Here is a 72,089-nt window from a genome sequence, read left to right as displayed (position 1 = left end):
TTCATCAGACTCTATTAAAACCACACAAACTCTGAAATTTAAAATACTGCATATCCAATAAGGAAGCTGCTCATCAATGACATCATTAATTAAGCTCTATTAACTAAGTACAGCTGCATAATATATGTTCAAGTATAAATTGTACATCACATTAAAAAACTAAACAAAACAGGGTATTAATATAAAGTGTATAATACAATAAATTAAGGATTTATTTATACATACTTCAGATATCAAACTTTAGTGACTCCTTTTATAGTCAATAAATAATTGAATATATATATATATATATATATATATATATATATATATATATATATATATATGTATATTTCTTAAAGATATAATATTTATACATTTGGTACTTATTACGTTTGGATGACTTAATAACATTCCATCAATGCCTCATAGGCCTTGCTTTTAAAAATGGTTTAAGTGATACTGCACTATTAAGACCTAGAAATCTATCTGCCTTTAATAGTAATATCCATTTTTGTTCGACTTCTTCCACTCTATTGTTGATGTCTCCCCCACGGATATTGGGTTCAACTAATTTAAGTGCCATAAAATTAAAAACATGTTCGGTGCCATTAGACTGGACATGTTGAGCTAGAGCACTAGTTTCTTTTAATTTTGCTATGTCTCTAATGTTCCTGTATACGTTCTTTGAGCATCCTGGTGGTTTTCCCCACATAAAAAGCATAATAATTTTTGCAGAAGCAGAAATACACTAGAAACTGGGTCTTGCAATCTGCGTAGAAATCAATGTTGATATTAAAGCCAGAAACTGGGTGATGGAAAGAAGATTTACTATATAAAAAGTTACATGCTGTGCATCTCCTACATGGAAATGTACTAGTTCTTTGTGATAGCTGCCCCTTCCCACAGCTGTTAAAAGATGTCTTATAACAAAGTTGCCTTTCAACGATTTCTTGTTCTTAAAAGAGAAACTAGGTTTGTTATCTATAAGTCCCTCTAATTCATCGATAGATCTCAAAATATTCCAGTTTTTCTCAAAGATCTCACAAAACCTCTTTGAGTTGCTGGAATAGGTCAACAGAAATCTAACTTTGTTATTATGTTTCTCAGCAGCTCGTGTTTCATAGTTACTATTCCTTGAAAAATAGGTATTACCGCTAGAGCTACGTCCATTGTACATTTCCTCAATACTTTTCTGTTTGATGTTATATCCTCTCTGTTTAAATTCATCCTTTAATAAGGTCACAGCTTCCTCTAAGCCTTCTTGTGTATTATGTAGCCTGCTCATACGCATGAATTGTCCCTTAAGGACATTGTTACAGACATGTGGGGTGCATGCTACTCTTATGTAAAATACTGTTTTTGCGACTAGGTTTCCTGTAAAGAATTTTTTCTTCTAGGATAAACATCCAGGTTTTTCTGCTGTCTTCTTCCAGGTGTCTCTGTACTTTAGTGCTTCAACTTGAACTCTGCAGAGAGCACAAAATACTCCCACTAGGAAGGGCCAACAAGTCTAAAGTGTCTAACTTCTGAAATCATTTTTATATACCACTGTTCTGCTTTATCACCCAACAAACCTGTAAGAACCTGCTATAAAAAAATATAGTAAGGGTCCTACCCTTCTTAGAAGAATGGCATATTGAAAGTAACAGTTCTGTTTTCAAACTGTGCCACAATAGATTTAAATGCAAATCCTATTTACATTATTTTATGCCAGTTTGACTTCCTTTTGACATGTCTGTCAGTAATAATTGTCACATAATGCTGTAATATATACCAGACTACCCATCTGTCAATGACTTTGCTCCTTCATCCACCACATCTTCTCTGACCTCAATTCTGTAACCTTCCTTTTGCAGGTTATCATACCCCTCCAGTCTTGATGATTCCATCATTTCTGTATACCTTAAACCCACGTGTTATCATACCTCACCCTTTCGTCATGGCCCTAATTCTCTGTAATCCTTGTTATGTCGAATTTACACACATTTAAGTATTTCTGTTTTTCAAAGTACACAATATAGACTGCTGAAATTATACTGTAGTACTCTCCATTCCTGCTTTCTTTTAACTAGACTTCATTGCCTATCATGTTATGCTTCAATTTCTTTTTTTCTTTGTTCCTGTCAGCCTTGCTCCCCTACTCCATTTCCTACTTTAGTCTGTCTCCACCCACATCTACTTCAGTTTGAAGGTACGTTCATTTGAACATACTTATCAAGTCAGTTCAACCAAAAACTTATATATAACTGCACGTATGATGACTTGAAATAGCACTCTACCCTTATTGGCCAGACTGATTGCTCCCTTGTATGCCCTCCCCTGCATCTGTCCTGGTACTGTCTTGATGGCCATTAGCTTCATCATGTCAGTCCTCCCCCCAGTCTAATGCTATTTGTCACTGAGGATCTGATAAGGAGTGCCTCCCCTTTCTCTCATGATAGCTCTTCTTTCCCCTGCTCTCTCTCTTTCTGTGCTACCTGAGCTGACCTTCCCTCCAATCCTTCATCCAGGTAACCCTTCCATCTACTGTACTTCTTAGGCTTCTTGTACTGCTTACCCTTTCTAGTCTGTCCTCCAGTCTCATTGTGCCCCTCTCTTTCTTCTCCCTGTAATCTCTTTCCACTAGCTTTCCCTGTTGTAACTTACACTCCCTCCTTTATTATTCCCTGCTATTCCCACTGTTCTCTTCCTAGCCAATCTCTTTATCATGTGGTTTATCATCACAATCACTCTCTGCTCGGACTTGTCCTGGTTCTGACCCCATATTTATGCTGCTGTCTGTTCTTTTCCTCTGACCTTCAGGTGCTGTCCTCCCTTACTTTGCTTCTGTTCTTCCACTGGCCTTTCCTAATTTTCCCTGCACCTTTCTACCTTTCCAGCTCCCTCTGCCTTTTTTCTGTTATCTTCCACTCCTCTTCTTACCAGACTTCATCTAATATCTTTTCCCCTACCAGCCCCTCTTTCATCTGTCCCTACTTTTCTAAGCACCATCACTGTGACCTCTTATTCTTTACCTGCCTGGCTGCTGCCTTTTCATCTACTGGATCCTGATGAAATCACTAAGGTTTCCTTCCTCTCCTACCTGCAAGGCCACTCTGTAGCTGGCTAAACTGTACTCTGAGCTCTCCTATGATTCTCCAAAGGCCCCTAACCTCTCTCTCTCTCTCTCTAAATCTTTGTTCTCTTAAAAGCTGCTCAGCCTCGAACATCCCATAACTCCCTAAGCCATACTGTTAACTTACATCTCAAGCTTCTTACCACCTTTTCTTTATTTCTGCTTTATTTTCTGAAAAAAAAATACTTGTTTTCTGCATTTCTAAGCTACTATAGTCCAGTTTTCAGGTTAGTGCTGAATTCAGGGCTGTGTTACAAATCTCTTTGTTTGCCCATACCTTACTTGGATAGAAGGAAGTTTCTCTGTTCACCTGTGAGAGAGGGGAGCTTTGAGCAGCCTATCTGTCCCTGGAGGAGTGGTTTCAGCCCAGAAATTAGTAGCTTATTGGCCATTTTGGGCTAATTTCTATATCTTTCATTTCCCTGCTATAAAAACCGCATTTGCCCGGTTTTGTGTGCTGGGCAGTGCCAGTTAGCTAGGGTATAACTATTCCCGGCTCTACAAAGTCTCCTCTTCAATTTTTCCCTTGGAACTAGACAAACTTTCAACTTAAGCACTCAAGCCATTCATTTCTCAGCCTTGCACTTGCTCAAAACTCATAGCAAGCACTTATAAACCATAGCACTAGACCCCCCCCCCTATACTGTACAGAAGGACAAGGCTCTCTATTTGACCTTACCAGCCAATCAGTAAAACAGTTTACTGTACCTATCCATGCATGTCCAAAGGGCAGTTTCAGGTGTATTTTCCAGTCCAGCTGGTGAATCTTGGCATTTTGAGGCAATGTTACAACTGCCTCATGTACACAGACAACCCTCTCCTCCTACCACCAAACACTAATACATTTAAGAGATGCAATTATACAGCCAAACTGGAGGCTAAGCTCTCTCAACCCAAGACTGGATCAGACAGTCAAGAGGAGAAGGGAAATACTTGCATCACACCGCCAGTCTCACACAGACCCATTAAACCAGCACCGGCAAATAAACACACATAAATACACAAAAACATACTTGGAGGCTCTAAATAAAAATCTGCAAAAGCAACAGAGACCTCCAAAGCAGACATCCAAGCAACCTCCACCCCCCCAACACAAACCATGAAACACATACTTTACAAAACCAGTGTGCCATGCAATCACAGCCCTTAAGGCAAAATAACATACCCAACACACTAGTAATAGGTGACTCTATAGTCAGACACACTGACGTCCCGCTCACTAGGCTGAATAAGGAGAAAGTTACTGTTAGCTGCCTGTCAGGTGCCAGGATCCACCACATAATACAAGCACTCAGGTCACTCCAGAACAAATACAAATATGACTCTGTCATTGTCCATGTTGGTGTGAATGACTTGAGCTGTACCTCCCTGGACTACATGAAAAGAGACATGGAAGAGCTCTCTGATCACATAGCCTAGGCCGGTATGACCCTGACCCTGAGTGGCATCCTGCCCTCACCAAGAATTATACAATGGTATAAAGAAAAAATTATCAATTTCAACAATTGGCTAAGTTTCTGGTGTCATTCAAAGGGGATCCAGTGTCTGTCTGCCTGGGATGACATGCTCAACAAGCCACGCTGCTTCGCTAGAGACGGCTTGCACCTGTCACCCTTAGGCTTTTGAATACTGGCCAAGGCTCTTGCCACCCCCATAGTGCCTTTTTTAGGCAAGGCTCAAAAGACAAACCCACCACCGTAAATAGCACAAGTAACAAAAAACTGAGGGTAATGCTACTCAATGCCAGGAGTCTAAACCTCAAAATGCATGCACTCGAGGCACTCCTCAGTATGGAGAAAATTGATATATGTGCAGTAACAGAAACCTGATCTAAGGCTATAGAGAGTACCCCAGCACTACCAGGCTACAACTCATACCATACATTTTGACCACAGAACCCGGGCCGAAATACAAAATGCGGGGGTGTATCCATATTCATCAAGGATACCCACACCTCCAGGTTAGTGGCACAGCACGATGCTTCAGAGATCATCCACGTGCAACTAACAATGGGCAAAACTGCTATTCAAATTATAGCATACTACAGATCACCCACCATGTCCTAGGACCCCCACTCTGCATTTCTGGAAACACTGGGAAGCATAAAGGTCCTACCAAACATCCTAATATTGGTTGATTTCAATTACCCAAACATTAACTGGGAGAACTACTCAAGTACTAACTCCCTTGCCCAACATTTCCTAGAATTTATAAACTCAAAAGCCCTGGATCAACTGGTCATTGCTCCCACCAAGGTGACAACATATTGGACCTGGTCATCACCAACATGGGCGACCGGTGTTCCACACTGGAGGTCAACCCCTCTCTGGTTAGATCTGACCATAAACAAATCACTCTGGATATCCACATTATGCCCCCACCCCCGGATAAGGAAACCAGTGTGAAAAACTTTTCAAAAGCAAACTTCACATTACTTAAGACAGAGGTGGAAAGTTTCAAAGCCCCCATGCTAAAGGATAACACTGTCCAAGCTGCAAAATCCTTTACTAATGCATTCTATATGCACCTACAAGAATGCATGGATCATGCTCTCCCAAACAAAACTAAGACTCACTCCTCCAAGAAAAGGAAACCAGTCTGGTCGACCCCTGTCATAAACAAGCTATACAATAGAAGGAGGAAACTAGTACAGAAAAGAGTAAAATCCCAAGAAGGGAAGACATCCCTGATCAGTATCAGCAAGAAACTACAATCCCTCATAAAATCATCCAAGGCGAGCTTCGAAAGAAAAATTGCCAAGGACTCCAAAGATAACCACAAGGCATTCTTTAGCTATGTCAAGAATCTAAGTGGCAATGCTCAGATCTGCTCGGAGTTAGTGCAGAATGGCACAAAATAAACTGAACCGACCGATATCGCCAACATCCTGGCAGACAGGTTCAATGCAAACTCCCCCCCTCTCACCCCCAAAAAGGCCCATAACCATACCAGAAGAATGTAGAGCCCCTGAAATCACAGACATTCAGGTTAAAACAGCCCTCTCCAAAGCCAAAAACACAGCATCAATAGGACCGGACAGTGTCCCAGGCTGCATCCTACACAAGCTCAAAGATGACCTAATCCCTCACCTAAACATACTGTTCAAACTCAGCCTCTCCACAGGCTACATACCCATAGAGTGGCACATAGCAACAGTTATTCTGCTCCACAAAGGTGGAGCCACAACAGACCCCAGGAACTATCGTCCTATAAGCCTGACTAGCTTGGTCTGCAAGGCTATGGAGCGCATCATCACAGAACTCATTAACAGAGACATTGGGAACCTCCAAACACTGGACCCTACCCAGTTTGGCTTTGTTAAGGGTAAATCATGCCTCCTAAACCTGGTGGACTTCTTTGAGATAGTTACCAAGGCTATAGCTGAGGGAAAGGTGGTACACACAGCCTACCTAGACCTCGCAAAGGCCTGCGACACCATTCCCCATTCTGGTATTATAGACAAGCTCACCATCCTGAACATAAACCCCTACGTCACAAGATGGGTTGCCAGCTGGCTCATGGACAGAACCCACATGGTGAGAGTTGCCGACTCTAAACTGGTTACAAGTGGTGTTCCCCAGGGCTCAGTCCTAGGACCTCTCCTGTTCGGCATATACTTCTCAGAGGTACAGACAAGCACAGGAGGACTATGGCTGACCAAGTTCGCAGACAACTGCAAACTAGGGGCTATAATTGACTCTTCGGCTGACACAGACATCCTCCCAAAGGGTCTCATTGAGACAGATACCTTGTGTCAAAATCATGGCCTCAAGCTAAATGCCAAAAAGTGCATAGTTATCCCCTTTGGAAAAAACAAAGTACCCAAAAACTACCACATAAGTGGTAGGCCCCTAAATACGGAAGACATAATAAGGGATCTGGGGACCCAAGTAGATAGTAATCTCTCCTTTGATAATCACATTGCCAAAGTGGTTAGAAAGTCCTTCTATGTGGCCCACCTAATCACAAAAGGGTTCGCATCCAGATCAAAAGAGGTCATTGTGCCCCTCTACTCATCACTCATCAGACCCATCATAGAGTACAACAACCCATTTGGGATGTACCTTACAAGACACCTGCATCAGCTGGAAGGACCACAGAAGTACCTCACCAAGAGGATCACTGGCCTCAAACAGATGCCCTATGCAGCTCAACTGAAGAAACTCCAGCTGTACTCGGTTGCATACCGCCTACTCAGAGGTGACCTCTGCCTGACATACAAGGCCATGTCCAACCCAGAATTGGTGGACATGCTCCACCTAAAGAAAACCATATCCCCTCAAGCCACATGCTATAGGGATCTAAACCTCACCACAAGAATAAATAGGACATGCTGGAAGGATAGATTCCTGTCCCAGAGACCTCCCATGCTTTGGAACAAGATTCCAATCTACATTAAGCAGAGCTCCTTGCTAACACTCTTCAAGAGAATAGAATACATATCAGAAATTAAACAACAATAAAAGATGGCAATTTATAAAGTACATAAATTAAATATGCAAAAATTTATATTTTTTTTAAACCTGAAAACAGGAGTGGGAGTAGTAGATGTGAAGGGTAGACTTAGGTAAGAGTAACCTTTTGTTACTGTAGGATGTTAGGTGTAGGGAAAAGATGAAATTTCCAGTTGTTATAGAAGACAGGTATTAGTACTATAGAGTAAATACTGACAAATGACCAAGTTTTCAAGTGAAAAACTGGTGACCCTTAGCAGAATCCTTGCAACAGTGCATTCATATTGCTTAACCTGTGGTATAGCATGAGCAAAGCCAATTTTGAAGATAGTGGATTTTCAGTTTTTTAAAATTGGATGGTAGAGGAAGTAGTGGTTATGTAACTTGGTTGTGAATTTCAGATTCTGGCTGTGGTGTAGGCAAAGAGAGATTTACCAGCATTATTTTTATATTTGATGACAGTTATGAGGTTCTGGTTACTAGATCATAAGGCTCTTGTAGTAGTGTGTGGTTGAATAAGATGCTGGAGTGCTGGGGTTTTATCTGGAAGGTAATAGAGATTGTAGACTATTGAGAGCTGATTGAGTAACAGTAGTTGAGGTAGCTCAAGCCAGTTGAGCTGCTTAAGGGAAGTACAGTGATGGGTCCTGTATGAGGCTTCAGTAGCAAACTTGGCTATCTTGTTGTAACAAGATTCCATTTTCTTTAGTTCTATGTGATGGAGATTAGTTAAGATAGGGGAATCATAGAGGAGGGTGGATAAGAGATGGGTCCTTGCAATTATGGCTTTGGTATGTGTAGTGATGAATTGTTTGTTCCTATAGAGGAGTCCAAGTTTTTTTGTTTACTTTCTTAATGGTTTATGCTATGTGGATGTTGAATTTCAGATGATTGTCAATTTCTACACCTAGTAGTTAGGTGCGTGTGGTTGGACTGATTTGGATCTTATCTTTGGAGTTTATGGTAAAATCATTATTTAGAGGGGGAGATCTACTAGGACTGAAAATAATTCGTTTTTTTTTTGGGAGTATGAATAAGTTTGATGTTTGTAAAACATGTTTCGGCTAGAGTAAAGTTAGTTTGTGTTAGGGTTTGTAGTTCCTTTAGGGAGGGGGCGGCAGTTATAATGGTGGTATGATCACTGAGGCAGTGGGTAGGGCTGAAGAGATATGGTTGGTAAATAAAGAGAAGAGCAATGGGCCGAGAATGGACCCTTGTGGGACTCCTATGGATACTGGTAGTAGGGGGACAGCTGGTCTTGCCATAGAACTGCTTGCTGATGGCCTGATATGTAGTTATTGAACCATGATATAGAGGAGGTGCATATATTTAGAGTAGATAGAGTTTCAAGAAACATACTATGGTTTACCATGTCAAAGGCTTTTGATAAGTCTAAGAATATTGAAGATACAAATAGACCCTTGTTTCTATGATGGTTGACTAAGTTGGTAAATGATATTAGTGCTGTAGTGGTGCTGTGGGAAGGTCTAAAGCTATGTTGAGATTTGGAAAGCAGGTTGTTTTTTTTGCAGATACTGCATTAGTTGAGAATGAACAACTCTTTCTAATATTTTCGATAAAGGTGATACAATTGGGATTGGGTGATAGTTGGTGAGTTCTAGGGAGTTGCCTCCTTTGTGCAGTGGAATAATATGTGATATTTTCCATGAGGTGGGTACCTTGCATTCTGATAGTGACCTATTTATGAGAATAGACACAGGATAGGCTATGGCTTCAGCTGATATCTGTAGGAATTCTGCTGGCAGGTTATCAGCTGCTAGTGTGGTTGGTTTAAGTTTCTTAAGGAGTTTGGAAATTACCTTCATGGGCACTGGGTGTAGGGAAAAGCTGGAGGTATTGTTTCGTATATTGGTGTAGGTTGGGGTAGTTATTGGTCTGGGGCTATTATTAGTATTTTGGGTATTAGCAAGCATTTGGATTGTTTCTGTAAAGTATTTGTTAAATTGTGTGGGAATATTATCATGGTTATTTGGTAACACTGGGATTGGAGTAGTGGATTTGCCTAGGTGCAGTATACCATTTATTGTGGCCCAGAATATTTGAGGATTGTGAGCATGCTTTTCTTGCATGTTTTTGTAGTAATTAATTTTGTCAGCTTTAATTAGTTTTTTGGTTTTGTTGTGGAGTTCCAGATAGTTTTGTCTCAGAGTAGTTGTTTTGTTTTTGTGATATTGTGTCCAGGGCTTGTCCCTGTCTTTCAATATAGTTTTAGTATATTTTGTAAGCCATGGGGCATAGTTAGTTTTTACTCTTATAGTTCGGGAGGGAGCATGATAGTTTAGGATTTTTAGGAAGGTAGAGTTAAAGTACTGCACGACTTTGTCTAGAGGTAGTTATTTTAGGGAAGTCCAATTATAGAATTTTAGTGCAATGGTAAAGTCTGAGACTGTAAAGTTCCTTTTATTACGTACTGTTCTGAGGGTGGGTTGGCTGATGCAGTGGGATCTGTTCATAATTAGGTAGGTTGGTAGATGGTCACTTAGACTATCAGGAATACAGCCAGCTGTCTGAGCGAGAGTGGGGTCAGATGATAGTATCCAGTCTAAGATGAACTGACGTTTGGATGTTTTGCCAATTCTAGTAGGGGTAGATATGATTTGGGTAAATCCATGGAGGTTAATGTGGGTGGTGGGCTTGTTGCTGGAGCAGTTAAGCCAATCAATATTAAAGTCACCTAACAGTATAGTTTCATGTGGAAGGGAGTTTGAGATCCAGTTTAGTAGGCTTTCCATTATAGTAATGTTGTTGCCTGGTGGAATATAGCCGCTTGCAATGATTATATGTTTGTTGGAGTTTAGTTTTAATTTGGCAAGGATTAGTTCTATGTCTTTGACTTCCTGGGTATTGTAGTCAATTTGTTCTATGTTGACATGATTTTGAAATAATATTGCTACACCTCCTCCCTTTTTCTCTGTTCTATCTCTACGAATAATATTGTAGCCTGGGGGTGTGATCTCATTATTGTGGTGTTCTGGTTTTAGCAATGTTTCAGTTAACACAATGACCTCTGGTTTATATAAAGCAAGTAGGGCATGAAGGTCTTGTATTTTGTTAAGTGTACTTCTTACATTTATGTTGAAATAGAGGAGAGATGAGGTAGGTCTGTGGTATAGAGGATTTGGGTGATTTGGGACTGTGTTGGTTGGAGTGTGGGGTCCTGGATTGGGGTGTATGTTGCCACAGCAAGTGAGTGTTTGGTGTAGCTGTTGGTAGAGTTTAGTTAACTTCTGTATGATTTTTGTTTGTCTTAGAGAAGAGTGCAGGTTAGTTTTATATGTCAGCTTTTTGTATAAGTAAGGAAAGGATTTGCAGGAGTTAAGATTGCTTGGCGATATATGGAAGGGTTTTACTTTTACAGGATTGGGTATGGATTGTGTTTGCCATGGGGGTGGGGTGTTGATATGGAGTTGAGTGTGGCAAGAGGTGAGGATGGTAAGCAAGAGTAGGGTGGAGACTGTTATTGGGAAGAGTGATGCTTTCAATAACTGGGTTGATTGTGTGTAGTACATTTTAAGTAGCTTCAGAAAGAGTGGGGGGTGTGAAAAGGTAAAATCTATATGTGATAGGGGTAGGTGTTGTACTAAGGGTGTAGTATTATGGGTGTGGTGAAGTGTGTTACTATGAGAATATTAGGTATGTTGTGATAGGATAATTGGGAGTGTGAGAATTGATGGAGGGTGTGGTTTATAACTATAAGGTTAAGTGATATGAGGGTGGTGGGAATGGGGGTAGGGGAGCGAACGGAGCAGGGCTACACTGTCCTGGAGGTGCTGTGGTTCTACAAATAAAACAATCAGTGAGAAGTTTTGCTAGTAGAAAACAGGATAGACAAACCATATAGTTTATTGGTACTGCTTCCTTTTATTCTGTTTTGTTTTTATGCCTAAATCTATGGGGAAAGATTATGCAGGCAGTACACAGAAAGCAAGGCTAAGAAGGTAACTGGAGGGATAGTGGAGAGGGGAGTTTTTGGGTGAGAGTAGACAAAGTAAGGAACAGACACAGAAAGTATGTTGAGCTATGGGGGTTATAGCAGTGGGAGACAGGATGGGAAAGAGTTAGTAGAGAGTGGGCAGTCGTAAGGTAGGTAGGCAGGAAAACAAATTAATTAAGTGGGAGAAGGGGGAGTAGAGGTAAGGTATGCAGAGATGTGTTGAGGCTGACCAGGCGCAGTATAAAAATTGGCACAAAAGTAGGTTCTGAGGTCAGGGTAAGTTACACATATGTTAACACATACTTTGTACTTTAATAGCACTGTTGCAGGAGAGGATTCCACCAATGGAGCAACACTCTAGGGGGAGTGGGTGGTCTTCTTGAGTTAGCTGGTATTAGCGAAACCTTTTTGAAGGTACCTGGGACTTTTTACTTTAATAGCACTGTTGCAGGAGAGGATTCCACCAATGGAGCAACACTCTAGGGGGAGTGGGTAGTCTTTGTGAGATGGCTGGTGTTAGCAAAACCTTTTTGAAGGTGCCTGGGACTTTGTACTTTAATAGCACTGTTGCAGGAGAGGATTCCACCAATGGAGCAACACTCTAGGGGGAGTGGGTAGTCTTTATGAGATGGCTGGTGTTAGCAAAACCTTTTTGAAGGTGCCTGGGACTTTGCACTTTAATAGCACTGTTGCAGGAGAGGATTCCACCGATGGAGCAACACTCTAGGGGGAGTGGGTGGTTTTCTTGAGTTGGCTGGTATTAGCAAAACCTTTTTGAAGGTACCCGGGACTTTGTACTTTAATAGCACTGTTGCAGGAGAGGATTCTACCAATGGAGCAACACTCTAGGGGGAGTGGGTAGTCTTCGTGAGATGGCTGGTGTTAGCAAAACCTTTTTGAAGGTGCCTGGGACTTTGTACTTTAATAGCACTGTTGCAGGAGAGGATTCCACCAATGGAGAAACACTCTAGGGGGAGTGGGTTGTCTTCTTGAGTTGGCCGGTGTTAACAAAACCTGTCATTTGGGTCTGTTAGTCACATATTTCTATTCATCTCAAACGGTTGGCGTCATGCTGTCGGAGAAACAGTACAGACCACAAGTCATACTTTTCTCATTGTTATGATTTATCACTATAACATTCTGCAGTATGATTTGCCTGTCTTCCAGTGAGCATTTGAAGTTTGTTTAGCTTCCCCTTGGGGTATCTGTTCACTGTTCTTTCTTGCCTAAAGTAAAACCTACCTTTATATTAATTGAATTGATAGTTTGGCCCTTATCACCTGCATTGCTACACTTTAACATTGTTATTATTTGTTCTTTCTTTCTCTTCCTCCTTCACATAATTCTATAACCATTTATTTATTTTATAATTTCCGTACCTGTTACTATCTTTTCTGTTTATTACTTTCTTCACATTGCTATGCATAATATTATATTAGTGTTGTATTGAACTATTTCATTTGTTTTATGATTATTATATTAAGTCACAATAAATAATTTTACCTAAGTTAATATTACCTTACTTTTACTATTAACATTTTGGTATTCTTTGTTTTCCATTGCCTTTGTGGATATTGTAAACTGCAGCTCCCTCTCACTCTCTGTCTCTCTATATACATATGTATACATACATGTATACAGGGTCTCTTTCATTAACTTAAAGCAGAAAACTTTGCGTGCAAAATCATTGAACCAACATTTCTTCAAAAAAAAAAAAAAGCAAAAAAACAGTAAAACAAAAATCTTATTTGCCCTCTGCCTAATTATACAAACTTGCACAACAGTGAGGCAACAGTGGAGTAAAGGAGAGCCTCCCTTTCCCCACTGTTGTGCAGTCTCAAAGCATGCTTGACCAAATGTGAGTCGCCATTTGAACTTATTTATCATAATGGTTACTCTCTCTCTCTCTCTCTGTATATATATATATATATATATATATATATATATATATATATATATATATATATATAAACAATCAAATGCAAAATACCCCAGCACCTAATAACTCCCTGTAAATTAAATATACCAACTACGACATCACACTATAGTGGGAGAAAGTTAATTTCCTAACCCCACTGTATCACGATCACCATAAAGAATGTACACATAATGTCTAAATCACTTACCCGTATGGCCTAAAAACACGTACAGAGTGGCAAAATGAACACTATATAAATACTATAAATTCCTACACTATATAAATAACTATATAAATAAAAACTATAACATCTTATCGTGATCCACAAGATTAACAGAATAAACTATAACATTTACATGTTTGATGATACACTACTCGATGCTATGCATTTTCAATGTTATGAAATTCGATGTTATGAGTTTTAGATGTTTTGAATTTTTGATGTTATGGTCTCGATGTTTTGAAATTAGATGTTATGAGTTTTCAATTTTGTGAAGTAGAGCTATATTATATATATAGAGAGAGAGAGCGAGAGAGAGATAGATGCGTATAGAAATGAAGAGAGATATATGGGTATATTTTTAAATGTGGAGAAAAAAGTTTGTCATTCATAATGTCATCAACAAAGTGGTGTAAAAGTAAAAAAACAAAGGTCGTTTGGAAAATGTTAGCTCTGGCCCCACAGTGTTAATTTTTTCAATGAATTGCGAATCAAGCAAATTAGCCTTCCAATTCACAATTCAAAGATAAAGACATGTCAGCAGTAGTAAGTGAGAGTCACATATCTATATCTTTATCTATATCTGTATTTATATCTATATCTGTATTTACATCTATATCTATACCTATACCTATATATACACACATATAACTATCCCTGGGATTCAATAAAGCCTACACTAAGTGTACACTGTTATGAGTGAACAGACATCACAGGCATAACTCACAACTTCTTCCTCCTAATTTTAGGTTTCCTACTGATTTTCTTGCAGTTTTAAATTTTGACAGGGATTCATAAAGATTACCACAAAGGATACACTAAATGTACACTTACTGGAAATCACAAAAAATGTGGTAGGGATGTTCTTGAATACATATTGTGTATACTTAGTGTAGGTGTTATTGAATCTGGCCCTATATCTATATCTTTTTTTATCTATACACAGATATATATGTATATATATATATATATATATATATATATATATATATATATATAAAAATATATATATATACATATATATATATGGGTCTACTTTCATTCACTGAAAGTACACCTCTTTGAAAATCAAAAAGCTGAACTCACTTAAGCAAAAGTGCAGTTTAATGAAAATGCACATTTGCGAAACAGAAATAAGCAAAATTAACAAAAATAATAACTAAAAGAAGTGCTAAAAACAACTTTTGTAGGCTTGCAAGCCCCCCTGCACTCCCCACATCCTTGCTAATTATATATACTAACTCCAAGATTGGACTACAGTGGAGAAAAGGGTACATTTCCTTATCATCACTATACCACGACCTATATCAAAAAGTATTCACTTATTTGTATTTCACAAAAGTGTGCTTTCATTAAACTGTACTTTCGCTTAAGTAAGTTTGGCTTTTTGAGATTCGAAGAGGTATACATTAGATGAATGAAAGCAGACTCTTTTGTGTGTGTGTGTGTGTGTGTGTGTGTGTGTGTGTGTGTGTGTGTGTGTGTGTATGTATATATATATATATATATATATATATATATATATATATATATATATATATATATATATATATATATATATATATATATATATATTATTCTTTACTCACATTGCCATCCCTAAAAACAGAAAATTGCTTAAAATGTTTAGCTGGCATCAGGAGGGTCAAACTTCATTGGTTAAAAATGTACATAAGTTAATAGGAGATGTGGACATTCTGAAAATGTATTTAGTTTTTTTGTTTGTTTCAGGGTTTCAAATGGGGATGAGAAGAAACAACTGTACAAAAGATTGGCCTGGCAAACATTAGTATGTGCATGAAAGATAAAAACTGGAAATACACATCCAAAAAAAGCGTCATGTTTAATGAAGTGGAACAATAGCTTTTTATCATAATGGCTACCCTATCCATAGCATCTTGGAATTTAAATGGACTTGATGGTATAGACAAAAAGAAGGAGTACTGAATTATATTAAGAAATTCAGAGTGCAAAGAACAATGTTGTAGGAGATACATTTGGAAAGAAATGAGCAAATTAATTTGACAAAGAAAGAATTTCAGGATCGATATTCAGCAGACTATCACGGACAAAGGAAAAGGAGAGTAATAATACTGATCGCTAGAGAGGCTCCAATAGTGATATACAAAGGCAAAAGACACTAATGGTAGATTTCTGGTAGTAAGGGGCTATTGGAAAGGGAGGAGGATTATGCTGGCATAAATTTACTTTCCACCAAAAACTGCAGTTATGGAGCTTAAAAATGTCTGTGAGAAATAGTCAGCTTTCAGCAGGGAATATTACTTGTATTTAGGAAATGGAAATTGATTTGCAATAGTGAGAATATAATGGGGGATGTAGAAGGGAAAATATAACAAAAGTGGATAGATTTTTGAAGAAATTTATGAAAATATTTAGTATGGAAGATGTACATTCAGTAGTAGGAACTTGTTGAGAATTTACATATTATTTATTATTATTATATATATAATATATTATATATTATTATATATTATTTCCAAAACTTTGGAAACATACCTAGAAGTTACAGTAATGTTACAGCCAGTAACAGAACTGCAGGTAATTTAAATGGAGATAACGCTGTACATCTCAACAAACCTAATGTGGACTTTGAAAATGTTTACAATTTTAAATACAATTTTAAAACTAAAAATGCATATAAAGTGCCTTTAAATGAAGTTAATTCAACTTTTAGATATAATTTGAGAGTGTTTGATGAAATGTTATTTAAATTTAAAACCTAGAAATGGAAAATGCATATTTAAATGAATGTCTAAGTCTAAAAATTGTGCCTAAGGGTCTGAGGGTTTGCAGGTACCCGAACAAGGTCAGGATAGGCAGTGAATTTCATGTTGAACTCCTGCATATTTTTTATGTGTGTGGGTTTGAAATTCTTAAAGCTATTATTAAAGAAAATATTAGGGTTATGGATGACTTAAATAAAAGAATAGAAGAGGTGAATGAATGCATCACTAAGGATTTACTTTTTTCAGTGGAAGACAGCCAGGTTAAATATCAAAATACGCTGAGGAATATTGAGAAGAGTATGAATAGTATTTTTGAGAGGAAATGTAAAAAGCTCGATAGGGATATTATGGAGTATAAGGAAAAGATTAACTACCCAAAACCTAGGGATTTTTTTCCACAAAAGTTTAATATTGTCCATAACCAGGAAAACTTGGATGAAGAGGACTTTGTAGAAAGTGGGGAAAGGGATGTTAGTAGGGAGGAAAATGAATACCCAGAGTTGAGGAGATCTGAAAGAATTAAAAACTATTATCAGAGGAACCCACAAAAAAACTACCAGGGGGTACAACACCAAAGGTACCAGAACAAGAGCAGGCCTTACAGAGAATGGTAGGGCGTTTAAGTGGGAGTGTTGAGGCCCCTCATAGGGTAAAACAAATAGTTAAGGAGGGAATTGTGTGGAAATCAGAGAATTACAATATTTATAATTATAGTGGTGTAGAAATTTCTGATGTTCATTTCCAACTATTTACTAAGGGAATGAAATTTGTGCCCAATAGGAAGGCAGACTTGAATAAAGTGTTAATTGACCTTAAAATGTTTACAAGGAAGAAAAATCTTGAATTGATGTTCCATGAACAAAAGGACAACAGTAAGGTGCAGGGGAACCTTAGGAAAAGAAGTGTGTTTAATCCACCCTTAAACCAGCAACTTAAGAATTTTGAAATAGTGATGGAGAGGAAATTAAGGAAAGTACTGATGGACAACAGGATAGGATATAATTTAACAAAGGAAGAGAATGAGTTATTGTTACAACTTTCCAGAGACCCTACCTTAAGAATATTGAAACCTGATAAAGGAGGGGGGACTATAATCATGGACCAAATGTCCTATGAGGCCAAAATGTTAGAACTATTAGGTAATGAAGAGCGATATGTGAGATCTTCCATAAATGAAATTAACATTGCAAACAGGAATGTTTATCTAAAACTGTATGATTTATTGCTAGAAGGGGTAATTGATTTGAGCACATTTAGATTTTTAAATGTGGAGAAACCTAAGGTCCCCAATATATTTGGAATACCCAAGGTTCATAAGGATGAGGAGAACCCACCCATGAGACCTATAGTCTCTTCAGAAGGATCTGTTACGGCCCCTATAGCCAAATGGTTAGATTGTAAGTTAACGGGGGTAGTAAAGGAAGGGACAGGTGTTGTTAAGGACTCATGGGACTTACTTCGGAACATTAAGAAGGAATTTTTTGACGAAGGTTTAGTTTTTATAACCTTGGATATAGTGGACCTTTTTTCATCCATTCCATACAAAGAAGGTTTAGAATGGTTTGAGGAGGCATTGATTGATTATGGGAAATTTACACACAATGAATTTTGCCTAATATTAACACTAATGGATATTGTACTGAAAAGTAATTACCTACACTTTGAAGGTGAGTTTTTTAAGCAGACAAAAGGAATTGCTATGGGTGCAAATTGTGCACCCATATATGCCAACATAATTCTGGCAGCTTGGGAACAAAAATATGTTTTGAACTCCCAGTTCAAAAGCTGCTGGAGAATGTACAAACGGTTCCTGGACGATATTTGTTTATTATGGGTAGGGTCGGATGTAGAGTTTGAAGCTTTTTACCAGTACATTTCCCAAACTACAACCTTCCTGTCATTTACTTACTCAAAGAGTGTAGACTGTCTAAAATATCTGGATATTTTTGTGGGGAAAGGAGATGGGGAATTTTATTCAAAGGTATTTAGAAAGGACAATTATTCTAACTCCTTTTCAGCCTATGAGAGTGCACATCCCCATCATCATAAAAAGGGAATAATCAAAGGACAGTTTGTTCGAGGTTGTCGAATGTCCTCTAGGGACAGTGACTTTGATGAAGAATGTAATAAACTGCATGTGATGTTCATGGATAGAGGTTACCCGAGCAGTTTAATTGGGGAAATTGAAAAAGAAGTTAGAAAAGGAAGACTGGACAAATATCAGCCCATTTTAGGGAAGGATGAAGTTATTAAGGATGTGGATGAAACTGAAAAGGTTAGTTTTGAGGTGAAAAACAACTTTATATTGGATTATAGTGGGCAGGCAAGAGTTATTAGAAGAATGATGGAAGAGGAATGGGCAAAGTTTAGTGAATTCTCTGATTTGGGAATTTTGTTTACACAGCCTCTTAAATGCACATTCAGAAAAGGAAAAAACTTGAAAAATTTCTTTGAAAGGAAAATTAAGGAAAACACAACCACCAGGGAGAGAAAGGGTACGTTTAAATGTGGGAGGTGCTCCCAGTGTCCATTTATTTGTAATAAGGACACAATGTATATAAAAAGTAGAGATATCCTAGTTCAGAGCAAACAATATGCCAACTGTCAGACCAAAGGAATAATTTATTTGAGTATATGTAAGAAATGTGATGCATTTTATGTGGGAAGTCTGAAAGAAGACTAAGAAATAGAATTTATGAACACAACTATGAAATAAAGACAAAATGTATGAGTAATGCCCTATTTAAACATAAAACTAAATGTGAAGAAGCTGATTTTACTTTTTTTGTGCTGGAGATTGTAAATAAAGACATCCAGGGTGGACCCTGGGAAGACACCATCGAATATAAGGAACTGCTTTGGCAACTCCAGCTAGAGGCTTACAATTCACCAGGGCTTAATAATTATGTGTCATTAGCCCCAGTATTAAAAATTAGGGCAGCAAAGCTTTGATAGGGGAATGGATACCCTATGTTCTAAAAACATATTAAAAGAGAATGCATCATTTCTGAAGTATAACTAGGCACAATATGTATTAAATTATTTTTGTTTATGTAGTGTTTTTAGGGGTTGAACATGAGACTGTTTTCTGACAATAAAAATGTTAGGAGGCTTTATTTCAAGCACTTTAAAATTTTGAGTGAAATGTGGGTATTTGTACACTAGAGGGAGTAATGAATTTGATTTTTTATACATGAATTTTTTATACATGAATTTTATATGTTTAATTTATTGAATTTTAAATAAAAGGTTCTGTTTTATGAATTATTTATAGGGATGAAATGGAGTGGTAATGATAGTAAGGAATCAAAATGAAATGAGTTTGTTTTAACTTAATAATAAGAAGGCACTTTGATGAAGGTAGTAGTTTTAGTGGGATTGTGTCAGCAAAAATGTAATTAAGATTTTTTATTGTATTATGAGTTCCAATTACTCAATTAGTAAAAGTATTTAAGCTGAAGGGGAAGAGCAAGCATTATTCTTTTGCATCTGAGGAAGTGAGTCTAAACGAAAACGCAGGTGTGGAGACATAGCGTTTATGTTTTTGGAGCTGTTTTGTGGAATTTCGTGCTGTTGTGGTGTTCTGTGACATTCTCACTAATAAAGCTGTGAAAAGAAGAGGAGCCGTGTTTTTACTCCACTGGTACTACCTTGTTTTGCTTGTTTGTGACATTTTCGAGTGCTAGCCTCCATTGTTTTTCCCAAGGTACAATAACAGAGTTAGACTGGTTAGAAATTATATTTCAACAAACCGCAAGCAAAATGAACCAGCAGAAACTTTCTCCACTTTATTAAGACAAGCATCCACTTTAAAAAAAAAACAAGCAAAGCTTTCAGGTTATCCCTTCTTTAGTGCTATAATAACATCTTAAAACACAACCATTTAAAATAAAAACATCACATATCACATGACACGGCCAACCGATAAAAAATATCAATCTGTAATTAAAATTAGTGCAGCATCAAATATTTTTTAAATAAAACTGGTTTCAAAACAGCTGCATTATGCAGTTAGTTTGAAACCAGTTTTATTTGAAAAAAATTTAAAAAATATTTGATGCTGTGTGGATGTGGATGCTCATTTTATTAAAGTGAAGAACGTTTCTTCTGGTTTGTTTTTGCTTGTGGATTGTTGGACTTTTAGCGGACACAGTTTACCATAGTGGTATTATTTTGTTTTGTTTTGCTAGAAATTATATTTCACAGGAAGATGTATTTAATTGAAAGTTTTGATACACATCCAAAAAGTATTTCAGATCACACACCAATAAAAAACTAAGATAAAATGCAGGGTTTTGAAGTACAGTAAAAATGAAACACTGGTGCTTTCTCGCCTACCTGTTAAAAAGAGAGGAATTTAAGAAATGGATAATGGAAGTTATTTAAGAGTTATTAGGAAAGATATAAATTTCTGCTACAGGAATAGCCAGTGAGGTGGATAAAAATGAAAATGGAGTTTAAAACAGTAGAAATAAAAGAGAAAGAGATATGGTTAGAATCAATAGGAATTATGTAGAAAGGATGACAAAGGTTAAATATTGAAAAAGAAGTAGAATCTCACAGAACAAGAAGAAGAACAACTGTAGAATGTTAAAGAGAAAATGAGGGAATATTTGGATGAAATACATGAGTTTAGAAAGATTGCTGTTAAACAACTATTTTGATAACAACTCCAGAGCATAAAAACCTTTGGTAGAGTGACTCAGGCAACAGAAAATAAAAAGGGTTGTCACCAAACTTGGGGAGACTATGAAAAGAAAATAACCTGAGATCCTATAGAGGGATTATAGATATTTCAGATATTTTATGAAAATATGTATAAAGCAGAGGAATGAAGAAATCAAGAAAGACCACAAATGGAAATATTTAGGGAAGACTTAATTATGCCAAGACTAGAAGAAGGTGAGTCTCAAAAAGTAATACTTAAGATAGGAGATGAGATGAAAACAGTGATGTACAATCAATCTGAAGGGAAGTCTCCAGGAACAGATGCTATTCCTCTGCAGATGGTATTCCTGTGGTTGTTGGGAGGTTAGGAGGGAAGACAGGGATAAAGATCTGGAAGAGTTTGTGTAATAGTGTTTTAACAGGAGGGGAAGCACTATCATATTGGAAGAAAGGTGAGGTGGCTGTATTACCCAAAGAGGGTAAAGACCCATCAGACCTAGCCTCATATAGACCCATTTCAATTTTAAACCATTATTATAAAGTGTCTGTTTATATACTAGCTAAAAGAATGGCAAAAGTGTTACCAAATTGACAGGTTTATATCAGTGTAGTATTTTTGGAGGGGAGGAAAACATTTTGGGACATTAACAGAACAATGGTGATCCAGAGGACAGTAGAATGTATGAAAATATCACTGTTACTGGTTAGTCTTGATGCACAGAAAACATTCAACAGAGTAAGTAGGGATTTTATGAGTAAGGCAATATAAATATTTTGATTGTCTAATGTAATAATAAGGTTAAGTAGGGGGAGGTATGAAGAATCAGAAGCAAGAATTAAAGTAGGAGGGTTCCCCTGTGATAAGTTGTATTTGAACAGAGGAACCAGGCATGGAGGCCCTCGTTTCCCTTTATTATTTGCATTATATTTAATGCTACCGGCAAAGAAAATAAGTGACTCTGAAATTCAAGAATATAATTGGTATGTTAATCAAGAAAAGTTGGCTTTAGTTGAAGATGATATTATTTTGTACTTGATAAATCCAGAAAAGGACTTCTCAGTTTTGTGGAACATTTTCAGACAGCTTTATGTCTTTTCAGGATATAAAATTAATGAAGATAAAAGAAAGGCTATAGCCATTAATTATGTAACCACTCATAGCTTGGTTCAGCAATACCCATATTTATGGGGACATGATAAGAAGAGATATTTAGGAGTATGGATTAAAAAGATTTCTGTTATGACAACTAAGGATATGTGGGAAAAACTAGACAAAATATAATACTAAAACTGAGAAACTGGAACAGCTTACTTATGAATTTAGATAGCAAGATTCAGGTAATGAAAATGTTTTTAGACCATTTAGTTTTTTATACTGGTCAGGCATATGCTTATAAACCAGAGGAAAAGTTGTGGATAATAATTGATAAAGAATTGAAGAAATTTATCTGAGAGGAAGAACAGCAGGAATTAAGTGGGGTAAGATGACCCTCCCAATAGAACAAGGTGTTTTAGGATTACCTAATTTGAAGGGGTATTTTACAGTTACACAGTTATGGCTCATGTACATAACACAAGCAGAAGGTTATAATTCAAAGAGGAAAGAGATGATAAAGCAGGGGGGGAGTTTAAGAAATAAGAGAGAATGGGATTTAGAATGCAGATCCTTAAGGAAAATAATAACAGCCATACCGAATATTATATTTGTAAAGTTGCAGAAAGTATTCTAAGAACAAAGCCAATACATGAATGGAGAAAGGAGATTTTGCAAAGCAAGATGACTGAAAGTATGGATATAGAACATAGGCAAGAGGGGGCTAGAATTTACTGGATCAAAATGGCAACGGAACCAATGTACTGGGAAAAAAAATTAAAGAGGGAAATGTAATAGAGTGAGATGAGGCAAAGAAGAAGTCTGGACTGCGTGTTAGAGAGTGCCTTTCCTATCAGGGACCGATAGAGTATAGGCAAATAGAAAGGGATAGGGGAGCCCTAAGTAAAAGACCTCCTGTAAAAGAGTTTTTAGTCAAATCTAGAACAGAAGCTGTTGTTAAAAAGGAGATGATTAGTAGGGCATATAAAATATTGCATGACAAGTATAAAGAAATGAGAAAAGATTGGGAAGAGAGACTGGAAAAGCAATTTACAAAGGAATGATGGGAGGACATATGTATGGCTCCCAAATATGCAACAAAATCCAGAAGATTTAGGATTTTTGTTTGGAAGTGTTTGCTTTTTTATACCCCAAACAGACTTCAAAGAATTTTCCTCAAGTAGATAGCAAATGTTGGAGGTATAATATGGAAGAAAGAGATATCTGTGAATATGTTTTTTGGGAGTATAACGAGTTGGCAGATTAAAAAAAAAATCCCTACAGAGTACTTTGTCAGAATTATTGGGGGAGCAAATGGCTGTAACTAAGGAAGTGATTATTTTGAAATGGGACACAGGATCTGAATTTGCCTGGATATAGTAAGGCCTTTCTAAGTTTAATTCTGCTGGCTGCCAAAAAAGCCTTTTGTTGAAGTATTGGATATTATAAATAAGCCAATAGAAATGGAAGAGGCAGGATCTTTGGAAAAGGGAAGGAGCAAATTACATAGGAGTAAATGGAATTTGCAGGAACAATATATACAGAATAATTAAATCAGGAAGAGGAGTGAGGTTGAAGGCAGAAACTGAGTTATGTAATGTTGAACTGGTGGTTGTTATAAAGAAAGAGAACATGTAATATGTAATGTGTGCAAATGGAAAATTTTTGTATTAATGTATGTGTGCCTATGTCTTTAGTGATATTTTAATAAAGGTATTTAAAAAGAAAAAAAGTTTAACTGGCATTTTAATAAGGCTAATATATTAATTTAAGTAGAGTGACTTGTTCAAGTATCAGTATATGTCATCATTTACTTCTGCACTGACGTGATTATTTTTGTGTACATGCATGATCTCTCCCATAACCAAGAACTCAGAAAAGAAAATGTGAATTAATATGCTAGTGTAAGAGTATAGACAAGTTTCCATTTGGTAAAATTTGTTACCCTGATTATTTAAATCTCTATGTTAAACATATAATGTTAATATAATTTCTGCTGCAAACTTTCCCCAGCCCCAAGCCTTGGTTACTCAATAATTTCTATGTAAGATCATCTGAGCTATATGTACCCCTTTTGGTAGCTAATAATGTTAATGAATCTGTGTATGAATATCCTGAACATTATATAAAAAAGATTAAAATTGAATATAGCTAAAATGGACAGACAATAAATGATTTTTTATTATATCTTAAGCATGCAGAGAAAGTACTCATAAATATCTTTTTTTGTCTATGACAAAAAGTAATTTGCTTAGATTTGTACAGTAAACAAGTGGGGGCCCGAGGGTATCATTGCCAGGCTTTCAGGCTGAAGGCTATTAATAACTCATCTTAATCCCCTGTACTGCATAGGCAGACATAATATACATTTTAATAATGTAGTTAAATGTAATATGTTTTCTGAAGGAATTATTAATACTGTAGATGATCTTGCTGGTATATGACACATCTGGTTTTACCACCAACTAGATCTCTAAAAGCACTCAGACATCGTAGAAAATGATTTGGAAATCAAGAAGCCAGAAACAGGTAGTCTCTAAAGGGCAATAAAGGCCCAATAAGTAATGCAATAGAAATGATAGGTGCAGTAACATAAGAGTGCTACATGTATCATCTGGAAGAAAGAGTACTAGCTCATACACAATGCTACTGATTTAAGCAAACAAGCTGATTAAAGAAAGTTGAAATAAAAAAGGCCATAGATATGAAAGTTTATATGTGACATGCTTTTCAAGTATAATATTCATTTTAGGCAATATATTGCTTTTAAAATTTGTTGCAAAATGTTAAATTAGACTAAATTGATACCTACTGGTTTCAGAAGAAACATACCCAGGTGTGCTATGTATTTCTTTCATCGCAGCTTGCAGAGCTGTTGGAGAGGGTGAATACCAGATACTGTTAATTTCCATAGACAATTAAAAAGCAGATTGCTTGCAGAAGTAGCTAGTTCTTTGCAGTGACTCCTTGATTAAAATAATGACATTATTTTATGTGACTGATTCCATATTGTCATCCTTTTTATGTGTGGGAATTTGTTTAGTGCTGGCTTTTTTGTTGTTCAATTATTCAAAAAAATGTAAAAGCTCGCATGTAGCATCATTCCTTATTTTTCGGTTGCGTACACTTGTCCTTCCAAAACACATGACAGATTGCCCTTTTTCTCACTGATTTCTCCAGCAAGCGTCTAACACACAGAATAGAATGCAGTAACTACAGTTATTTGATAAGGTCCAAAGCTAGACACTTCAAAGTTAACACACCAGGGAATGCTTTCTGATACTTGCTGCAGGCTTCTGATACTTTCTACAAAGCCAACGTGATAAATCTAACAACATAATGAAAAAGCAAAGGAAAATATGAAGGTGTTACTGATCAATTATAGGAGCCTAAAAAAGAAACTCCACTCTGTAAAAGGCCTTCTCACTCTTGTAGACATTGTCTTCTGCATAGTGACTGATACTTGGTTTAAAATGGTGGAGAGCAGTCCAGCTGTGCAGGGCTACAATACATTTTATATATTTAGACCAGCTACTGTGCTGGAGGGGGAAAAGTTGGACTTGTGTTAGTCTTTATCCAGAAGAGACTGATATTAAGGCTAGTAAAGCAGTGTGATGCACTAGAGCTTTTTCATGTCCAAATGGCCGTAAGAAAGGTCCTGTACCATATATTACCTAGCCATAGAACTCCCTCTGTGATTCAAAAAAGCAACACCACCTATCTACAAGAACTAGAATCACCCAGTATTATACCCAACACCATTTTTCCAGGTTATGTAAACTATCCAGCTATAGACTGGGAAACCTAAACCACCACTAGCATGCAAACTCAGAGATTCCTGGACTTTTTTAATACAAATGCCCTGGAACAATTAGTCGGAGTACCAACTAGGGGAAACAACATCGTTGATCTTGTCCTTACTAATATGGGGGCATCTTGTACCACCCTGTGTCTATATTCGTCATCTGTTAGGTTTGACCATAAAGACATCTCTTTCAAAATAAAATTGAAACCAGAGACCCTTCCACTCAAGGTTCTTTAGAAATTTCTCTAGGACAAAACTACCTACTCTTAAGTGATATATTAGCAAACCTCAAATCCCTACCAAAACCAGTTAACTTGACTGAATATGCAGAAACATGCATTGTCTTTGCTAATAATCAAAACCCTAGAGGGGGCAGGTGCAAGCTATCCTTGGTGAAGCAGCATGGTCTGTTGATCACATCCTCCCAGGCTGACAAATATTGGACCCCTTCAAATAATACCCAAAACTATACCGACATGTAAACAGCTGCATAGATGCAGCCATACACTGTAGGAATAAGCACAGAGCAAACCCCAGGAATAAACCCACATGGTGGAATCATAATATCAACAAGCTTTAAAATAAAAGGAAGAAAATTTTGAGCAAAAGTAAGAAGAGCAATTCCAGAATGATAGATCCCCATTTACTGAAACAAACAAACAAACAAACAAACAAACAAACAAACAAACAAACAAACAAACAAACAAACACTCAGGAACTTAATAAAATCCAACAAAGAAGGGTTCAAAGAAGAAGTAGCTAACCAAGCCAAAGACAGCCACAAGGCCTGTTTTAGTTATATTTGTAATCTCAAAAGCACAGTGCAGCAATGTGCTGAGCTAATTGTGAATGATGTTACCTACACTGAGTCTGAAGATATAGGCTGATAAATTCATCTCTAACTTTACCCTTCTCTCCCCTCCATTTGTCCCTCAAGATAAACCTGAAACTGGCTCGCCTCCAGCTATCTCACAAGACCATGTCCTAAAAGTGCTATCAAAAGATAAAAATAGTGCGTTGATTGCTCGTGGCAATAACCCTGGATGCACCTTAAATAGCATGAAGCATGATTTAGCCACAGCCGCCACAACACTGCTCTACCTCAGCCCCCATTCTGGTTTTTTACCAAGTGAGTGGACAACAGCTATAGCCATCTCCCTTCATAAGGGAGGACCTTCACAGACCCAGGCAATTACAGACCCATACGTCTGACTAACCTCATATTCAAAGCTATGGAAAGACTTATCATGGAATTAATCAGTCAGGACATAAGGAATCTGCAAACACTGGACCAGTCTCAGTTTGGATTTGTCAAGGTGAGTCATGCTTACACAACCAGGTGAACTTTTTTGAAAAGGTCACTAAAGTAACGGATGAAGGTAAAATGGTACAGCTGCATACCTTGACCTTGTCAATGCTTTTGACACAGTCCACCGCTTAGGTATAGTACAAAAGCTAAATAAACTGGGAGGAAACCCTTATATCCTCCGCTGGATTGCCAACTGGCTCACAGTTATGACACAGGAGATCAAAAGAGGGGAAGTTACCTCCAGAAAGAGACAATCACCGGTGGATTTCCCCAGGTTCAGTGCTGGGGCTTCTCTTGTTTGGCATCAACTTCTCTAAAGAAAAAAAAACAATACCAAAGGGCTGCACCTAATGGAGTTTTCAGATGACTGCAAGCTAGGAGCAGTCATTGAATCCCAAAATGACATAGCCATACTGCAGGAACATTTGTCCTAAATAAATAAATAAATGGTTCCAAAATCATAGACTGAAACTAAATGCCAAAAAATGCATTATCATATCCTTTGGGAAGTTATCTACTCCAGGGAATTACTACATTGACAATATACCCCTAAGAGTTGACCCAGTTGTTTTGGATTTGGGAACTTATCTGGACAGTGACCTAACTTTCATTCAATTTGTGCACTGTCATAATAAAGTCCTTCTATACTGTGCAGCTTATAAACAAAGGGATTGTATCTAAATCTAGGGATGTCATTGTCCCCCTTTACTCAGCTCTCATTTACCAGTCAGTGCATATAATGCCCCCTTTTGAATGTATCTGTCCAGAGTCTCGACACATACAACAGCTGGAACACCCATAGAGAGGCCTTTTCTAAAAAGATACAAGACTAAACAATATGTTCTACATGGACCAACTCAAAGCCCTGCCAGTATACTCAATATCCTGTGCTAACAGGTGACCTGCGTCTGGCGTACAAGGCATTCTCTGACCCAATACTGATGGATCTACTGCATATCAAAAAGTCAAACGACATGAGAAATATACAGTCTAGGGATGTAAACCTCTTCTGAAATATTAACAGAATGGTTTGGGGGGATAGGTATGTCTTGCAGAGGATACTACTGCTCTGGGACAGACTCCCCATCCACGTTAAACAAAGCTCATCCCTGACCATGTTCAAGCACAACTTAGATCTATGGCGGGGTAAATAGAAATTTTAAACCAGGACTGCCTCCTGTACTGCTAATGGACAGATGTAGCTCATAAATGTTTTATCCCATGCATGAGTCCCTCAAATTATCTATGGTATGATCCCAGTTATTCTCATTAGGGGCAATATATAATTATCGAGCAAGAGTTGGGTAAAGTCAATGTAACACCAAAAGTTAATTTAAGCACCATAAGGGAAATTGGCTAGGCATAAAATGGCCCACAAGGCAGCTAACCTTGTACTTACCTATAAAACTATGAACCTATAAAAGTGTTACTTCTGTGGCACACTGATTTCAGACATGAGGACTTTTACCATAGGACACTTTTTCTATATACTGTGTTCATATAGATGCCGTTCTAGCATAGTAACAGAAAATGTCTATAATCATGACTGAATTAAAGACAGGCTCCTAAGTGTTATGTATCTGATCAAAAAATAGAACCATATCATACTGAATGACAAAAGATGCCAAAAATGACCCCATAACATTGTGAAAGAGCTGCTTTACCACATACATTGTTAAGCAAGCAGAACTCTCCACAATTTTTTTCAGCCTGCAGAAAATCACACTTGTCCATCTTAGTTATTTAACCCCATCCTGTAATCTTTTCCTCCAACTAATTATCTTATAATGTAATATTCACCTACAGTCAACTTCTCTGAGGACAAGCCCTCTGCATCTACGTCACAAATCTCTCAACTTTAGACTGCCAGCTCTGAGGTAGCTGCTTCTCGAAGGAAATATTTTTTTTTTGATGCAGTCATCTCAGAGAGAACAGAATACCTTTCTGCCTTGTCATCCCTTTCAGTAACATTAAGGGATTGCATTTCAAATATCTATAATTGCTGCAAGGTACCCTTTTATCTGCTATGCTCAAATATGCTATTTGAACACCCTCGAGACAAGGACATTCCAACTAACACTTTTAATACAGTTGACAGTCTGCTTCAACAGCTGATGAGATTTATCAAAAGACCTTCATGTACCTGAGCTGATCATGATTCTTCACCTAAACCTCTCAGGCACACTTTTTTTAGACTTTAGGTCTTGCCTTAGCATACCATACTATTTGCTTTTAACAGAATTTCATTGTGTACTCCTACTGACTGTAATTTATTTATGGCAACTAACCTTTCAATAATATTTGGGAACAAAATATTTTCCCTTTAAATAAGTAGCAAAGCTGCAGTGATAAAGCATCTGTTCTCCGACTGTGATACATCCACCAAAATGTATATTAGTTCTTCAGTCTCCATAGGTAAGAAAGATAATGCATCAGGAGGTGGACTACTGAAAGGTAACAGAGCAGGTCCTAGATCTTTATCTCATTTGTACTTCTGAAATATTTGGATTAAAATTAAAACCTTATATTTTAATCCAATTAGAGATGCAGGCAAATTTTGTGAGCAAATTTGCTTCTTGCAGATATGGAACACTTCTTTTCTTGTCCTGATCTAGAGTTGGTCCCAAAGTCACCTTCTGTAATTCATTGGTGGTGCACTGGCACATTTTTCTATTGGCTGCTGCAGTTCTGGGCACTCACTATGAATGGACTACCGCAGAAAGTTCACTTTGTATTTTAGTGCAGAAGCATTCCTCTTTTCTCTCACTGTTACTAGGAAGGTTTCATATTTCTTGGAAGTGTGTTATAGCTGACATCTCCTCCTGACATCTACCCACAAAGCTGTCTTACCTTTTTGGACAGAAAAGTATTAATGGAATATATTTACTTTTTTTTGCTTGGTATGATCAATTTTAATTATTAGATACAAGTACTATAACTTGTCTTGCCATCTTTCTTGTGCTGTTTTTCATCATGAATGATTTGCCTCAGGATGTTTCTTTTCTTTTCTCACTGTTAGAAGTAAGACTGCTTACTGATGTTGTCAGTTGAATTATCTGTCAGCTGCTAACATTTGTGGCATACTGTTGTGCTCCTTTGTCATACAAGTTTAGTGTGTTGAGCTCATTGCCATAAGTAGTAGTTCAATTTCATACACGTAACCTGCGGCCTACTGAGGAAAGAAACCAGGTACAACTTAGGTAAAGAAGATGAAATAGCTCTTTTTCAGTTATAAACAAATGTTTTTCATAGCCAATGTTGCAGTCTTAATTCTTGCAACCGGCCTGATTTCCAGAGTTTTTACTAAATCCCTAGCTGATAGACATCCGAAGACTGATGTCTGGACATTAGGGTATAAGAAGAGTGTCCATCAGTACCATCTTCAGCCTTTCTAGCTATGCAGTCTGATGCACTTCACATGTGTTTAGTATGCTTGCAGTGCATCAGTTGGCTCGTGTTTCCAAATAATCTTCTTCTTCTTTCAGTCAGATAACTACCCAGCTGGGGAAATTTCACTACTAACGTAATGCTCAAAAAAGTTATCCTGCATAAATATTTTCACTTGTTTTGTCTAGTCTGCTTGAGACCTCAGAACAACACCTCTAATTGTCCTGACTGTGCAAAATTCCATGCAAAAACTCTCCAACGTAGAGCCAAGGTACTTGCTACCCATATGGAGTTCTTTTCTTCTGATTCCTCTGTAGCATCACAATCTACTGTTACTACAGTGCCTCCACAGGCTCTAGCCCCCACTAGGGTCATTCCAAAATCAGAAATACAAAACGTCAAAGAACCCTGATGTTAGCATAAAAACTGCAACTATAGGTCTTAAATTGTCTGACTGTCTGAATCACCTTTGCAGCCCCCTGGTCCAGTGACTCATAGGCGCAAATCCTCTGATGCTATTACTCAGGAGGTTGCTGTGGCTTCCAGCCAATCTACGAATGCACCACAGTTCACATGTCGGTTGGGTCTGAGGTCACTCTGCTGGCTTCAGCTTCCATCACCCATGCTTTGGATCTTGAGGGAAACTCCTGTCTTCCCCAAATACCAGAACTACAAACAAAGTTGCAGTCAGCTGACTGCATCCTCCAGTCACCCCTTTAAAATAGATGATCAAACAGAAGTGAATCACTTCCTTTGCTTTGCCACTGCCTCTGACCACTGCTTCTCAGACCAAAGCCCAAGACCTCCTTAAAATAGCACATGAGTTTATGGTCTTCATGAAGGCTAGACAGCCCTCTCACTCTTCCACCTCTGAGGCCTCCCCATCTAAAAGGAGCAGGGAAGTAGTTTTCAGGAAGATTCCTCTACCTCAGAGGATGAGGAGGAATTGTCTTACTCTGGCCACTTACTACCTGAAACTTATCAAGACTCAGACTCAGATGACACACTCTCTTCTGCCTCCCCCAAAGACTTTCCTTTTGGGATACCCTTTCCAGTATGAAGGAGGCTTTCAGTTTGGAAACTAAGCAGTTCTCCCAGGCCCAGACCCACTACATGGAACTTCTAAGCTTACCTTCACCTAGACAACTACCTATTCCTCCAGTACATTTTGTATTGGATGATGTTTGAAGACGGGTTCATAGGTTCATAGGTTGGTACTAGGCTATCGGCCCTAGGGCCTATACAAGCCTAGCCATAACAATTCTCTGGATATTTCTTCCCACAATATTTGCTTCTCTGGACCCCTGTTTAGCAGGGAGACTGACATAATCCTCAGGGTGAATTTCTTATCTCCCATCCAATCGTCAAGGTTCCTTTTGAAGAGGGCCAAGAAGGCGCTCTGCTTGACATGTACTGGCAGTCTATTCCAGAGTATGGGGAGTCTCTGGGTCAGGAACCTATCCCTACAGCATGTTTTGTTCATTGTGATGACAAGGTTTAGATCCCTGGAGCATGTGGCTCTGAGGGATTGGGATTTCTTTAAGTGGAGCATGTCCAACAGCTCAGGGTTTGACATGGCCTTGTATGTTAAGCAGAGATCATCTCTGAGTAGACGATATGCCACAGAGTATAGCTGGAGTTTTTTTTAGATGGTTAGCATATGGCATCTGCTTTAGGCCTGTGATTCCTTTAGTGAGGTATTTCTGCGGCCTTTCCAGCTGTTGCAGATGTCTTGTGAGGTACATACCAAATGGGGAATGATACTCTATAATGGGTCTAATGAGGGATTAGTACAGTGGGACAATGACCTCTTTTTTCTAGATGAAAAGCCCTTAGTGATGAGGTGTCCCACATAGAAGGATTTCCTGACTGTTGTGGCAATGTGGTTATGGAAAGTGAGACTACTGTCCACCTGTGTCCCTAAGTCCCTCATCACACTTTCGATGTTTAGTGTACTGCCACCTATGTGGTAATTCATGGGTACATGTTTTTTTCCAAAGGGGATAACTACACATTTCTTGGCATTAAGCTTGAGCCCATGGCTCTGGCACCAGGCATCTGTTTCTGTAAGGCCCTTTTGTAGAATATCCACATCATTTGGGGATTCAATAATGGCTCCCAGTTTGCAGTCATCTGTGAACTTTGTTAGCCAGAGTCCCTTAGTGTTGGCCTGTACTTCAGAGAAGTAGATGCCAAACAAGAGTGGTCCCAGGACTGAACCCTGAGGTACTCCACTTGTCATTTGTCTGGAGCTGTATTTGGAGTCAGCTACTTTTACAGTGTGGGTTCTGTCAGTAAGCCAGTTGGCAACCCGTTGAGTGATGTAGGGATTTATGCCCAGCTTAGTATGTTTATCTATGATTTCAGAGTGGGGGATGGTGTCGAAAGCCTTGGCGAGGTCCAGATAGGCTGTGTGGACCGACTTACCCTCGCCCACAGCTCAGGAGACTGATTTAAAGAAGTCAATCAGGTTCAGGAGACAAGATCGGCCCTTCACGAACCCAAACTACGTGGGGTCAGTGTTTGAAGGTTGCCAATGTCTTTGTTTATAAGTTCCATGATAATGTATTCCATGCCTTTGCAGATCAGGCTCATCAGACTGATGGGACGGTAGTTCCCGGGATCCAAGGTGGATCCCCCTTGTGGAGTGGGATAACTGTAGCTGTGCGCCACTCAGTGGGCAAGAAGCCTGAGGTGAGGCTATGATTAAACATGACACTTAGGTGAGGTGCCATTTCATTTTGTAGTTCATGTAGTACACAGCCTGGGATGTCATCTGGTCCCATGGATGCTGTTTTCTTAGCTTTGGAGAGTGCGGTTTCTACCTGTGTGTCCATGATTACCGGAATTTGGCAATCTTTTGGTATTGAGATGGGTCTTTAGGGGGTGAGAGGGGGGTGAAGTTAGCACTAAATAAATCTGCCAGGATATTGGCAATATCCTTGGGATCAGTATATTTAAAGCCATTCTGTTGAAGCTCAGAGCAGATCTGAGCATTGCCATTTAGATTCTTGACATAACTATAGAATGCCTTGTGGCTGTCTTTGGAATCTTTGGCAATTTTATTTTTGTAACTAGCTTTTGAGGATTTTATGAGGGATCTCAGCTTCTTACTGAGGCTGGTGAGGGAGTTTTTTGCATCCTGGGATTTTCCTCTTTTCTGCAACAGTTTCTTCCTTCTGTTGTATAGTTTGTTTATAGCAGGGGACCACCAGATTGGCTTCCTTTTTTTGGAGGACAGCATCTTGGTAATATTTGGTATGGCACGATTCATGCACGAGTGGATTGTGGTTTGTCACTTCTGACTTCAGTAGCATGAAGTTGGCTTTGGAGAAGTTTTTTAAGGAGGTTTCCTTACTGGGGGGTGGGGGCGGGATGTGGATGTCAAGGGTGATTTGCTTATGGTCAGACCTGACCAATGAGGGGGTGACCACTGGTGTGGAGCATCTATCTCCTATGTTGGTAATGACCAGGTCTAGGATATTGGAGCCCCTGGTGGGACAATGGATTAGTTGATCCAGGGCTTTGGAATTTATGAATTCCAAGAACCGTTGGGAAAAGGAGTTGGTACCCGAGTAGTTTTCCCAGTTAATGGCAGGATAGTTGAAATCACCCAGTATTAGGATGTTTGGTTATATCTTAACATTTTCCAGTATGTTTAGAAAGGTGTAGTGAGAATCTTGGGGCATGGTGGGGGATCTGTATCAAGCTACAATTTGGATTGCAGTCTTACTTAGTTTTAGTTGCACCTGGAGAATTTCGGATGCATTGTGTTGGGCAACTAGCCTGGAGGTGTGAATACCCTTGGTGAATATAGACACTCCTCTACCTTTAGTGTTTTGGTCTTGGTTTTGTAGCCGAAAAGTGTGGTAAGAGCTGTAGCCTGGTACTGCAGTGGTGCTCTCTGGAGCCTTGAACCAAGTCTCAGTTACTGCACAGATATCAATGTTCTCCATTTTTAGGAGTGCCTTGAGAGAGTGCATTTTGAGGTTTAGACTTCTAGCATTGAGTAACATTACCTTCAGATTTTGCATACGTGTATCTGTTATGGTGGTAGTTTTGTCCTTTGAACCTTGCCTAAAAAAGGCACTATAGGGGTGGCAAGAGCTTTAGCCAGTAACCTCAATCCCAGGGGTGACAGGTGCAGACCATCTCTGGCAAAGCATCGTGGTTTGTCGATCATGTCTTCCAAGGCAGACAGATACTGGATCCCCTTTGAATGACACCAGAAGCTTAGCCAATTGTTGAAGTCAATCATTTTGTCCTTATACTGTGGTATCATTCTGGGCGAAGGCAGGATGCTACTCAGGGCTAGGGTCATACCTGCCTGGGCCATATGATCCAGAGATCTTCCATGTTTCTTTTCATGTAGTCCAGGGAGGTACGTCTCAAGTCATTCACTCCAGCATGGACAATGACAGAGTCATATTTGTACTTGTTGTGGAGTGACTTGAGTGCATGCGTTATGTGGCAGATCCTGACACCCGACAGGCAGCTGACTGTAATTTTCTCCTTGTTCAGCCTGGTGAGTGGGACATCAGTTTGCCTGACTATAGAGTCACCTTTGACTGCAGGTTCACTAGACAATCTCAAAATACTGAAATCTCGAATTTCAGTATTTCAGGATTGAATAGTCAAAAGTGCAGTTATGTGAAACTGCACTATCTTAACTGCAGAAATGTCGAATCTGCTGTTGTGGTGTCGTGTTCATGACATGCAGTGCAGTTTGTGGATTTAGCTGGGGATTGAGGTAAGTGGTATTTACGTAAGGGTATTGGGTAGGGATTTTACTGTGTGTGAGTGTGTGTAATGGTGGATTTTATGTGTTTCTGTGTTTAGTGTGGTCTCACAGTTAGTATATATAAGTACGGACGGGGGGTGCAGGGGAGCTTGCCCCCCTGCTTATTGGTAGGGTAGGTGTATTTGTATGTTATGTTGTGTTTGTGTGTGTTGTTTTGTTTCTTGTAGTGTAGTTAGATAGGTGTATGTGTGTTTGTGTGGTGGTGTGTGTGTGTGTTTGTATGTGTGTGTGTGTATGTGTGTGTGTGTGTGTGTGTGTGTGTGTGTGTGTGTGTGTGTGTGTGTGTGTGTGTGTGTGTGTGTGTGTCTGTGTGTGTGTGTGTGTGTGTGTGTGTGTGTGTGTGTGTGTCTGTGTGTGTGTGTGTGTGTGTGTGTGTGTGTGTGTGTGTATGGTAACGATTTTGGTTTTCGCGGTTGTGGCTTTTCGGTTATGGGGAATTTTGACTATTTTATTTTACATTTGTTGACCGGGCTAGTCTAGCTGGACATGTATCCGTTTTCAGTAGAGGTCCGGGGAGAAAAGCTCCAATACAAGAAGTAAAAAAAAAATACTTTAACCACAAAAAAAACAAAGATATGCATAAATAAGTACAAGAGTAGACTTATATAAGAATTTAAAAAAATAAACTAGCAAAAAAAAACTAATTTACAAAAAACAACCAATTAAAATAAAAATTAGCAGGGGTGTACATACTAAAAATTAGATTAATAAAAACAGATAATCAAAACACTAGATTGAACAGCATGAAGGGGAGGGAAAAAATTTCTGATAAAGTCAGTATCTAAGAAATAACTATAAACAATTTAATATGTTGTTTAGAAGCTCAGTCAGAGGAGGGGGGTGGGGAGTAGGGATTTCAGTCGGGGTTCGCACAAGGACATAGCCACTGAGTTTTAAGATGTTCTTTGATATGTTTTTTGAAAAGAGACATAGAGTCAAGGTTAGTTATTTCAGGAGGGAGTTGATTCCAGATTTTTCCGACAGTATTTGAGAATAAGGAGTCCCCAGCTTTATTGTAAGATTTAGTCAAGGCTACTTGGAGTTTTTTAGCAGAGCGTAGTGTGGCTAGGTTTTTATAAGGTGAAATCAGTTTAGTAAGGCTAGGGGTTTCATCAGGATAATAAAGGGTCTTATGAATGATGAGTAATTGTTGATAGAGTAAGTGGTTATTAAGCTCTAACCAATTTAGTTGCTTAAGGTTGAGACAGTGGTCGAGATTTCAGTATTTCAAGATTGTCTAGTAAATCCTTGAAGACATAGCTCTACATCCTGCCTCTCTTCCTTCTGCTCCCAGGAGACCAGACAGGTTTTACACACTGCTTGAATCTCACAAGCACCTCCACAGAAGTCCGAAGGCTGATCCTTTTGTTGTCTCCATTGACTCTACTAAAGGTGAACCTAAAGGGCCAACAAGACACCCCCTGCCTAATGACAGGGAAAGTAGATTACCAGACAGATTTGGGAAAAAAGCCTATGCATCTGCCAGCTTTGCAATGTGAACTTTGAATTGTTGATTTCATATGCTAAAGTACCTTGAATCTCTTCAAGACAAAATGCTGTCTAAGAGAGACTATATTGCATATAGAACCTTATCTAAGGAAATCCAGGAGATAGCGAGAGAAGCTTTACAAGTCTCCAGACACTCCCTAAAATGTGGCTATGGCACCTTAGGTACTTCTTGCTGAGCAGCTGCCACAGGTTCTGTGATCTGCAGACATGCATGGTTCAGGACCCAGCCAATGTCAGTTCAGGTAAAGGCTGAACTACTCGATGCTCCATTGGACAAGGAATTCCTTTTTTGCCTTTCAGCTGAACAAGCTTATGAGAAACTGGACAAAAAGCGAAAGGAAATTAAAACTGTGAAAGAATTTTACCTATCCCAACTCCAAGGTGCAGTACAAATTACCTTCAAAACCTTGGCCTTTTCCATCTAGACAAGACAAGAGAAAGGATGGCCTCCCCATGATAAAAGACCATGACAATCTAAGAGATGGAAAACAGGTCAATCACAAAGGTCAGGGTACTCCAAAGAACCCACCAATCACAGACAGCAACAGTGACTATGTTCTACCCCACCTCCACTTACCTCTTACGCCTTCCTATATGGTACAAACCTCTGGCAGGAAGATTGTCCATCTTGTTAAATCAGTGGAAATCCATCACCAGGGACTAATGAGTCTTCAACATCAGAAGGCGTACTATATTCAATTCAGAAAAAATAGCACCCTTCTCGAACATTAAAAAATAACAAAAGAGCAAGAAAGACTCTTACCATCTATCTTTAGGGAGCTACCTCAGCAAGGACACATCCAGCCTGTCCCTTCAGGACAAGAGGGGAAAAGCCTGTTACTCAAGGATATTTCTAGTCCCAAGAAAAGAGTACACTTGGAGGCCCATCTTGGACCTCTCCAAGCTAAACAAGTTCCTCAACATCTCAAAATTCAAAATACTTATGTTTCAGAAATTCCTGCCCATGATTTTCTACAATGCCTCCATGGTCACCAAAGACTTAAAGGTGACTTACTTCCATGTCCCCATAGCAGACAGTCACAGAATGTACTCACAATTTGTAGCAATAAGCTCCCACCTCCAGTTCTGTGCTTTACCATTTAGGCTAACTACTGCTTCCAGAATGTCCACGAAATCACAAAATCACAAAATGCCTAGGTCCTCTGATAGCACATTGCAGAAATCTAGGGGTTCATATTTACCCATAATTAGATGACAGTCTCATACAGGGAAGATCTACTTCAGAGACCCTAGACATCTTACAGATCACCACAGACTGTTTTTAGAAGTTAGGTTTCACCATAAACCTTAAAAAATCCCAAACTCTCCCTCAAACAAGGATCCTCTTTCTGGGAGCCCTCATAGTCTTGGTTCAACAGAATGCTTGCCTTATTCAAGACATGATTACTTTCTTGACAGTCTACCTGACTGATCTGCTTCCAAAGCAGCTCACCACTGCAACAGAATTCCTGAGGATACTGACGTACATGGAATCATGCATTCTCATGATCCCTTTTGCAAAGTTATACACGAGGAAACTCCAATGGTTTTTGAAAGATTTTTGGGAACAGCACTCCCAATCCCTGGAAACCTTCTGCCCCTCCTTCTATGCCTGAAAAAGGAACATCTGTGGTGGGAGGACATCACACAAAGGAACCCAGGGTAAATTTTACTTTGCCAGAAGCAAACAAGACCATTACCATAAACAGTTCAGACATAGCTTAGAGAGCCCGCTTAGGTCATTTGAAAGCACATGGCATTTTGTCCCCACAGCAGAGGAAGTTACATATAAATCAAAAGGAGTTACTAACAGTTTACCTGGCCATAAAAGCTGTTCAACAAAACTTAAGCTCAGGAAAGCTGCAAATGTGGACAGGCAACACAACAGTTATGTAGTACATAAAAAAACAAGGAGAACTTTGTCACTGCAATGGAGCCACAAACGGAAGGCACAGTCTTCAAACAAAAAAGTTTATTCACTTCTTACACACTCTAGCACCTCGGCTATTAAGCATTCAAGGAGTATAAATACAATGCAACTTCTTTGAAATTATGTTTACTTTCACCTACAAAAAACTTGTTACATGGACATTTCAAAATATACACAATTCCTTCTGTATTGCAAGTGTAACAGCCATTTGGAGAAAAATGTATAGAATTAATAGCAGGAAAGTTCTTTACAACATGAAAACAAATAGAACATTTCCCACAACTAAAGGTGCCATATCTGACTGTGTATTCGTACTTCAGGCATTTGAAATGTACTGTGCACTATTATATCAGAAATAGTATGGCCCTTTTTATAAGAAATCAAGAGTTTGTTTGCTAAACATTGTTCTAAAATACCATGTTTAAACAACATAGGCCAATCATTTTTTTTTAATTAAGAGTAAGTTTGGTCTTTCTTTCTTTAAAAAATATGTTATCAGGTATTTTTTAGACATATAGATGATCTGATCTTTGTTTGCAGGGGAGGGGATGATCAGGAAAAAAATCTTCATTGAGCAGTTACATAATAATCAGTTTGGTCTTAAGTTTAATGGTTTACAGTTAGATGAGAGTTAATTTTTTAGGTTTGGAATGTGGGGTGAGCAAACAGGATTTATTGGTAGAAAGGTTCACAGAAAATTTAAGGGAGGTTCACATTTTTTACATGGTTCTAGCTGTCATCCCCAATTTGATTTCATCTTTACCATATACTGAGTTTTTGAAAATAAGTAAGTTGTGTAATGTAGACAAAGATTTTGAGGAAGAAATACAAGACTCAGTTAAAATGTTTATACACAAAGGATATGGCAATATAGAAGTGTTAGAAGACTTAAATAGGGTTAGAACTAAACATTACAAAGGTGAAGATATAAATAGAAGAATAAACTCAGTAAATACATATAATGAGGGATCTCTATTTACTGAGTTGATAAATTTTGATAAAATTAGAGGTAGGGGAGATGTAAAAAAATAATAGTGCCAACCATACTGGTTAGACAATTTATTTTGTGAGTATTTATAATGTATTATGTCAACAGATTGTGCAAATGTTACATTATTATTGTCCTGTATTGTTTAACGATGGTATTTTGAAACAATGCTTAACAAACAAACTCTTGATTTCTTATAAAAAGGGCCATACTATTTCTGATATAATAGTGCACAGTACATTTCAAATGCCTGAAGTACGAATACACAGTCAGATATGGCACCTTTAGTAGTGGGAAATGTTCTATTTGTTTTCATGTTGTAAAGAACTTTCCTGCTATTAATTCTGTATATGATTTCTCCAAACGTATGTTATACTTGCAATACAGAAGGAATTGTGTATATTTTGAAATGTCCATGTAACAAGTTTTATGCAGGTAAAAGTAAATGAAAGCTCAAAGTATGTCTTCAGGAACATATAGGGGACATTAAAAAGGTTAACTGTGGTACTCCTTTAGTTGTGCATTTTAAAGAATTTCATGTAAGTAATTTTAAATTGTTGCAAGGTTGTGTTTTAGAACAGGTAGGGTCTGTTTTCTTAGACCCTGCAGCAGTAAAAGAAAAATTGCTGTATAAAGAAGCACTTTTTATTCTGAAATTTGATACCTTGATTCCCAAGGGTTTAAATACAGAACTTAATTGGAAATATTTGATTTAATTGTTTAATTGACTGAGTGAGTGAGTGAGCGAGCATATAAGGGGTGAGGGAAGTTGCATTGCATTTGTACTCCTTGAAGGCTTAACAGCCGAGGCACTAGAGTGTGTAAGAAGTGAATAAACTTTTTCATTTGAAGCCTGTGCCTTCCTTTTGTGGTTCCATTGCAGTACGTTTGGACTTTCAGTGGTTGTTTTGAACTTTATCTTACTATCTGTGCAGCCTGGCCAGAAAAATTTGAATGGTGGCACAAGAGACAGGGTTGACCTCATAGTGTCTTATATTCCAGGCTAGAGCAATATCCTAGTGGATTCTCTAAGCAGGGACCTCCTAGACCCCATTGAATGGATATTTAAAAGAGAGGTCTTTGTGGATCTGACTATATAGTTGGAATACCCTTAATAGACCTGTTTGCCTTTCTCCACAACAAGCAGTTACAGAAGTTCTGCTCCAGGTCACAACAAATAGATGCATTCTCCTTCACATGGACAAACTGGTTCCTGTATGCATTCCTGCCCTTAACCCTGGTCCCCAGGATACTGACAACAATTAGGGTGGACAGACCCAGCATGATCCTAGTAGGCTCCTTTTGTCACAGACCACTGGTGGTCTCCCTCCTCCTGACTCTCAGTGAGGGCAGATTCTATATCTCCTCAGCAATTCAAGGGGGTCTGTCTTCCACCTCACCTAGCCACCCTAGGCAGCTAGGACTACAGTGTAGCCCAAGGATGTATTCTGTATTCTAAGAGAAGCAAGAAAACCCAATATCAGAAAATTATACCTGGCAAAATGAAAACGATTTTGCAATGACAGATCATATTTTTGTTTTTATGGTTCTGCATGTTGCACAGATGAAAAAAAAAAGGGGGGGGGGGCATTGTCAATGATACAAAGTATGCAGAGTTAAGATGGATCATACAGTTGGCTCCTGACAACCCACCTGGGTTAAATAGTTCTGTACCTTTAAAACCAGCCTTAAAGAAAAGGTAGGTCAAGTATAGAAAGTAATTGGTTGCTTTTAGAAATATTTTATTATTTAAAGACTGTCATCGTTATGTGAAGTTTGTCTGATGAAGGGTTTTTTAACCTGAAAGCACTTATGTTTTATAATAAAAGATTATGGCCATTTTGGACTCTGTTTCATTTGTTTTTGGATTTGTTCTTACAAGAATAATACAACCGAATCATTCTTCCAAACTATACCAAAGGAGAACTCAATTAATTAAAATAACTACCAGGCTACCATGGAAAAATAAATACTTTTGAATTCTCTAGGGTACAACCACTCATACTTTTGAATTCTCTAGGGTACAACCACTCAAAAACTAAACACCCATAAATATTCAGTCTGTCTGTTTTAATTTATAATGTAGTGCAACCAGCTTATATGAATGACTCTGCCAAGACTTCTGCACCCCCTAAGCTAATCTCATAATAGGTGTTTCACCTACAAAACTTCAAATCATTTAACAACTGGTCATCTAATTATTTCCCGTACCACTCAAGAAAGCTTCCAGAGCCTCAGTCAAACTAGACTGCCCAACTGTGAAAAGAAAGAAAACAAACTAAAAGATTCTACACCTATACAAGAAATAAGAATGACAAGTTAAAGTAACACTGGTATATACGCATTTATATAATAAACCGACACCTCTCAACTGTCCAGATATACACGTTTATATAATAAACCGACACCTCTCAACTGTCCAGATATACACGTTTATATAATAAACCGACACCTCTCAACTGTCCAGATATACACGTTTATATAATAAACCGACACCTCTCAACTGTCCAGAAATACACGTTTATATAATAAACCGACACCTCTCAACTGTCCAGATATACACGTTTATATAATAAACCGACACCTCTCAACTGTCCAGATATACACGTTTATATAATAAACCGACACCTATCAACTGTCCAGAAATACACGTTTATATAATAAACCGACACCTCTCAACTGTCCAGATATACACGTTTATATAATAAACCGACACCTCTCAACTGTCCAGATATACACGTTTATATAATAAACCGACACCTCTCAACTGTCCAGAAATACATGTTTATATAATAAACCGACACCTCTCAACTGTCCAGATATACACGTTTATATAATAAACCGACACCTCTCAACTGTCCAGATATACACATTTATATAATAAACCGACACCTCTCAACTGTCCAGATATACACGTTTATATAATAAACTGACACCTCTCAACTGTCCAGAAATACACGTTTATATAATAAACCGACACCCCTCAACTGTCCAGATATACACGTTTATATAATAAACCGACACCTCTCAACTGTCCAGATATACACGTTTATATAATAAACCGACACCTCTCAACTGTCCAGATATACACGTTTATATAATAAACCGACACCTCTCAACTGTCCAGATATACACGTTTATATAATAAACCGACACCTCTCAACTGTCCAGATATACACATTTATATAATAAACCGACACCTCTCAACTGTCCAGATATACACGTTTATATAATAAACCGACACCTCTCAACTGTCCAGATATACACGTTTATATAATAAACCGACACCTCTCAAATGTCCAGATATACACATTTATATAATAAACCGACACCTCTCAACTCTTCAGATTTTTGCAGAATGTCCAGCTTTTTGGCTAATATTTTTGGCCTGTTCCTCATAAAATTTGTGTTTTTCTGACAAATCACTGGGATGATCTGAGGACTGAAGTCACTAAACAATGATATACATTTGAGTTTCAGACTTCAAATCCTTCAGACAATGTATGTTAAAACAAATCCTGTTACACTAGCAACTTCCTAAGTTTTATAAGAGCAATATTTGAAATATGTCCTTATTTTTGGGCCTTTGTCCCCCCATTTTGTCGAGCTTTCTCCAGATTTCTTGCACTAAGAGGTTGAGAGGTATGAAACAACCTGATTATCAAAACCATATACTGATGTGCATAACATGTACCTAATTATTAAATAATATACAATGATTATGTAAACCCTGATTATCAAATAATGAAACCAACTTATAGGACACTATTACAAATTTAAAAAAATCTTACAAATGGAATTCTGGGCTAGAAAATAATCAATAAAAATAACCCTCGTATAAGGCTGTCATAAGAGGATACTTCTGCCGAGAGGTCTACACACAGAAATCTAGGCCGTGATACTCTAATACATCTTGTAATCCTGCAGACATTACAAATTTCCTGCAACATTTTAACAGCCTACCTCCATTAGATATCCCACATTTACATATCTTGACATAAATACCAGCCCCTTGTATGTAACAAATATTAATGCAAACCTTCACCTTCAAGTCCATGACCTGATCGCTGTCTACTCAGGTGTTCCCACTCTTGGTACAGCCAAGGTATATACAACTATTACCAACAATATTCTATCATATCTTGAGCAGGAGTTCACTCATTTACTTTCAATTCACATTATTTTCCTGCATCCCTTTCCTGCATTCATTAATGTTTTATAGCAATATTGACCAGAGTCACATATTGTATAATCACAGTAAAATATTCAATATTATCAATTATAATAATGAAAAATATATCAGAGTTATAACATTTAAATAGATACACCTGCATGAAGAGAACTGCATTGTAATGTTCACATCTTGTAATCCCCCACCCATTCCAAACATCATACAATATTTAAACTGTCTATTGCAATTTAATATCCATTGTTTTAATAGCATAACATAGATACCATTCCCTTGAATATAATTATTATGCGTAACTTGATTGTCTGCCTAGATGCTCACACTCTTGGTACATGAGGATGTATGTCCATCAGACAAAAAGTACACTAATAAATGAGTTCAAGGTCTATTTATTGGCCTTAAGTATTGCCTCCACAGCCATGAATTCCACCCAGTATGCACGACTTTTGCAGACATCTATATTTATAGAACCAATGGTGCAAGGGACCCATATTGCAAAATTATAGAACAACAAACCAAAATAACATCCAATCCCATGATCTCCATCTATAGTTGAAAATGACAAATTAACAGTCTACTGGCCCCCTCAGTCCATAATTCCTGCCTAACTAGTATGGTGGTCCCTAAGCTTTAAGCCAAACACAATTCTCCTAAAAGACTTCAACTACCCTTCATTAACTGAGAGACCTGTGCATCCTCTAATATGTATGCCTAGAGATTTCTGTACTTCTCATTACAACTCTCTGCATCACTTAGTCCTCACTCCAAGCAGGGGCAATAAAATCCTAGACTTGGTCCTCACCAATATGGAACAGCTCTACTACCTACCAGATGTAACTTCCTTACTGGTCATATAGACAACAAGTCAGTCACATTCACCTTAAAACTAATGTCAGGAACATCTTCCCATACCTTGGTATTCAGAGATTATGCCAAACCTAATCTGAAACTGAGTGATGACCTGGCTTAATTCAAAATCCCCCTCCAACCTGATGACCCCACTGCTTATGATGAATCCTTTACCACCAAATTCTATGCTCATATGAATAGCTGCATAGATGCATCTGTCCCCCTCCGAAGTAAATACAATGCCAAATGCAAACAGGCGCTATTAAAAAACAAAACCCAGTAAACATAAAAATAAATATAACTCTCAAGATGCAAAAACACTCTTGTTACACTGAACAAGGAAATCTGGGCCCTGATCAAGTCAACCACCACTAGACAGGAGGTAAAAATAGCCACCTAGGCAAGGGACAACCACAGAAGCTTCTTTAACTATGCTAGAAACCTTAGAAACAATGTCCAGCACTGTGGCAAGGTAGCAGTAAATGATATCACAAACTCTGACTCAGAGGACAGAGCTAATCTACCTGTGGATACATTTAGCTCCATCTTCACTCCCCTTTCCCTCCTGCATTCTCACACATCCTACCCACATGTATACCACTCCTCAAAATCTCCCATGAATAAACCCTCAAGGCACTCTCCAAGGCCAAAAACACTGCTTTTATGGGGCTAGATAACATACAAGGCCATTTACTGACCAGTCTAAAACAGGATCTGTCAGACCCCCTACAGAAGCTATTCAATGCCAGTCTTCAAATAGGCTTTGTATCAGATGACTGAAGGAGAGCAACTGTCATCCAAACTTGCAGAAAGATGGTTCATCAGTGGACCCTGTATATTATACACCCATAGGCCTGACTGGCCTCAGATGTAAGGCTATGGAAAGGGTCATTGTATAATTAATAAGGACAGAAGTAACATACAAAATCTCGACCTAAGTCAGATTGGATTTGTGAAGGGCAGAGCCTGCTTATTAGGTAGGCTGACTTCTTCAAGAAGGTTACTGAAGCAATGCATGAGGGGAAATCAGTACACATCACATATCTAAACTGCATAAAGGCATTCAACACAGACCCACACTCAGGTATCATAGATAAACTATTCCAATTAAAAATTAATACCTGTGTAATTCATTGGCTAGCAAACTGGCTCACACATGGAATGCAGGAAATTGGGGTGGGTGGCTATACCTCCTCTTAAAGACCTGTCACTAGTGATGTGCACCAGGGTTCAGTCCTTGGGCCAGTCCTCTTTGGCAGTTACCTTTCAAGGTTTATCGTGCCTTTATAAACTCCCCAGAGGACATGAAGATCCCGCAAAAGGGTCTTTCCCAAAGTAACAGCTGGTATCAAAACCATGGACTAAAACTAAATGTCAAGCAATCTATAATTGTATCCTTTGGCAAACAAGAAGTGCCTTGTAACTATTACATTCACAATATATCCATAAAAATGACCCAGTAGTTAGGGACCCAATAATCTATGCAGACAATGAATTATCCTTCGATCACCACATATACACTACTGTAAGGAAAGTCTTTTTTTATTGCACAACTTATTACTAAGGGTATGCCCACAATGCTCTTTTGCTAAGAAAATCAAAGCCTAAATCATAAAAGCTATGATGTCTATCTCAAAACCCTGTTACTCTTCTACAGAGAGATACTCTCTTCCTCATCTACAGGCAATCAACAGAAACTGTCCTGTCAGACCTACTGCATATTCACAAGTCCAATGTGGACATAAACACTCACTCAAGGCATCTCAATCTCCAATGCAACACAAACATAACATGCTGAAGGGATAGATATGTATCACAGAGAATACAACTTCTTTGGAACTGCCTTGCTCTCTACATAAAGCAAAGTACTTTTCTTACACGATTCAAACATAATCTGGATGGATGAATGAATGAATGGATGGATGACTGTCTGGAAACTCACCTCTCATTTAAAATTCTTGTCCCTCATGAATAGGGGCAACATGTAAATGTTCTGCTTAACTCTGCATTATTTGTCCTTAAAACATAAGGGTTCACACCTTTTTGGGAATGTATGGCTAGACTTCTAAAGATCCTCAAGGATCAATAGCCTTGTAAGTACCCATGAACCTATGAACAAAGTCAAAACTACATTTCAGTTAATATCCATTCATTTAATCATTGTTTTCATTTTGGTGAACCATTAAGAAAATAAGTCTCATCCTGTCACTGTGTCCAAAAAATGGGGGGTGGCACAATGGTGCAGCGGATAGTGTTGACACCTCACAGCAAGAGATTTCTTGATTTGATCCTTACCTGGGGTGCCTTCTGAGTCTGCATGTCTTCCCTGTGTTTTCATGGGTTTTCTCTCAGTGCTGCGGCTTCCTCCCACATTCCAAAGACATGTAGTAGGTGGACTGGTTACTCTAAATTGGCCATAGGTGTGAGTGTGTGTGCAAGTGTGTGCTGTGGAAGAGCTACCGGAGCAGGGCTAGCCACCCTGCAGTGTGAACCTAGGCTGTAGATGATTGGCACTGTTGTAGTGACACCCCAAACCCATGTGCAAAAGTGGGAAAAAGGGGTAATGGATGGATGAGCTGATTCCAAAAGGACCCTGATGTCTTCTGTTTTTGTCTGCATGAAATCATTATCATGTACTTTAATAGAATATGATCATGTAACAGGTCTCATATACATCTTTGAACTATGTTTCTAAGGCTTATGTGCTGGTGCATGAGAGTAACGTTGCATTCAATCCACTACAAACATTTTCAAGTCCATGTTGGAGGCACCTTGATTACTGCTGGAAATTACAAAGTATATTTTAGTTTGCATCTACAACATTCCTTATTAGGTACTGCAAGTTTAGATGTGCGTGTCAAACTTGTTTCATAAAATTTTGATGCATGTAAACTGGACATCCTTTAATTGAAATTATGCAAACTGGATGACCTTTAACTGTCCACTTTTTGGTTGCCATAGCTGCCATAACATTTATTTTTTCCATGTAATGTAAAACAATGCAATAAAGTAATTCTGGATTTCCTGATAGTTCATTCAGCAAGAGTCAATGTCATTTAATAGGCTTTCTCAATTCCCAAAAAGTTCTTAGAAAACTCACGCCAAAGAGTCACTCTAGATCTATTGGATTCCAAGCAATCTGAACCTTCAAACCCTCTAACATTTCACTTACTCTGAAATGCTGTCTATGAACATTATCCTGCATAATTACTAAAATTGCTCTATAGAAACAATTTGCTTTATTATGTATTTCAAAATATCTTTGTTTTAGAGGTGAGGTGGCATCATATTGCTATCACAGAACTTCACAATTAATATTTCTGATTCCTCTAGCTATTTGGCAGATCTTGACAGAATGCCATAGAGTTGCTGCAACTCACATATTTACATACAAGGCTATCCAGATGTTCTTAGATCAATTCCTCAATACATTTTATTCTCAACCTTAATGTACCCTGGGAAAGTCGCACCTATATGGTCAACTATGCTCCCCATATCTTTCTTAGTTGTCAAGTCTTCTTCAGTTATCCCTTCAGTTTCATTGGGAGTACAGAAACCAGATCTATATTATGTAATCGAAGAGTCTCTTCTTCGAACACATAATAATCGACACATATACAGCGAATGCTGTAAACCGCGAATGACCATGTCTGCAAATTTTTTCCTCAGGAAAAACTTCAGTTGGCCATTATTGAGAATTGCCCTTTTCTTCAATGTAGAGCAATCTTGGAGTTGGCATATTTAGTTAGGGGGTGTGGGAGCACAGCCCCCCACACTGGGGGTGTGTGTGGGGGTGAAGCCCCCAGTTGATTAGTGTTTTAAAGTTTGTTTTTGATTTTACAGCCATGTGAATTTTTTTCCCGAGGAAAAAATTTTTGGACATGGTCGTTCGCGGTTTACAGTGTTCGCTGTATATGTGTCAATTATTATGTGTTCAAAGAAGAGACTCTTCGATCACATAATATAGACCTCAGAAACCCACTTGCTTAATACATTACCACAATTGAACTAAACACAGCTAACTAGATTAAACTTTTATTTATTTGCTTTTCTTTACAGTTAATGTCCATCTGGGCTGAAAAAAGACCATGTTTAGCAGATACCTGGGGGGAAAAGTTCCAACTAACAAAAGAAAGGAGAAAAAGAGAAGGTATCATGGTCACAATTCAACGGGGAAAATGGAAGAGTAACACAGCCTTAGAAAGTGTTATACAAAAATGCAAAAGTAATAATGATAAAAATAATAATAATAATAAAAATAATAATAAAAATAATAAAAATAATGCAGACAGTAAACTGTAGGAGTGTCTCATCTAGCAAAAGTAGAGTAAGGGAATAATATTTAAAAAATAATATTACAAAATACAATGTGGAGTCAGAACAAGAAATATATACAAATATACACATTCCTTTTTTATCCAAGTATATACAAACTAAGTACAATTTTCAGAGGGCAAGATAAGACATAAGTGGTAAAAAGTAGGAAAAAGAACAGAAACAAATGTTAGAGTGAGAGAAATGTGTCAGTAAAAGAAAGGGAAAAGTGGAAGAAATATGAATAAGTATACAGTGGTAGGAGGTTAGGATCAGTCAGCAAGGGAAAAAAGGTGGTAAAAGAAGAAAAAGGGAGAGGTATAGGGAGTTAGAATGGAAAAGATCTGTCATAATTTAGGTGGAAGTAGGTTTAAGTCTGTGATTTAGTGCTGTATGAAGATACATTGTTCTCATTTACCCCGGTGTAGGGTAGGAGCAAAGCCAAGAGTTTTTTAGGTGTTGTTTTAGATGGGTTTGGAATGACTTTAGTGTGTCTATATGTCTCAGAGTAATTGGAATGGTGTTTAGAAACATAGTAAAAGAAAAATGACTTGTCAGCAATATTATTGGGTTTAGCTATGGAAAGAAGGAAGCGTGTCACATGAGAGGAAAGGGCGAGTGGGTGTGTATTTCTGAATAATATCTTTTAGTACAGAACAGTTATCTGGCTTGTAGATAAGATTGTGGGTTGTTAGCAGGTGTGAGTAGGTTAAGGGCATAAAGTTAAACATTTAACACAAATACTGTTGGAACAACTGAAGGGGACAGCCAACTTCTTGTAGTATTGAGTCTTCCTTTTGACTTAATTCTGAGTTTTAAACAATTGAAATTGGCAGCTTAGAAAGATATCAGACAAAATACAGTAGTAAGCATGAATTTTATAACTCAAGAAATGATAGCAGTCAGCTAGGGGTGGGAGTATAGGGTGTAGCAAAAGGCAAGCCATTAATGCAAAGATGGTCTGTTAATCTGAGGTATTTAATTATTGATGAACTACTACTATTACAGAGTTTAATTAGAATACAACCTGTTAATATAAGCAAGCTAACTAGAAATGTCTTTTTGTGTTACAAGTAGCTAAGTAACCGATAAACTAATAGCTCTTGACCAAACATTATTATAAGATATGAAAGATAGGGAATTTGCACGCAGCTACATGAAATCAAACCTACAGAGTTTGAAGCCTTCTAGCTGCAGTGGCTTCCCACAAGAATTATTTAATCTGCCCGTGAGTCACACCCTAGCAACAAATGGGAAAAGCTCCTCTTTGCCAAATATCACTCCTTCAGCACCAGAACTGATTTCCTCTTTTATTTTTATTACGTAAGAAGAAATTGAGGAGCTATTGAATAAAATCCTCCCTCATGGGCCAGCAGAACTGCTCAGCTTGAACTGTCGCTTCTCTTTAAGGACTACCCTGCTGCTCTTCTACAGATTATCCCTAATATATTCATCAACCACAAAATAATGGCCACAGTCTAGAAGATAGCATTAATCAAACCCCTTCCAAAATTCCATATCCAAACCCACCCAATGACTTTAGCTTCTGCTGTGTTTTCTCAGTATTAGGAATAATATTTGAAAAGTGTATCTGCTTTCGGATGTTTTCCTTTTTTCAAAACTACTTTGTCCCCTTCGGTCTTCATCATAGCCTCTGGGTAGGCAGAAGTACCATGGCAGCCATCTAGTCTCTGACAAAGAGACAAAGGAGGTCTTCCTGGAGTAGTATTTATTGACCTCACCGATGCTTTTAACCCTATTAAACACATTTTGCTACTGCTGGAATTAGTAACAAAGCCATGTCATGACATTTTGCTACTGCTGGAATTAGTGACAACGCCATGTCATGACATTTTACTACTGCTGGAATTAGTGACAGCGCCATGTCATGACATTTTACTACTGCTGGAATTAGTGACAGTGCCATGTCATGACATTTTGCTACTGCTGGAATTAGTGACAAAGCCATTTCATGATTCATATAGTTTCTTTATGACTGGAACTTCCAAGTGAAAATAAGCATTACAACATCCAGCCCTTCCTTCTTGAAGAAGGTTATTGCAATTATGTTCCTTTCCCTAATCATATTCTCTCTTTTAATAGACTCCAACCCATCCACACTACCTGTTGCATTCTATGTAACTGATGGAATAGTATACATCCATCTCCCCCTCCCCAGTTATTTAATAGTGCCAGGAACAGGGCATGGCCTTTTAGCATGCAGTATTGCTCAATGGTGAAAAAAAATGTTCCTAGTTCTAAAACTGGTTCATTCAACTCAACAGTAATACAGCATGTTTGGGTATCAAGGCATTTGGCTGGACTAGAAACTGAATTTCCAATATCATGGTGAAGAAATATAAACTGCTGTTCTGTTCCTGGAAGATTTCACACTTCTTATTGCCAAAAGGCAGAGCAGCATTGAAACAAGGGTATTCCTTAATCACAGATCAAATACACCCCCCATCCTGGCTGCAACATCTAAGAAAAGCTTTCTTCTGAAGAATTACAGACTGTCTCTAACAATTTATAAATCTATCCTCCTGTAAAGATCACCACTGCCTTATACTAAAAAAGCCAAATGGCTTCCTATACAGTAAATATCTGATCTTCCTCTATGGTCCCTCATCTTCTGGTTGCTAGAACCAGAGTGATTGCCTTTTCCTGACTAGAACACTAAAAGACAGTCGCACTGCACTCTATGGTCACCCCCCCAATACTCCTCTCTTTACATTAGTTTTAGTAAACTCACAAGTAGTTATCACAACTTCTCTAGTTTAGTCCCAGGCTGTGGAAATCCATACAAGCCTTCGTTAAAAATTGTTCCTCATACTTAGATTTATGCACAACCTTAAAACAACACTTGCATGAATCTGCTATGTACAGATGCTTGCATATCACTACCTCCCAAATATTTTCAACCTTTGCTAGAACTTACTTTGTCTCACTCATTTCATCTTCTTAATTCAATTCACAACAAATACATTATATTTTTTCCCCTTTTTTGTTCTCTCTCTTCACTATCCCTACCATCTGCTTACCCCACAGGTAATCATTCCACCTTAAAACATTTCTGTTCTGTCTATTCCACAGACAGACTGCTTTATGCTATATGATATGAAGTGTGTATAACCGACTGATCTACCTCATTTTGACAATCCATAGCCCTATACTTCATTGGTTCAGAATGCTACTGTGGGAGTTATTAACTTTTGTCTAATATTTCTGAAGAACTGCTCTTGGGTGTTACCTGTTGTGTTCTACCTGTTTTACACAAATATATGGGTCTACTTCATTTGCCCTAACTTCCATTTGCCCGACACTCATTTGCCTGAGACCAAATGACCGAAATTTAATTTGACCGACACTTCATTTGACCGACACTTCATTTGACCGACAAGTATAATTGGCAAGAAAATGGGATATGCCCCCTTCCCCATTGTAGAGTGACCCTGGAGTTAGAATATATAGTTAGGGGGGTGTGGGGGGCACAGCCCCCCACAATGGGGGGTGTGGGGGTGAAGCCCCCCACTTAATTTCATATTATATTGTTTAGTTTTGCTTTAATATTGCTTAGTAAAACAAAAGTAAGTGGGGAGTGGGGGCTTCGCCCCCATACCACCCCATTGTGGGGGGCTGTGCCCCCCACACCCCCCAACTATATATTCTAACTCCAGGGTCGCACTACAGTGGTGAAGGGGGCATATCCCATTTTCTTGCCAATTATACTTGTCGGTCAAATCAAGTGTCAGTCAAATGAAGTGTCGGTCAAATGAAATTTCGGTCAAATGGGGTCGGGCAAATGGGTGTCTGTCAATTGGAAGTTTGGGCAAATGAAGTAGACCCAAATAATTATATACTAGCTATTATTTTCTACCTGTTTTGAATGACTATGTCATCCAAGACTTCTAATTGTCTGTAACAAAATGCATTACTACATTCTACATCACTGCTCTTGTATGTACATGGGTGTCTATCAGGAGGTAGAACTACATTTGACTAAAACTCACATGGTTGAAAAATTTGACTGAAAAGCAAAAGTCACTTGAACATTTTCTCATTTGACTGAAACCTCATTGCACTGAATCACAAATGACAGAAAAGTGTAGATGTGCATCTATAGTATGTGATGATGTCATTTCTCAGGATATGATTTGCTAGGGAAGTGAGTACAGGAAAATTATGTGTGGCCTGACAGTGTGCCATGTCATGTTGTATCACCGCCCCCCCCCCCCCGATGTATACATATTTGTGTTTGTGTGCCAACACTGATTCACTGTACATGGTGTTTTGTCTTTTCTCTATGGTTGTGTGAATATGGAGTTAGTATATATAATTAAAGGGGGAAGCTCCCCACTTGGGGGGTGCAGGCAAGTTTGCCCTCCTGCAGAAATATAGAAATATTTTTTAAGAATATTGTGGTATGTAGAATGATTTCTAAGATTTGTAATTCATTGAAATGAGGTTTCAGTCAAATCAGAATTCATTCAAGTGACTTTTTAGTCAAAGTGCTATTCAGTAAAATATTTTTAACCATGTGAATTTCAGTCAAATGTAGTTCTCCCACCTTACAGACACCCATGTACACAATATTTTATCAGTTCAATGTTGTGTCACATCATTCAGCATATTGTAACATCTTGTATTTGCTTATAAATTACCTTGAGTTTGAACTGTTGGACAAAGCCTGAAAATGGTCTTCAAGATCATTGGTCCACCCTGGTTAACATACTAAAACAAATACATACTCAAAATGTGTCTATAGCACTTCACCAGATTCTGAAAGATTCAAAAACAACCAGAGACAAACAGAATCATTTAGCCAAGTGCTTCTTTTCAGTGTTCAACTGTTATGGTGGAGTATGAAATTTTAAAAACATATGTATATTTAGGTATACCACTAATGAAGTAAAACACCCATTGTTGACTGACATAATGTTGATGTCAAACTGTTGAAAACGCAAATCCTGACACACACGTATGCTTCTGCCAAGAAACAGCCTTGGCACATGCAATCTTTAACTTAGAAAAATACAATAAAACATAATTTTTTGCAGGGGACAAGACTACATCCCCCATGTGAGGTTCTGCACCACCCACGTCCCTGCTAATTATATATACTAACCCAGAGATGGCACAAGCAAGGGTTAGTAGATTCATAGGTTGTTACTAGGCTAATAATCTGGGGCCTTTCTAAGCCTTGCCAGGTTTTCCCAAAAGAATTATAAAGTCCTATGTCCAAATTAGACATTGAGGATGAGGCATTTATAAGCTACCTCTGTCCGTAAGGGACGTGGGTGTCAGACCCATTGTAAATTTTTTATTTCCCATCCAATGATCTAGGTTGTACTTAAATTAGGTAACAGAAAAAAATCAGCCTCACATGGATGGGAAGTCTTTTCCATAGGAGGAGCAGTCTCTGGGACACACATCTGTCTCTCCAGCATGTTCTGTTTAATTCACAAATAAAATTCATGTCCCTAGACCTTGCATTTCTAATACTGTTTGACTTATGAATATGAAGGAGATTCATAAGTGTGGGGTTTGCAGATGTCTTGTAAGCTAGGCATAGATCACCCCTCTTCTGCAGTTTTCTATGAATTATGATTTGATGAGATGAGTTAATGGTGAATTTCCCAACCCATGCATTTGTGTAATCTCATATACTTGTCAATTATCTGCCTAGTCAACCATATGAAGTTGACTAGTCAGCTGTCAGCATAGAACACATGCGGTATACTAGCTTCCATTGATATTCGCATCCATTGATATCCCAACTGGACACCCCAGTACATTGAAAACGTGAATGTCGACCAGCTAGTTCACATGCACTGAGAAACAACCTTGGCACATGAAAAATAAAAACAACATAAAAAATTAAAAAATATTGTTTTTTTTTTGCAGGGTACAATCTACCCTGCACCCCCCTGTAAATTATATATACCAACTTCAAGACACCACAAATTAGAGGAAAGTGGAATATTTCCAAATCCCGAGAAGTGTGTGATCTCACACTCCTGTGGACCACCTGTTTAGCTGACTAAAAGCCGTCAACTAGTAGTTCAATTTCCGGTGATGTTGAGTAAGCTGCATGGTAAGGCATATGTTGAATTATGTCGATACTTCGAATTCGGCATTATATTTGACATAGTGCCTGTGTTACCCTACTGATTTTCAGAGATTTGATTCACACAAATGACCAGATTTCATTCTGGTGTTCGCAATTTTGATACTTGACATATATATATATATATATATATATATATATATATATATATATATATATATATATATATATATATATACATGCAGTACATACATATAGAGAAAGACAGATAGATGGATGATTAGTTGATAGATGGATAGATAGATAATGGTGGCGGGTCCCTTTAAATGTGCTAGTTCAGTAACAAGTAGGCAGGAAAATGTTAAATAAAGATAGCTGGAAACAGACTTGTTTAAGGCTTTGTGCCCTTAGCCTAGCGGATTTGTGACTTTTGGAACAGAAGCCGGTTCCAGGAAAGAACGTCGTAGAAGTTAATATACCAGAAGGATGGCTAAACTGTAAGGTGTTCCTGAAAAGGAAAGAGCTGATTACCCTCCAGAGAAAAGCCACTTTGATGTATCCCTGTTTGAGTTAAAGAGCCAGAAAAAGATGTCTAAATGTATAAGACAGCTATGTTATATTTGTGGTGTCTATAGGCACTGTAATATGAAGAAACATTGCATATGATTTGCATTTACAATCGCTAGAAATTGCTTCTTTATCTAAAGTAGTATGCCTATATTCATTTGCCAAAGAAGGCCAAAGAAGTTTTTCTAATATAATTTTATGTTGCAAAAGAGGTAAGATGTCTTTTAATTTTTTTTTTATTTCTTGAATAAACTGGTCTAAAACAGACATCTAAATGCAGCCCTCATTATTTACTGTACTAGTTACCATGCATTTCATCTAAAATTCCATTCATAAAAAGGGAATTCATCAGATTTTTTATCAACCCTTCCTTTGGTGAGTGGTCTATAGCTGTCAAAAGTGTCTTTTAATGTGAGGTAAGGAAGTTTCTCCTTTTCCCCCAGTGTTGTGTGATCATGGTGATGGTATAAATATTTAAGCAGGGGTGTGAGGGATATAGTCTCCCACATGGGGGGTGTATGACAGATTGCCATCCGTTCAAATACTCTTGATTTTTTGTGTATATTTTTGACAAAACATTCACTGATGTGCTTTTTTGATAGAATGTGTCTCAAAAATGTTGGTGTTAGACAATATATACTATACTTGACTTTCAAACATTTTCTGATATTTTTCCAGAAAAATGGAAAATAGTGTTTCTGCTCATATAGAAAAAAAAAACTCTGTTACTTCAACTCAGACTATGGAGGTTTAAGAAGGGGTTCTACTTAGCCCTCCAGGATGTCATAAAGTCTACATGTATTCAGCAAGCTTTCCGTATTCCAGTTAGTACAATTGGACAGGAAGCAGTTAAAGGTTAAAAGTGTACAGCAACATATAAAAATACAGCCAGTTTCGGTACATATTATAGCATCAGCTACTTCTCTAGGAGGCCTGAAATGTAACTTCTCTTTTCTGTCCAGTTTGTTAAAAGATACGCAGAGCAACCTGAAAGGACTTCAATTGATTTTAATTACCAAGTAATTGATGAACTTTTTAAACCAGGCACATCCTCTAACAACTATACAAAGTTGACATTCTTCATTGAACAGCAGCTCTTAAACATGGTACTAATAGACTAGTTATAGCAAAGTTTCTATAACTGGCAGGCAAAAACAAGATTTTACAAGCCATCATCAAAGTAAAGATATTAGAACTAGACTGAGTTCCCATATTTAATTATCAAGACTTTTACACAAAAATTACTTTAAAGGAGATTACATTTAATAAAAGCCACGGTGGTGCAGTGGTAGCGTTATCGCCTCACAGCAAGAGATTCTCCAGTTCAATTCTCGGCTGGAGCGCCTTCTGTGTGGAGTTTGCATGTCCTCCCCGTGGTCGAGTGGCATTCTAAAGACATGCGTGAATGGGCGTGCCTTCGTTGAAGGTTGGGTATCGGATTGGCACCTTTGCACCATAAAAATCTACTGTCAATCATTAGCGGACTGGAGTTCCACTGTGGCGACCCCTAAACGGGAAAAGCCGAAAGAACAACAACATTTAATAGCAAACATAGAATGCTTTGGCCGCAAGACATTTCAACCAGATTTCTCTTTCCAACTATACTAGAACTTAAATATATGGACTAATACTAACATTTGATTCTCCAAAGGAATCCATATTTAAACTTACAACACTGAATATCTGGAAATGGAAGAATGAAGTATCCAACCGTGTAAAAAGAGAAACTTCCTAATTAATGTACATAAACTTATTTTTTTTATTTTCCTTAGTTTTTGTATGTTTTTTTTTACTTAGAATGAACTCTGCAAAGGATGGTAGGTCAGCCTTCAATGCTTTAATATTATAGAAATTGAATGCTAAGGTAAAATAAAAAAAAAAATTAAAATATGCTTTTTAATATCAGTGACATCATTAATATCACAATAAGTGCAAATTAAATATTTAGAATGTTATCCTTTCAAATCACATATAGTCAGGAAACACATTTGGTGCAAGGGAAAACAACTTCTAAAGTGAACAAAGTTAGTTAACTGTTTTAGAAAGCTCATTTAATAACAAATCTGTTTGGAAATGTTTTATTACATACTAATTCTGTTAAAGCACTCGACTATCTTGGAGGCAGAATTCTAAACTCTTCATCTGTTACTTTCAAGTCTGTGCCATTACTTTATCAAATTCAGGAAAGCCTATTCAAATTAAGTAGAAAGGATATTCTATTGTTTAGTGATTTTAACCAATTTCTTAATCCTGAAGTAGACTCATCTAAACCCCAGATTCTGACTATAACAAGAACTATTCTATCCATCTTTAAAACATTCTTAAACTTCATGAGCTGGAGGATTTATGGCCATTTTAGAGTTAATATAAAAATAAGATCTGGCATGATTAGGTCTATTTTCTCCAAAACCAGTAAGACTTAAGACCTCAGGGCTTAAACAGCTCAGCACATGAAACATTTACAAACTAAATCCTCCCCTTCACTCATAATGTTACATTATCTGACTAATTCTCCAGATCTCATTTGATGGTCATCGAGCTTGTAGGTCAGAAATGGCTCCCAGTATTTTGTGATTACTTTTCAGAAAAATGCTTTTCTTTGATGTATTTTATGTTCGCCAGAATATCATTAGTCATTTTTTTGCTGATCTTACTTCCTTCAAGGAGAGCCCAAACCATTTTATGTAGAATTCCAAAGTTGCCTTTTGTGTTCCGTCTCCACTTTAGACCATGGCCTTTTTTTTGCCATGCTGTGTTATCCACCACTGCTCCTTGTAGTATAAAGTTTATATTTCTGTTACTCAGATTTTGTTGTTGTATATAGTTATGGAGGCTAAATTGGCCAGTTTCAAGAAATGTCATTCCCATGGGCACAAGGTACCACCCTAAGATATGCAAGTGTTGTGTGCAATGTGCCTTGATGCTGCTGCGAAGAGAAGATTTGACCCCATTTGAGGCATCTACCTCACAGAACTCCAAAATAATATATAGAAAAATTCCATACTAAGATGGAGGATAGGGAGAAACACCATTTCTGCAAGATAATACCCCAGTTCCAAATAAGAGGCAAGGATCAGAACAGGGTGATGGTCCTCTATCCGACTCAGGCTTGTATACATTTTTAGTCACCCTTGTTGAAAGTCACCCATCTAAGCTGTCTAGGCAGGACAGCTTTTCTTCATTGTCTAAAGCAGAATCAGGCAGGTTTATTTCTTCTTGAATGCTGTGTATCCACACATTTTGTCTTTTTAGTCCCACTGGAGTTGTTTTGTTATGGTTGATATTGACTACCAGAAGATGATGATGAAGGCTCTGCTGCAGGTACAGGTGGAGATGGGATTTTGTTTCTTCCATCTTTGTTTCCAGGATGTAAAGGGACTCTTCTTCCATGCACCAAGATCTCTTGATTGGAGCTTGTTACTATATTGCTTCTTTTGAAACTGGTTAGCAACCTGTAAGAATTGGAACCAATGCCAGTGGATGTATCAGTCATCTCTGTTTTTGGTTCAGGACTTCAGCCATTTTCATTGATATTTTGAATATTGAACTTGCCTTCAACATCTTAGTAACACTGTTGATACTGACAGCACTGTGGACCTCTCCTACCCCTAATATCAGGGTTGAGTTATTTATGCTGACTTCATTACCAGTGCCCTAATTGTTCCTTTGAGTCCTAGATGCGTGTCCTTTAAATCTTAAGTCTTGAGGGTCTTGGTATCATCCTCAGGCCTGAGAGTTTTTTTTTTTTAATTTAACTGGTGTTTGCTGATCAGTATCAGTGATGTCAATCTTGATGATGTCAGAGTTGTTCAGAGTTGATCTCAACCATTTGGCATCAGTGCCATGGGACTGGATGTGTTTTTGACCAGAGTGTCATGTTGACTTTGCAGCCTTCTCTGCATGCCTTCTCTTTATCCCTGTGTCAGTCTGGTCTCAACCAAAGATGTTTTTCTTTATTCTACTGTGATCTCTTACTCTTCCCATCATCAGGAGAGAAGGTTAGACAGCTACCAGACATATTACCTTAAAGTGTCTAGCTATTTTATAGCTTCTTCTTTTTCCTTAGAACACAACCCACAAGCTGTATGGTAAGGAGCAAGTGTACAAGAGGAAGTAAATTGCCCTCTACCCTTGTTGACACCAATAATGGAGACGTGGATGATTCTCTCTCTTCTCCCAGATGAGTTGATGGCCCCAAATTATGGAAGATCTTAGAGATGATGAAAAGTTGGGGATGGTGGACAGAGCTCCTATCATCTGTGACATAGATCTTGCAGGAAATATTCTGATCTTCCTCTTGGCCTCCTGAGTGGTTTCCTCTGCAGACAAGATGAGCTGTCTTAGCAGCAACACACCAAACAGCCAGTACTAATCCAATTCTCCTTTAATGTAAACGATCTGGTACCTCGGCAGTTCGCCTTCAAGGATCACAGTTAATTGCTACACAGTAGCAGTTTTTATAGTAAATGATCAAACAATCAATTAATCAATTTACTAATAAATTTCAAAAAAGGAGAAACAAGTATACTTTTTAAAGTGACCTTATATTAATTATAGTAAATATTCATAAATATATACATATTTTTATATATATTATATTATAAATTATTAATAATAAATTTATATATAAAATAAATACAAAACTAATGAATTACTTCAAAAAATATCAATGAAGTAAGTTAATTAAACTCTATCAAATGCCCAATTCTAAATTCAAACCAAAAGGTTTCAGAGTGTTAAACTTCAGAATCATCCTAGTTTCCAGCTCTAGTAGCTTCTCAGAAATGTTATCACCACTACAAGTGAAGGGCTTCCCCAAAACTCCATATTTTAAACTATCAGATTTCCCCTCATGAGTTTCAAAAAAATGTTTAGCTACAGGACTAAATAGATTTTGATTTCGAATGTCCCTTAAATGTTCTAAAATCCTAACTCTGACCATTCTTTTCGTTTGTCCAATATACCAAATGTTATTACAGCTACAAGTAAGTGCATACACAACTCCAATAGATTTACAATTAAAGTAATGCCTGGGGGTATGGTTAATATTATTGATAGAATTAATATTGACTACTCTATCACAGAGACTACAAGAACCACATCTAAATGTTCCCACACTAGTGGCATAGGGAATTTTTTTATATACACAATTGTTATTTAATAACTCCTTTAAATTTTTTCCTTTTTTAAACGAAAATGTGATATGGTATGGAAAAAATTCACCTATACCTTCATCCTCACTGACCAAGTACCAAAACCTCTTAATTAAAGAGACAAATTTTTCAGAAAAAGTTGTGTACTTGGTCACAAAGAATATATCCTCCACATCTCTCTCCTTCTTTAAAGGATCAGGAACATCCAATTTTGACTTGATGGGATATTTATCCTTATTCTTATTCATCACTTTATTCATACCATCTAACAACTGCTTTTTATCATACCCTCTTTCCATTAGTCTCAAATAAACCTCATTTAACTCATAACCCAACTCACACTCCATACTAGTATGTGAATATATTCTTTTGAATTCTCCAAAAGGTAGAGCTTTTAACAAGTGAGGGGGATGCATGCTGGTGGCATGCAAAAACATGTTGACTGACGTGCTCTTTCTGAAAGGTCTGAACTCAGCAACATTGTTTCTTTCAAATAAAGTTAAATCCAAGTAGTTAATTTCATTTCTATTCATCTCATAAGAAAATGAAAGATTATGTTCATTGTCGTTCAGAGATTCAAAAAAGTCACAAAATTCAGACATGTCCCCCTTACATATGAGAATTAAATCATCAATAAAGCGCTTATATAAGACCACCTTATGCTTAAAAAAGTCCGTGGGGTATAAAAATCTTTTTTCAAAAGAATCCATATATATAACAGCATACGTAGGAGCATAAGCAGCTCCCATTGCTGTTCCCTTAGTTTGTAAAAAATACTCATTATTAAACATGAAATAGTTATGAGTTAAACAAAATTCTAATAGTGTAATCAGAAAATTGGTCCTAGGACCTTCACCTAACATGTTATAGATGGCTTCAAGTCCCCACCTCTTACCAATATTAGTATATAAAGATTTGACATCGATAGTCACCCAATAATAATCACTATTCCAACTAATCTTGGAAATAGCATCAATCAAATCTTGTGTATTACTAATATGAGCACTAACCTTATTTAAATAGATTTTTAACTGAAAGTCCAAAAAGATGTTAACATTCTCTACAAAAGAGCCTATCCCTGATACTATCGGCCTCCCTGGGGCTCAACCAAATCTTTATAGACTTTAGGTAGTGCATATAATATAGGTGTGGTAGGGTCTTTAACATACATCTTTTTGACATCACTTTGTGAAAAAAATCCTAATCGTTCTCCCCTTTCCAATAAAGATAACAATTCTTCATTATAAACTTTGAGGGGATCACCCTCAAGTTTATAGTATTCTTCACTATTAGAAAGTAGTCTATAAACCATCCTACAATAGTCAGGTCTATTCAAAATAACCCAATTACCTCCCTTATCAGCACACTTAAAAATATACTGATCTTTTAAACCTTTAAGATTTTTTAAAGCTTGCCATTCCTTTCTATTCAAATTGAAATGTTTTTTCTCTTTACAAAATTCCCTAAATGATGCTTCTGTTTCTTTAAGGAGCACCTTCTGGAAAATTGAAATAGCTGGTACTGAAATTACTGGTATAAAATTGCTTTTAACATTTTTAAATTTTGGCATCATCAACTTGCCATAACCAGTCAAATAATTCACATTTGAAGTAATATCAGAACAAACTGAATAGTCATCATTTTCATCAAAAGAAAAATTACATTCATCATATTCATAATTGTATATGGATAGATTCATTAAACTCTCATCAAAATCAACTTCTTCAGATGATTCATTATAAACTTCATTTGAAACATTCAAATTCTTATTCATGTCCACACTGACAAATTTTTTAAAATATACTCTCAGCAAAAGCTTACGAATGAATGCTTTAACTTCTAAATAGATATCAGAAAAAGTTGGAAAAAACGTTGGAACAAATTTGCTCCCTTTACACAAGACATTTAACATGTCATTATCCATACACAAATCAGATAAATTAATACATTCTAATGAAAATGCATTATGAGAAGTTCTGTTTAAAACTTCTGTTATCAGACCTTCACTTGTAGCGGATTCGCCCCTTTCGGCCATTTCTCCCATTTCTTCCCTTATTGTGATTGTCGTTTTGAAAGTTCACATTATCCGTGAAAGCAGAATTAGAAGCCTCATTAGAAGCTTCAGAAACATCCCTATTAGAAGCCCGGTTAGATGCGACAGTCCTGGCAAATGAAACATTCTTGGCAGCAGTATTTTGTTCCGTTGAGGAAAAAGAAGACGCTGAAAAGTCTCTTCGCTTGAAACTATGTGTCCAGCTCCCCCCCCAGACCGATTACGCACAGGTTCACGCTGCCAGCTGAAAATAATACCTGTATCATAGTCCTTTAAGTCCCGGACTAGTTTTCCATGCTTTTTTAGTACTATATCAGCCTCCAATTTGCTTATTTTATCATTAATGTCAACCATTTGAGCTCTATAGTTGACTTTGGCTAAAAGTTCATTTTGCAATGCCGAAATCTCTTGTTTAAGCTTATCATGAGACCTTTTGTTACGTTTTATCAGTGTACGGAGCCAGCCTAAGGTACACTGGAGAGAAGTTTGCTTCCATTCTTCTAACAAGTCGGACTCGTCGTCCGAAAATGGTGCAGCAGGTAACTTATCAACCCGTAGCCCTCTGGGGGTAACATTGAGGCTTAAATATTTCTCCAAATGTCTGGTGTCAAAGTAAAGAGCAACCTCTTTGGCCATTAATTTATTTAACATAGCAAACCGGCCATCTGCATCTGTATTTCCCCCTAAGTTCCAAGGATCAATATTAGTATACCTTTTCTCACGCTCCGACACCATCTCCAGAAACAATAAAGCATCTGATCCAGAGCTCCGTTCGGAGCTCTCATTACGTGACATTGATAGAGTTGATAGCAATAAACACAAGATAAGTAATCCAAAAAGTGTCCCTGGAAAAGTACGGCTTGGACCAAAAATAGAAACACAGCAACAAGAAAAACGAAATAGCAGCAACACACCAAACAGCCAGTACTAATCCAATTCTCCTTTAATGTAAACGATCTGGTACCTCGGCAGTTCGCCTTCAAGGATCACAGTTAATTGCTACACAGATGAGCTGTCTTATCTGACAGGATTAGAGAGAGCCTAATGCTGTGGCATCAATTCCAAGGAGACCAGGTAAGATTGTCTGGTTTCCTTAGGATTGAAACTGGTAGGTCCGTTCTCCAGATTTTGATCCTACCATTGTTGTGGCAGCCCTTGCAAAGGTCCCCATGCCTTAGAGTTCTGCAGTCCTTCCTCTGGACAAAGAGTAGAGAGTGCTGGATTATGTTGTTTTCAGCATACTTTTTCAGGAAGATGATCAAGGTTTCTGGAGGATAAGCTAAACCCTTTTAAGCTCACTATGTGCCTGGTGCATAACTGTGGACGGTGTAGTAAAAACAGTCAGTGCCCCATTATTCTTCTATCTCTTTTCCCTCGCAGCCTACTTATACTGTCTTTACTTATCTCCTGAAAAGTTTTTCATACCAGTAGAATTTCGGCTCATCCTTACTACCTTTTACACCTACCTTATCTTCACTACAACTTTTTTTTTCACCGTGTTACCTAACAAATATACGCACTGCTCACATTTTCTTAAATGCTGTCTGCTTTCTACTCTTTTCACCTCGTCTGCTTTCTACTCATATCTCCCACATGTTCTCTATCTCTTATTTCTCCTACCCATAAATGTAAATTGTAATTTGACATTTTAAACTTCACTGAGAATGCTAGTTTGTCATGAATTAATATGGAATTAGTTTGTATTTTACTTACTATAGTTTCTGCCTAGTGCAGCTGCCTTTCATTTATTGTATATCCATGTTATAATTTTAAGCTTTACACTATTATCTATTGTAGAAAAGTGCAGTTTTGCATCTGTAGCTATTCTCCTGGGCCTCTGCTGAAAATGGGCTACCACAGCTCAGTTGGACTACCCCAGTCAGCAAAAACAATACATACATACATACATACATAAATAAATAAATAAACAAACAAACAAATACATAATTATTGCCATCCCTGCTTGTGCCTTGCTGACGTCATTATGACCTCTTTAAAAGATCTAATCTGCTTAGTCCAAAGGTAAAAGAAAAACTGAATAATAGTGATGAAGAGGGAAATATTCTCATAGCTGTTGGTGCTCAGTTTAAGACTTCAAGACTCCATACTGCACCTTTCTGAGGATGCAGAAGAGTCCATGCTAGTTGCGGTACAAGTCTGGCCAACATCTGCAGGGAAATAAAAATCTGAGAAGTACCAACATGGCTATATCTTTTTCTATACTGGATATCAGAATCAGCTGCATTATGAAAATTCTCAGCCAAATCAGGAGTGCAATGGCCTCCCATTTACAGGAAAGCAGTAGATTCCTGAGGACTTGCCTGACTGTCCCTGTTTGGAGTCATACAGAGGTTGGCTACCCAAGACTTTTGTCTGAGTCTGACCATAACGTAAGATATGTGGCTTTGTACAATCATATGCAGGGGCTACAGAATTCCCTTCCACACAACTCCAAGCCATACTCTCTTTACCCAACAACCTCCCTGCTTCAAATGAGTGGAGTGAGAAAAAAAGGTCTTAATTCTCTTTCAGAAAAGGACCATTCAGAAGTTCCCACCAGAGAAGAGAGGATTTAGATACTACTCCATGTTCTGTTTAGTTTCAAAAAAGGTGTAGGACCTCATGGTACTTTTAAATCTCAGCAGCTTAAATGAGTATGCTTCCTACAAAAGTTATACTGATGGTCATGGTGCAGTCATTTCTTCCTTACATGCCAAGAGGACTATAACATATAATCACTTTCCCAGAGCCATCCATATGGGAAGGTCAACTGTCTTGCAGATAGGCACAGCAGCTGTCTGCTGAAGCAATGAGTGTTCCTTAAAATTATAAATGGAACAGAAGATCTTTTGTCAGTGGTGGAAGCCTTGCTGTGACCCATTTGCATCCCTAAACAACATCAAATACAAAAACTTATTTTCTCTGATCCCTTCCCATGGTGGCAGTCCAGAGATGCTCTTATCTAGAATAGTACCCCCTACCCCCAGGACTACTCTGTGTTTTTTCCATGTTTCTCCTTATGCTGAGATTAATCCAGAAACCAAACAGAAAAAGTTGTAAATCATTCTCATAGACCTGTTGTGGCCTTAACAAGTTTGGTTCCCTTTTCTTTAGCTTGATCTTCTAGTGGAGGTTTACAAGTGAGGAGTTTTAGAACCCTCAGAAAACAAAAACCACTCCTGTGAACTGACTCAAAGTCTGTGAATGGATCAGACGAAAGCGCTTACCTAATCTTCTTTTGTATAGAATATTTGAGCTGTGGATTTTCTTGGTTTTACTGAACCACTACATCAGTGCTGTGGACTGTTTTATATGTACTGGCTGCTATACATTTTCATCAATACATCGTTGTTTGGAACTTTTGTATTGGACTGGGTATTCTGGGCAACTGAGTCAGTTCACAGGAGTGGTTTTCATTTTCTGGTGGTTTTTTACTCCTGCACACTCGTTTTTTACTTGGAGTTTTAGAACCCTGCTAACTTGGCCTTCAGCAAGCCACACCCAGACCTTCACTCCGTCAGACTATCTACATGGTTATTTTACTTCTCTTGATGGTCAGAGTTGCTGTATTCCCTCCAAGGGTCATCCAGATTCTTACAGCTGTCCAGAGGTCTAAGACAAGAAAATTGTACAAGAGAAAATGGACACAATTTTTGTATGTAGGCTATCTCCAAGGGATTGGATCCTTTTTCAGCACCTGTGCCAATTAGTTTACACTACATCTCCTAGATTTTTGACATGGACTTCAGCTATTCATGTCATCTATTTGCTGCTTTCTTAGTTTTCACTACTCTTGCATTTTTAAAGTTTATAAAGCGTTTTTGAGGAATATATTCCAAATCACATCTCTGTTCATGGATTAAGTCCTCTTGGGTTCTATATATGATGCTGGAAAAACGAATGCTGCCTCCTTTTGAACCAGCTTCTACTTGAAATATTTGTCATGGAAAATTATTTTTCTTGTGTCCATCATTTCTGCAAGAAGAATTTAAGATCTGCAAGTCTTATGTGTTAAGTCTTCTTATCTTGTCTTCTATATCTTGTCTTCCATAAGGATGATTAAGCAGCATCCTGCCATCACACAGAATGATACCTCAATACAATTGGCTTAGTTTCTGGTGTCATTCCAAGGGGATCCAGTACCTGACAGCCTGGGAGGACATGACTGACAGACCACAATGCTTTGCCAGAAATGGCCTTCATCTGTCTCCCCTGGGCTTTAGGCTTCTGGCAAAGGCTGTTGCCTCCACCATAGTGCCTTTGGCAAAGTCACGAGCACAAAATTACCAACATGAAAAATTCTTATAAATGAAATTTAAAGGTCATGCTACTAGATGCTATGAGTCTTAGCATGAAACTGCAGTCATTGCAAGCATTCTTTGCCCTGGAGGATGCTGACATTTGTGCAGTCACTGAAACCTGGTTCAAAGCTGTGGAGTGCACCCCAAAGCTACAAAGCCAAAGGAGGTGGAGTTTCAATATTTATCAAAGACATACACACCTCCAGGCTGGTCAAACAGTATGACGCACAGGGGACACTCCAAGTGCAGTTAACTGTTGACAAAACACCTATTTAAATCATAGCTAGCTACAGACCCCCCAACCATAATTCAGGCCACCCACTTCACCTATCTGGACTTACTTGAATCCATCAAGATTCAATCTTCTACCCTGATCCTGGGTGACTTTAACTACCCAACCATAGAGTGGAAGACCTATTCTAGCCCAAACATAAATGCCCAGCGATTTCTTGCCTTTGTCAATGCCAATGCATTCGATCAGCTGGTCAACACTCCCATGAGAGGTGAAAATATCCTGGACCTGGTCCTAAACAACATGAGTAGCTACTGTAGCACTCCTACAGTGTCATCATTCTTGGTAAGATCTGACCATAAAGTGATCACTTTTGAAGTCAGCATCTCCCCTGACCCCCCCCCCCCCGTCAGGGTAAAACGAAAAAACGTTTCCAAAACTGACCTCACTTTCCTCAGAGCAGGTATAAGCAGCTTCACAGCCACTGTCCCTTCAGTTGGAACTAGCACTAATGTCCAAGCCTACACCAAAAAACTATATGAGCACCTACATAGCTGTATGGACTCAGCAATATCTGACAGGACCAAATTATCTTCTTCAAGGAAGAGTAAATATGTCTGTTGGACATCAGCAATAAACAAATTCTATAATAGAAGGAAAGAATTGCTGTCCAGGGCCAAGAAGGAGCAGGTGCCAAGTTGGAAGCAATCTCTCTTTTGTCTGAATAAGCAAATAAGGTCACTGGTGAAATCCTCTGAGGCTAACTCCGAATCCAAATTGGCCACATCCACCAAGGACAATCACAAAGCCTTCTTTACATATGTCTCCAATCTCAAAGGCAACACCCAAATCTGCTCTGAAATGGTGGTCAATAACACCACATACACAGATGCCATAGATATAGCAAACCTGCTAGCTGACAGGTTCAGTGAAAACTTCACCCCCTGTCCCCCCATCAGTAAACCAGGACATCCCCAGCACCTGACCCCTTCCCCTCATCACCAGGGAGCAGGTCCTTAATGCCCTGTCAAAGGCAAAAAATACACCTCCATGGGACCAGATAACATCCCTGGCTGTATCCTACATGAACTCTGGCAAGAGCTCTCAGCTCCATTAGACACCCTATTCAACCAAAGCTTGAGCACTGGCTTCATCCCAGCTGAATGGAGGACAGCCACTGTCATCCCTCTACACAAAGGTGGAGCATCCACTGAACCAGGCAATTATAGGCCCATCAGCCTAACTAGCCTGATCTGCAAGGCCATGGAATGCATTATCATGGTCCTTATAAACAAGGACATTGCCAACCTCCAAACGCTTGACCTCACACAGTTTGGTTTTGTCAAAGGGAGATCATGCCTGTTAAACTTGGTCGACTTCTTTGAAACAGTCACCAAAGCCATGGTCGAGGGGAAGATGGTGCACACCACCTACCTTAACCTAGCCAAAGTCTTTGACACTATTCCCCACTCGGGCATAATAGATAAAATATCCAAGCTAGGCATCAGCCCGTGTGTTACCAGATAGGTAGCTAACTGCCTCACTGATAGACCTGATAGAACCCACTCAGTCAAAATAGGGGAAGCAACCTCTAGTAGTAGACCCGTAAGAAGTGGTGTACCCCAAGGGTCAGTCTTGGGGACTCTGCTGTTTGGGATATAGTTTTCTGAGGTATAAGCCAAAGACAGTTGTCTCTGGCTGACCAAGTTTGCAGATGACTGTAAGCTGGACACTGTCTTAAGGGCCTTAACGAAACTAATGACTGATGCCAGAAACATGGCCTCAAACTAAATGCCAAGAAATACATCATTATCCCCTTTGGGGAAAATGTCATCCCCATTAATTATCACATTAATAACAATGTACTAAGCATGCAATCAGTCAGACTTGGACACCCAGGTTGATAGCAATCTGGCTTTTGACTACTACGTTGCCTCCATTGTACAGAAGGCTTTCTACATGGCCCACCTTATAAATAAGGGTATTTCATCCAGGAACAAGGAGATAATAATATCCCTGTACTCCTCCCTTATCAGACCCATTATTGAGTACAATGCACCCTTTGGCACGTACCTTGCCAAGCACATGCAGCAGTTGGAGAGACCACAGAGGTTCCTGAGCAGGAAAATCCAGGGCCTCAAACACCTATCCTATACAGATAGGCTAAAAGCCCTGTCCCTCTACTCAGTCTCACACAGACTGCTCAGAGGTGACCTGTGTCTGGCATACAAGGCCATTTCAGACCCAGCCTTGATGGAATTGTTGCATATCTGTAAGACAAACTCCACCCATGCAACCTGCACACAAGGCCTTTACATAGTCTGTGATATTAATAGAACTTGTTGGCAGGATAGATTTGTGTCCCAAAGACTCCCCTATCTGTGGAATATACTCCCTCTCCATGTCAAGGAGAGTACCTCTCCAGCCCTCTTTAAGAGGAACCTGAACAACTGGATGGAAAACAGAAAATATACCCCTGGGATCCCACTTGTGCCCCTGCTGGACAAAGGAAACAGATCCTGACTTTCAGGGGAACATGGGTGAAATTATTGGCTAGGTTTATAAGGGCCTCCGTATCATCCTATGAACCTATAAGGATAGAGTGGTCCTGCAGACATCCCTATTTTCATAACCAAAGTAGCCACGTACTCATATTTGAATCAATATTTGAGTCATTCAATTAATGTGCATTCTATCCAAATCACTCCAACAAAGATGAGCATATATTACATTGCAGAGATATCCATAAAGAATTGAGATCTTTTGTTTACAGAACATAATTGGTTAGAAAGAAATTTCACTTATTTCTTTCTTATAATTGAGTTATAAAGAGTCTGAAGTCACTTTGTACAAGAGACATTCATACTGTATTAAATTTTGCTATAGAAAATGAAACAAAGTGTTGCTGTTATACCTACTGCATTGCACATTCAACTAGAGCAGTTGTTACTACACAAGCATTTTCAAAAATATATCCCTCAGATAATATTTTTATAGCTCAGGCACAGGCTTCTCTGAATACTTTTGCAAAACACTGTAGGTTGGACATGATCTTTAGGTCTCTTTTTTCCTTCTGGGCCACAGTGATATCAGGTAGGATTTCATGGTAACACCCATAAGGACAAACGTTGGACTCTGTTCTACTGGTTTTGAATAAGATGGGCTAATTCATGTTGGGTAAAAATGCTTTGTACCTGCTTAGAAAGAGCTGCATAAAAATGGTCTGTCTTCCTCAGCATAGCCACTCTCTATCCCCACCTTAGTGGATGTTGTCTTCATGTCTTTTTAAGTGAGTGATTGTTTTCTTTTTGGTGCTGCACTTTCAAGCAGCACATGGGAGATTTGGAGAACTAGCCAACATCAGGGAGCATTATGAGTATGGGATGAGGTAGAACCTGGGGAAGGTTCATGTGGTGTGCTGCCTAAGTCCTGTGGTCAGAGTCCAACTAGGTTTGGAGAAGAGGGACCAGCATTATGCCTATCTAACACTATGGTAAGTACATAATGTTTGCTTATATATGCCCAGATTTTAAATCCAAATCTTTATCAAGATTTAATTTTATAATCACTACAGAGCAGTTTTGTTTAAGGAGATGTTGTTTTACTGCTCTTCTTAAACTGCTTTTGGATCATCTTCCATTATTACATTCATCTTTATAACCAGACAATTTTCTCATTTATAAGGCAAAAATTATATATATATATATATATATATATATATATATATATATATATATATACTTTGTGTCTTTCAGCTTTTCCCGGTTAGGGGTCGCCACAGTGGAACTCCGGTCCGCTAATGATTGGCAGTAGATTTTTACGTGCTGGCTTGCCAGGCCTATCGCACAACCTTCATCGAAGGAACGCCCATTCACGCATGTCGCCACGCAGAAGACATGAGAATCAAACTAAGAATGAATAATTTACTTCTAAGAAAATAAATGAGTTTTGGCAAGTAAACAAAATCAATTCACACAATTTATTTATGGATGGCCCTCATTCAGAAAATATTCCATTTCAGTTTTAATCATTAGCTCAGCTCATCAAGATAAACTTATATTTAGTAAATATTTAAAATTTTTTCAACTATCTATTACTTACAACTATACTAGGGTCTTGTCTAAGATATATTCTATAATAAAAGACCGTTTATATTAATTACATCTATACTAATAGAATTTACAAGACAGTTAATTAAATGCTGATAAACATGGAAAACATTTGTCAGCAATTTAGACTAAAGGAAAAACAAATATTCACATAGAATATCCTTCTGACTAAGAACAATTTATTGTAGGCACCAGTCTTGCTTTGGAACACTCTGTTTTTATTTTGAACTTATATAAAAGCTAAAACATGAAATTAAATGAGGGAATGGAAATATTCCTGTCATATAAATTAATTTTTTTCTTTAAAGATGTTAAATTCAATACAAATTTCATAGAAATTTAACAAGTTATTAAGTTACTGTCAAACCAAACAG

This window comes from Protopterus annectens, chromosome 1.part0 (genome assembly GCF_019279795.1).
Source record: "Protopterus annectens isolate FY-2018-M chromosome 1.part0, PAN1.0, whole genome shotgun sequence".
NCBI lineage: Eukaryota > Metazoa > Chordata > Ceratodontiformes > Protopteridae > Protopterus > Protopterus annectens.
This window is presented reverse-complemented; position numbering follows the sequence as displayed.